The sequence below is a fragment of the Arachis stenosperma genome, chromosome 4 (assembly GCF_014773155.1).
Source record: "Arachis stenosperma cultivar V10309 chromosome 4, arast.V10309.gnm1.PFL2, whole genome shotgun sequence".
Lineage (NCBI taxonomy): Eukaryota > Viridiplantae > Streptophyta > Magnoliopsida > Fabales > Fabaceae > Arachis > Arachis stenosperma.
The window spans coordinates 6,679,086-6,751,174 of record NC_080380.1 but is presented as its reverse complement, the minus strand read 5'-3'; the positions used below and the strand labels follow the sequence as shown (position 1 = coordinate 6,751,174).

The 72,089-nt window shown below is 36.5% G+C and overlaps 6 protein-coding genes across 6 annotated transcripts; 4 read left to right on the top strand and 2 right to left on the bottom strand.

Annotated features, from left to right (window-relative positions):
- Window positions 1–38,504: 38,504 nt before the first annotated feature.
- LOC130974491 (pyrophosphate--fructose 6-phosphate 1-phosphotransferase subunit beta 1-like) lies at window positions 38,505–42,125 on the bottom strand. The gene is made up of 13 exons (XM_057899367.1): window positions 42,063–42,125; window positions 41,915–41,971; window positions 41,589–41,642; window positions 41,376–41,482; window positions 41,039–41,144; window positions 40,414–40,477; window positions 40,095–40,183; window positions 39,800–39,931; window positions 39,487–39,657; window positions 39,217–39,394; window positions 39,024–39,068; window positions 38,846–38,914; window positions 38,505–38,738 (listed from the first exon to the last, which is right to left on the bottom strand). Exons 1-13 carry the CDS (start codon window positions 42,123–42,125, stop codon window positions 38,662–38,664), a joined length of 1,212 nt encoding a protein of 403 aa, XP_057755350.1. The 3' UTR covers window positions 38,505–38,661.
- On the bottom strand, window positions 41,916–43,077 carry LOC130973284 (dirigent protein 16-like). Its single transcript, XM_057897742.1, has one exon. It carries the CDS (start codon window positions 42,937–42,939, stop codon window positions 42,175–42,177), a length of 765 nt encoding a protein of 254 aa, XP_057753725.1. The 5' UTR covers window positions 42,940–43,077; the 3' UTR covers window positions 41,916–42,174.
- Window positions 43,078–47,195: 4,118 nt separating this feature from the next.
- LOC130974490 (uncharacterized) lies at window positions 47,196–49,105 on the top strand. The gene is made up of 2 exons (XM_057899366.1): window positions 47,196–48,198; window positions 48,285–49,105. The coding sequence occupies exons 1-2, from the start codon at window positions 47,196–47,198 to the stop codon at window positions 49,103–49,105; spliced, it is 1,824 nt and encodes a 607-aa protein (XP_057755349.1).
- A 4,895-nt stretch (window positions 49,106–54,000) lies between these two features.
- On the top strand, window positions 54,001–56,605 carry LOC130973693 (probable membrane-associated kinase regulator 1). Its single transcript, XM_057898320.1, has 2 exons — window positions 54,001–55,823; window positions 56,296–56,605. Exon 1 carries the CDS (start codon window positions 54,180–54,182, stop codon window positions 55,167–55,169), a length of 990 nt encoding a protein of 329 aa, XP_057754303.1. The 5' UTR covers window positions 54,001–54,179; the 3' UTR covers window positions 55,170–55,823; window positions 56,296–56,605.
- Window positions 56,606–60,950: 4,345 nt separating this feature from the next.
- On the top strand, window positions 60,951–67,470 carry LOC130976131 (uncharacterized). Its single transcript, XM_057900898.1, has 13 exons — window positions 60,951–61,186; window positions 61,286–61,575; window positions 62,293–62,423; window positions 62,526–62,670; window positions 62,783–63,054; window positions 63,796–63,920; window positions 65,247–65,290; window positions 65,499–65,630; window positions 65,748–65,825; window positions 66,435–66,517; window positions 66,606–66,728; window positions 66,991–67,051; window positions 67,128–67,470. Exons 1-13 carry the CDS (start codon window positions 61,111–61,113, stop codon window positions 67,284–67,286), a joined length of 1,719 nt encoding a protein of 572 aa, XP_057756881.1. The 5' UTR covers window positions 60,951–61,110; the 3' UTR covers window positions 67,287–67,470.
- A 1,622-nt stretch (window positions 67,471–69,092) lies between these two features.
- LOC130972956 (plant UBX domain-containing protein 4-like) lies at window positions 69,093–71,802 on the top strand. Its single transcript, XM_057897308.1, has 4 exons — window positions 69,093–69,341; window positions 70,273–70,561; window positions 70,840–70,935; window positions 71,136–71,802. The coding sequence occupies exons 1-4, from the start codon at window positions 69,193–69,195 to the stop codon at window positions 71,514–71,516; spliced, it is 915 nt and encodes a 304-aa protein (XP_057753291.1). The 5' UTR covers window positions 69,093–69,192; the 3' UTR covers window positions 71,517–71,802.
- Window positions 71,803–72,089: the final 287 nt, after the last annotated feature.

The following is a 72,089-nucleotide window of genomic DNA, read 5'->3' as shown; positions in this document are numbered from 1 at the left end:
ATCTTCACAAAACATTTTCAATTTTTTTTATTTTTATTTTTATTTTGTTTTTATTTTATCTTATTTTATTTTATTTTATTTTGAAAATAAATTTTTATATATAATAAAATAAATAAAATTTACATCCATATCATCTCCCTTGCTCCATCATGGAACTAAGTGGAAATGAACAGTCCAGAAGTACTCTGGGGTCATATGCTAACCCCACTACTGCTTCATATGGGAGTAGTATTTGTATACCCTCCATTGGAGTCAGTAGTTTTGAGTTGAATCCTCAACTCATTATCATGGTGCAGCAAAGTTGCCAGTATTCCGGTCTTCCGCAGGAAGAACCTACAGAATTTCTGGCACAATTTTTACAAATTGCTGACACAGTACATGATAAGGAAGTAGATCAGGATGTCTACAGATTATTACTGTTTCCATTTGCTGTAAAAGACCAAGCTAAGAGGTGGTTAAATAACCAACCTAAAGACAGCATAAAGACATGGAAACAGTTGTTAGAAAAATTCCTGAATCACTATTTTTCTCCAAAACAGATGACACAGCTAAGGCTAAGCATCCAAGGCTTCAAACAAGGAGATAATGAATCCCTTTATGATGCCTGGGAGAGATACAGAGAGATGCTAAGAAAATGTCCCTCTGAAATATTTTCAGAGTGGGTGCAATTGGACATCTTCTATTATGGTCTTACAGAAAAAGCTCAGATTTCTCTAGACCACTCAGCTGGTGGATCTATCCACATGAGAAAGACAATTGAAGAAGCTCAAGAGCTCATTGATACAGTTGCCAGAAATCAGCATCTGTACCTAAGCAGTGAACCTTCCATGAAAGAAGAAGCTAAAACAGTAACTGCTGAACTCAGTCCTGCAGAACAAGTTACTGAATTCAAGTAGCAATTGGATTTTCTAACAAAACAGCTAGCCAAATTCAAGGAGATACTACAAGAAACAAGAATGGCTAATATGAATATGGAAATACAGTTGAAGCAAACAGAACAGCAGTTATCAAAACAAATAACAGAAGAGTGCCAAGCAGTTCAATTAAGAAGTGGAAAAACATTAAATACCTCACTTCAAAGCAGCAGGAAGCCAAGAAATGAACATACTGCTACCTAAAATCCCTCTAAGGACAATAAGAGCCCAGAGAGGAATAATTCTGGCGCTCAAACGCCAGAAAATGGGTGGAAAGCTGGCGTTGAACGCCCAAACCATGCTCAGTCCTGGCGTTCAACGCCAAAAACAAGCAAGGAGTTGGCGTTGAATGCCCAAAGGAAGCACAGTTCTGGCGTTCAGACGCCAAAAATAGGTAAGGAGCTGGCGTCTAATGCCACTCCAGCTTCCACCCCTGGCATTCAAACGCCAGTGGGAGATCAGACACATACAAATGCTGATAGCAACCCCTCTAAAAAGGCTTCTCAACCCACATCTGTAGGCAATAAATCTACAGCAACTAAGGTTGAGGAATATAAAGCCAAAATGCCTTATCCTCAGAAACTCCGCCAAGCGGAACAGGATAAGCAATTTGCCCGCTTTGCAGACTATCTCAGGACTCTTGAAATAAAGATTCCATTTGCAGAGGCACTTGAGCAAATACCCTCTTATGCTAAGTTCATGAAAGAGATCTTGAGTCATAAGAAGGATTGGAGGGAAACTGAGAAAGTTTACCTCACTGAAGAATGCAGTGCAGTCATTCTGAAAAGCTTACCTGAGAAGCTTAAGGATCCGGGAAGCTTTATGATACCATGCACATTAGAAGGTACTTGTACCAAGCAAGCTCTATGTGACCTTGGGGCAAGTATTAACCTAATACCTACATCTATTATCAAAAAGTTAGGTTTGACTGAAGAAGTTAAACCAACCCGGATATGTCTCCAACTTGCTGATGGCTCCATTAAATACCCATCAGGCGTGATTGAAGACATGATTGTCAAGGTTGGGCCATTTGCCTTTCCCACTGACTTTGTGGTGCTGGAAATGGAGGAGCATAAGAGTGCAACTCTCATTCTGGGAAGACCTTTCCTAGCAACTGGCCGAACCCTTATTGATGTTTAAAAAGGGGAAGTAACCCTTAGAGTCAATGAGGATGAGTTCAAGTTGAATGTTGTCAAAGCCATGCAGCATCCAGACACCCAAAATGACTACATGAGCGTTGATATTATTGACTCTCTGGTAAAAGAAGTCAATATGGCTGAGAGTCTCGAATCAGAGCTAGAGGATATCTTTAAAAATGTTCAGCCTGATCTGGAGGAATCAGAGAGAATAATAGAACCTCTGAAAATCCCTCAGAAAGAGGAGAAACCTCCTAAACCCGAGCTCAAACCATTACCACCATCCCTGAAATATGCATTTCTGGGAGAAGGTGATACCTTTCCTGTAATCATAAGCTCTACCTTAGAGCCACAGGAAGAGGAAGCACTAATTCAAGTGCTAAGGACACACAAGACAGTTCTTGGGTGGTCTATCAGTGATCTTAAGGGCATTAGCCCAGCCAGATGCATGCACGAGATCCTATTGGAGGGTGACGCTAAGCCAGTGGTTCAACCACAAAGGTGGCTGAATCCAGCCATGAAGGAGGTGGTGCAGAAAGAAGTCACTAAATTACTAGAGGCTGGGATTATTTATCCTATTTCTGATAGCTCCTGGGTGAGCCCTGTCCAAGTCATCCCTAAGAAAGGTGGCATGACAGTGGTCCATAATGAAAAAAATGAACTGGTTCCTACAAGAACAGTTACAGGATGACGTATGTGTATTGATTACAGAAGGCTCAATACAGCTACCAGAACAGATAATTTTCCTCTACCATTCATAGACCAGATGCTAGAAAGACTGGCAGGTCATGAATACTACTGCTTCCTGGATGGATATTCAGGTTATAATCAAATTGCAGTAGATCCCTAGGATCAAGAGAAAACAGCATTCACATGTCCATCCGGAGTATTTGCATACAGAAGGATGCCATTTGATCTGTTCAATGCACCTGCAACCTTTCAAAGGTGCATGCTCTCTATTTTCTCTGATATGGTGGAAAAATTTCTGGAAGTCTTCATGGATGACTTTTCAGTATTTGGAGACTCATTTAGCTCCTGTCTTGACCATCTAACACTTGTTCTAAAGAGGTGCCAAGAGACTAACCTGGTTTTAAACTGGAAAAAATGTCACTTTATGGTGACTGAAGAAATTGTCCTTGGGCACAAAATTTTGAACAAGGGCATAGAGGTGGATCAAGCTAAGGTAGAGGTAATTGAAAAATTACCACCACCTACCAATGTTAAGGCAATCAAAAGCTTTCTGGGGCATGCAGGATTCTATAGGAGGTTTATAAAATATTTTTCAAAAATTGCCAAACCTCTGAGTAATCTGCTAGCTGCTGACACGCCATTCATCTTTGATAAGGAGTGTCTGCAGGCGTTTGAGACCCTGAAAGCTAAACTGGTCACAGCACCAGTCATCTCTGCCCCAGACTGGACATTACCATTTGAATTAATGTGTGATGCCAGTGACCATGCCATTGGTGCAGTGTTGGGACAAAGGCATGACAAGCTTCTGCACGTCATTTACTATGCCAGTCGTGTTTTAAATGACGCACCGAAGAACTACACAACCACAGAAAAAGAATTACTTGCAGTGGTTTATGCCATTAACAAGTTCAGATCCTATTTAGTAGGATCAAAAGTGATTGTGTACACTGACCATGCTGCTCTTAAATATCTACTCACAAAGCAGGATTCAAAACCCAGACTCATCAGATGGGTGTTGCTTCTGCAAGAGTTTGATATAGAAATAAGAGACAGAAAATGAACAGAGAACCAAGTAGCAGATCACCTGTCCCGAATAGAACCAGTAGAAGGGGCGTCCCTCCCTCTTACTGAGACATCTGAAACCTTTTCAGATGAGCAACTCTTCGCCATCCAGGAAGTGCCATGGTTTGCAGATATTGCAAACTACAAGGCAGTGAGATTCATACCCAAAGAATACATTAGGCAGCAAGCAAATAAATTGATCACGGATGCAAAGTACTATCTTTGGGATTAACCATATCTCTTCAAGAGATGTACAAACAGAGTAATCCGTAGATGTGTGCCTAAAGAAGAAGCACAGAAGATCCTCTGGCACTGCCATGGATCATAGTATGGAGGACATTTTGGAAGTGAGGGAACAGCCACAAGAGTCCTCTAATGTGGCTTCTACTGGCCTACTCTCTATAAAGACTCCCGAGTGTTTGTACTTAACTGTGACAGTTGCCAAAGCTCTGGCAATCTGCCTCACAGTTATGCCATGCCTCAACAAGGGATCTTGGAGATTGAGTTGTTTGATGTATGGGGTATTAACTTCATGGGGCCTTTTCCACCATCATACTCAAACACTTATATTCTGGTGGCAGTGGATTATGTATCCAAATGGGTGGAAGCTATTGCAACACCCACTAATGACACTAAGACAGTGCTGAAATTCCTCCAGAAACACATCTTCAGCAGATTTGGTATCCCTAGAGTACTAATCAGTGATGGGGGCACTCATTTCTGCAATAAACAGCTTTACTCTGCTTTGGTTCGATATGGAGTTAGCCACAGGGTAGCCACTCCATATCATCCACAGACAAATGGGCAAGCTGAAGTCTCTAATAGAGAACTTAAAAGAATCCTGGAACGGACTGTGATTAACCGCAGAAGGGATTGGGCAAGAAGCTTGGATGATGCTCTGTGGGCATACAGAACAGCATTCAAGACTCCTATAGGAACTTCTCCATACCAACTTGTGTATGGAAAAGCCTATCACTTGCCAGTGGAACTGAAACATAAAGCCTACTGGGCAACCAGATTCCTAAACCTTGATGCCAAGTTAGCTGGAGAAAAACGATTGCTCCAGTTAAATGAGCTAGAGGAATTTAGACTCAATGCTTTCGAGAATGCAAAAATTTACAAAGAGAAAGCAAAAAGATGGCATGATAAGAAATTATCATCCGGAGTCTTTGAGTCAGGGCAGAAAGTTCTGCTATTTAATTCTAGGCTCAGATTATTCCCCGGGAAATTGAAGTCCCGGTGGAAAGGTCCATATGTGATTACAAGCGTGTCACCATATGGATACGTAGAGCTTCAGGATAATGATTCTAATAAAAAGTTCATTGTTAATGGACAGAGAGTCAAACATTATCTTGAAGGCAATTTTGAGCAAGAATGCTCAAAACTGAGGCTTGATTAAAGCTCAGTAATAGTCCAGCTAAAGACAATAAAGAAGCGCTTGCTGGGAGGCAACCCAGCCATTAACAAAGTCTATTTTTCAATTATTGATTTTTTTATAGTTTCATATTAGTTTTCTTCAAGGTAAAATGGCAATCACATGAGTTCACAGAGTTACAGAAGGCCTCACAAGATAAAACAGCAAAAAGGATGCTCACTGGTGCGAAAAAGCCAGTAAAAGCTGTTTTGGGCGTTGAATGCCCAAAAGAAGCATCCACTGGGCGTTCAACGCCAGTAAGGATAGCCATCTGGGCGTTAAACGCCAGAAAGAAGCACATTCTGGGCGTTTAACGCCAGATTGACAGCGTCCTGGGCATTCAGAAAAATGCCCAGTGACAAAGGACTTCCTGGCGTTCAACGCCAGAAAGAAGCAACAGCTGGGCGTTGAACGCCCAGGAGAAGCTGCACATGGGTGTTAAACGCCCAAAACATGCAGCGTTTGGGCGTTTAACGCCAGGATGGTGGGGAGGAGGTAAATTCGTTTTCACTTCACAATTTTTTTAAATTTTTTTATGTTTCAATTCATGATTTCTTGCATAAACATGTTACAAAATCTCATCCCTCAATTCCAAAAATTTTAATCCTAATTTCTAAAATCCCTTTTTCAAAAATATCAAATGCATCTTAATCCATAAGAACAAATCCTTTTCCAATCCAATCCAACTCTTTTTCAAATCTTTCAAAACTCAACTATCTTTTTAAATCTTTTTTTCAAAATAAAAATTCAGATTTATCTTTTACAAATATCATTCACAATTTTTTTAAAATTATATCTTTTTCTTATCATATTTATCTTTTATAAATCATATCTTTTATCTTATATCTTTTTAAAAATTTTCGAAAACCCACCCCCTCCCTTTTAAATCCCCATTCGGCCTCCCTCTTCTCATCCACCATTCCACACTAGCTCTCCTTCTATCCCTCTCCTTTCTTTTCTTTTGCTTAAGGACAAGCAAACCTCTAAGTTTGATGTGTTTATCCATGATCACTAAACCATACCCACTAAGATCATGGCTCCTAAAGGAAAACAACCCACTTTAAGAGGCAAGAAAGAGAGTATTCCAAAACCACTTTGGAATCAAGAGAAGTTCTTAACCAAAGAACATTCAGACCATTACTACAAAATAATGGGTCTAAGATCAGTGATCCCGGAAGTCAAGTTCGATCTGAAAGAAGATGAATATCCGGAGATCCAAGAGCAAATTCGAAACAGGAACTGGAAAATCCTAGCTAATCCTGAAACAAAAGTGGGAAGGAACATGGTTCAGGAATTCTATGCTAATCTGTGGCAAACGGACAGACAGAGAATATCTGGAACTGCCCTTTATGACTATCAGACCTTGGTCAGAGGAAAAATTGTTCACATCCACCCTGACAAAATCAGGGAGATCTTTAAGCTGCCTTAGCTGAAAGATGACCCAGACTCCTTTAATAGGAGAATGATGAGAACAAACAAGGGCCTTGACAAGATTCTAGAGGATATATGCATCCCCGAAGCCAGGTGGACCACCAGCACCACTGGCATCCCAATTCAACTCAAGAGAGAAGATCTCAAACCAGTCGCTAGAGGCTGGCTTGGACTTCATTGGGCGTTCTATATTGCCCACTAGCAACCACTCTGAAGTCACTGTTAAAAGAGCAGTGATGATTCACTACATCATGTTGGGAAGAGAAGTAGAAGTTCATCAACTAATCTCGTGTGAACTTTACAAAATAGCAAATAAGAACTCCAAAGATGCCAAATTGGCTTATCCAAGCTTAATTTCTATGCTCTGCAAAGATGCTGGAGTGAGGATGGGAATAACTGAGTATATCTCAGTTGAACGGCCAATCACTAAAATATCAATGGAAAAACAACAGTTGCAGGATGACCCCATCAAGAGGAGAGCACAGGAATTCCTCCCAGAAATCCCTCAATTTGAATATTGGGACCATCTTGAGGCATCTGTTTCCAAGTTGCAAGAAGCTATGGACCAAATAAAGGAAGAACAGAATAATCAAAATAGCATGCTTTGCAAATTGCTTAGGGAACAAGAAGAGCAAGGGCGTGACTTGAGGGAGCTGAAGCGTCAGAAATTAATCCTTGAAGGACCAAGCACCTCACAGACTAGAGGAACATCCACTTCCCAAAATACAGGTTGTTGAGTTCTAATTTTAGCTTTAACTCTGTGATATTTGTTACTATAGGAATTTACCTTAGAAGTTATATAGGAGTAGTCGTAATTAGTATATCTATTTTGATTTTATTTTCGATTAAGTTATAATTTATTTTTCTCATCATCATCAAACATGAATAAAATAGTAGATTTTTAGAATAAAGAGGTAATTTATATCTTTCGAGTTCTTAATAAGAAAAATTATAATTAATTATATATGGTGGCAATACTTTTTGTCTTCTGAATGAATGCTTGAACAGTGCATATTTTTTATCTTGAATTTTATGAATGTTAAAATTATTGGCTCTTGAAAGGATGAGGAACACGAGAAATATTATTGATGATCTGAAAAATCATGAATTTGATTCTTGAAGCAAGAAAAAGCAGTGAAAAAAAATTACAAGGAATCATTGGATCAAGAAAAAGAAAAAGCTAATAGCCCTTAAAACCAAAAGGTAAGGGTGAAAAGGATCCAAGGCTTTGAGCATCAGTGGATAGGAGGGCCCAAGGAAGCAAATCCTAGCCTAAGCGGCTAAATCAAGCTGTCCCTAACCATGTGCTTGTGGCATGCAGGTCCAAGTGAAAAGCTTGAGACTGAGTGGTTAAAGTCGTGATCCAAGGCAAAAGAGTGTGCTTAAGAACTCTGGACACCTCTAATTGGGGACTTTAGCAAAGCTAAGTCACAATCTGAAAAGGTTCACCCAATTATGTGTCTGTGGCATTTATGTATCCGGTGGTAATACTGGAAAACAAAGTGCTTAGGGCCACGGCCAAGACTCATAAAGTAGCTGTGTTCAAGAATCAACATACTGAACTAAGAGAATCAATAATACTATCTGAATTCTGAGTTCCTATAGATGCCAATCATTCTGAATTTCAAAGGATAAAGTAAGATGCCAAAACTGTTCAAAAACAAAAAGCTACTAGCCCCGCTCATCTAAATTAGAATCTGAGCTTCACTTAAAACTCTGAGATATTATTGCTTCTTAATTTTTTTATCCTATTTTATTTGTCTAGTTTCTTGGGGACAAGCAACAGTTTAAGTTTGGTGTTGTGATGAGCGGATATTTTATACGCTTTTTGGGGGTAATTTCATGTAGATTTTAGTATGTTTTAATTAGTTTTTAGTAGAATTTTATTAGTTTTTAAGCAAAAATCATATTTCTGGACTTTACTATGAGTTTTTGTGTTTTTCTGTGATTTCAGGTATTTTCTGGCTGAAATTGAGGGAGCTGAGCAAAAATCTGATTTAGGCTGAAAAAGGACAGCTGATGCTGTTGGATTCTGACCTCCCTGCACTCGGAATGGATTTTTTCGAGCTACAGAAGTCCAATTGGCGCGCTCTCAATTGGGTTGGAAAGTAGACATCCAGGGCTTTCCAGCAATATATAATAGTCCATACTTTGCGTGAGGATAGACAATGTAAACTGGCGTTCAATGCCAGTTCCATGTTGCAGTCTGGCGTCCAGCGCCAGAAACAGGTTACAAGTTGGAGTTCAACGCCAAAAACACGATACAACCTGACGTTCAACTCCAGAAACAGCCCAGGCACATGAGAAGCTTAAGTCTCAACCCCAGCACACACCAAGTGGGCCCTAAAAGTGGATTTCTGCACCAATTATCTCAGTTTACTCATTTTCTGTAAACCTAGGTTACTAGTTTAGTATTTAAACAACTTTTAGAGACTTATTTTGTATCTCATAACATTTTTAGATTTGAAATTTGTACCTTTTGGCAGCATGAATCTCTAAACCCCATTGTTGGGGGTGAGGAGCTCTGCAGCGTCTCGATAAATTAATGCAATTATTTCTGTTTCTCATTCAAACATGCTTGTTTCTATCTAAGATATCCATTCGCGCCTGACGATTGGATTTTTGACGGTTTAGAATTTCACAAATAAATTCTCGTTGCAAGTATAGTTTCTAAACCAACAATAATCCTTTCATACAAAAGATTGTTTGTCACAAGTAACAAACCCCTAAATTTATAAACCGAAGTATTCAAACCTCGGGTCGTTCTCCCTAGGAATTACAATAAAGTGTCTTGTTATTGGTTGTGAGTTATTTTGGGGTTTTGATATGAAGCATGAAAGGTAAATGGCAAGAAAGTAAACTAAAGCCTAAAAAGGTCTTGGCAAGGGTTGGTGGTCAAGGATCTCTATCCTAATCACTAACCACAATATGAGAATTGGCAAGGATTAATCTCATTAAATCATCCTCTAACTAGTAGTAAAGGAAAGTCAAATGAGCTATATCAATCCTAGTCCATAAGTCCTAACTCTCCACTAATTCAATTAGTGAGAACTAGAGTCAATGGCTCCCAATCATCAATCACTTGGACATTAGTAACTCAAGAGGTCCTAAGTTACCTTTCCAAGCCAAGAGTATAAAATTCTACTCTAAAATCCAACCAAGCATTTCATCAAACACTTGGAAGGCATAAAAGGGAATCATAGTAAATCAACAACAAGAGTAAAATCTAACAACAATCAAATGTAAAGAATTAACAACAACAATTAAAGAGAACAAGATCTACATGAATTACCTCTTATTGAATTGAAAGAAAATGGAAGAAACAAAAGTAGATCTACAACAAAACATAAGAACAACATAAAGGAAATTACAACAAAAGAATAGAAGAAGAATGAATGTAACTACAAGGAATTGAGAAGATAGAAGTAGAAGAAGATGAATCTAAACCTAGATCTATGAACTAATCCTAATCCTAATCCTAATTCTAGAGAGAAGTGAGAGCTTCTCTCTCTAGAAACTACTTCTAAACTAATCCTAATGAGTGTGTAATGAATTAATGAGTTGGAATCCCCCTTTGCTCTTCAATTCTTGGCTTTAAATAGCATCTTTGGCGCCAAAGTTGGTTGGGATTGGGCCCCACAACCCTTCAGAATTCGTTGGCCACGTTTTCATTAAAAAATCATAAACCAACACCGACGCGTACGCGCACAGCACGCGTACGCGTCCATGGGGTAATTCGCAGGTGCGCGCAAGCGCCAGGTGCGCGCGCGCGTCCATGGGCGAGTTCAACTTCTTTGACTTTTCATGATTTCTCCACTTTGCATGCTTTCCCTCTTCACTCCTTTGATCCATTCCTAGCCCTTTTCAATCTGAAATTACTAACAAACATATCAAGGCATCTAGTGGAATCAAAGGGAGATTAAAACCATCAAATTAAGGGTTGAAAAGCATGTTTTCACATCTAAACACAAATAAGGAGACAATCACAAAACCATGCTATTTCAATGGATAAATGAGGGTAAAAGGTATTAAAATCTCTTAGAATCAATGCAAGACAAACCATCAAAATGGGGTTTGTCAACCTCCCCACACTTAAACCAAGCATGTCCTCATGCTTAAACCAAGAATGAAGTAAAGGGTATGGCATTTATTCAATGGAACTAACTAAATGCAATCTACTTACATGCAACTATCTAAATGAATGCAATTGCTTGGTCAAAATAAATCAATTCTCAAGGAGCATATATGCACAAGGGCTAAGGACTAACAAGTCTAATCCACAATTGATTTAAGTTATTAAATATTTTTTACAAACTTGCATGAAAGGATATGATCATTGGTGGAAACATGTAATTGAGCATCAAACCCTCACCGGTAGTGTTTGCACTCTATTCGCTCAAGTGTTTAGGGTTGATTCACTCAATTATCTCCTAATCATGCTTTCTAAGATTTGTTTTTCTTCTAACAATCGACATATATTTCATGCATGCATACAAGTATCATGAGGTCTTTTCTTTGGTTGTAATGGGGCTAGGGTCAAGGTAGGATGCATATATGGTTAAGTGAGCTTGAAGTTTGAATCTTTGATAAGCTTAGACTTCCCACCTAACCTATGACATCCTATTCAATTAAGTTCTAACCTAACTACCCATTTCTCACTTTTTCACATACTCATGCATTTCTTTTTCATTTCACAACACTTATGCATTGATCTTTATTGAGCTTCACGTTGCTTTGGGGCATTTTGTCCCCTTTTTATTTCTTTCTTTTTCTTCTTTTTCTTTCTTTTTCTATATTTCTCTTTTTTTTTCTTTTATTTTTCTCATTTTTTTTATATACAAGAATCTCAATGCATAAGGTTTTACATTTGATCAATACGTGAGTATGTACCCGATTCCCAATATTTTCAATAACAATACAAAATTACCCTTTTATTCACCCAATGTCCCAAGGTTCCCACACTTGAATGATACTCACACACACTAGCCTAAGCTAATCAAAGATCCAAATTAAGGACTTTTATTGTTTTTCGCTTTAAGGCTTGTAATGTGCTAAATTAAAGAACAAGTGGGTTAAGCGTAGGCTCAAATTGGCTAACAATGGAAGATAAAAGGTAAGGCTATTTGGGTAAGTGAGTTAAATGAAATGATGGCCTCAATCATATAAATGCATGAATACACAAAATAATGGACATAAAGAATCAAACAAATCAAAGATTACAATCATAGGAAGAGAATAATGCACACAAGAAGGAAGAATAAGTGGTTATAAGATGTAACCACACCATTAGGCTCAAATCTCACAAGCTTGTGTTCTTAGCTCAAAACATGATCCACAATATATATATGTGATTCAAGCAAGTTTAATGAAAAGTTTTCACTCAAATCAATTAAGGTGCCCTATAGATAGAAATCTTGAAAATTTTCATTATTTTGACTAAGCTTATTATGTATACATATGCAAAAAATTAAGAGAATGCAAGTAAAAATCCTAAAATCCTAGAATGAAATGCAAAAGTGTTGGGATTAGAAACTTGTCACCCGAAATCGTCGAACGGTCGGACGACCTCCCCACACTTAAAAGTTTGCACCGTCCTCGGTGCACTCAAAGATGAGCAAGGGGGTACGACGACTCTCCGGATTGCTACGTGTTCTTAGTCTTGCTTCCGTTATTGCTTGTGGTGCATTCATCATGAAAAACAAAAATATAACACCATAAGATGGGAAGATATAAAAGCAAGGAAGCACACTTTGTTGGAATGAAGTAAATCACCAGAAATGAGTGAGTGAATTAGTGTGACATTAATGACAAATAAGTGTGTGAATTCTAAATTGCGCGGTTTAGAACACACATTAGCATAAAAGTTATGTCACAAAAGAAGCATGCACTTTACTCATTCTACTATGCTTGAGATGCTTTAAGTGAACTTGTAAGGTAAAACAAGCATTAAAGAAGCATGAAAGCATTCAAGCTAAACACATATGGATGCATATAATCATAAAATACAATGCATTAAGGTAAATGCACAACATCATCCATCAAGAGGTTGCCGAATCACAAAATAAGGCTCAAATCACATGGTGGCCAAATCATGTAATTCAAGAAGATTTACAAGCTCGAAGGCAATTCTCATCACTTGGTATTCTTCAAAAGATAAGCATGAAAAACTCAAGACCAAGTAGCAAAATATAACCTCAATTATAGGATCCAACAAAGATTATCTAAAAACATTAATGCTAAATTAGCATTTAGGCAATAAGGGGGAAGCAATGCATAGTAAACAAAGTCAATAATCCAACACTTATGATGAAAAGAGAGAAAATAAAATGAAAACTAAACTAAAACTAACTAATCAACTAACTAACTAACTAATTAACTAACTAACTAAAATAAATGGTTATCAATGGTGTTTGGAAGTGTTGGATGAGGGGTAGAAGAAGGGGAGAAGAGATGAGAAGGAAAGAAATGGAAAGAGGAGAAGAAAAGAGAAGTGTTGAGAAAAGGGGATCCACGCGTACGCGCACATGGCGCGCGCGCGTCGATGGCTTATTTCGAGAGTGGCGCGTACGCGTCATGTGCGCGTTCGCGCAAGTAGGTTTGTGCCAAAGGCCCAATTTCCGCATGGTGCAGGCCTAACTCTCGGGTCACGGTATGGACGGTGGAACTTCTCAATCCACGCGTACGCGTGTATGGCGCGCGCGCGCGGATGGTCCAGAATGCTTGATGTACGCGTACGCACGCAGTGCGCGTACGCATGGATGGTGCTCTGTTTTTCAAAAAATATTTTTTTCTAAGTTCTTACACCAATCCAAGCCTTTCAATCCTCCAAACAGCTACCAAAACATCATCAAACCTTATTTGACATACTAAACTACCAATTGGACCCATTAAAACAATCAAAACGAGAATGTAAGCTAATTCTACCAATATGTACAAAAAGAGAAGAATGAAAAGAAGTTACTATGGTGGGGTGTCTCCCACCTAGCACTTTTATTTATTGTCCTTAAGTTGGACTTATGGGGAGCTTCTCTCAAGGTGGCTTGTGCTTGTACTCATCTTGGAACTTCCACCAATGCTTGGACTTCCAATAAGCTCCATCATTCAAGATTAATACCTCCAAGCTTTGATGGAGTTCTTCACAAACCATGGGCTCCCAATGTTGATCCTCATGTGTTCCCGGATCCCATATTTTGTCTTCACACCCATCTCCAAGTTGATTATCATAAATCCATGTGGGTGGTGAGCAAGGTGAATTCTCAACAAAGTGACCAAACATCCTTCTAGGCCCATGTATTCTAGTTATACACCAACCTTTACAATTAAGCTTTGAGCATGCAACCATAATGAACCTAGAATGATATTTCAAACCACTAACCATTTCCTTTTTACTCTTAAAGCCACAAATATGTCTTAGTTGACCATCCGTCTCAAGCAAACCATATTCAAGGGGAATAATAAAGCTTAAGTATAAAGAATTTACCCACTTGAATGAAAAGATAGATGGTGGTGGCTTGGGGAGAGGTATCTCCAATGTGCTTGCAAGCTCTCCTCCCTTGTATTCTTCCTTGTCAACTTCCACCTCTTCATAAACTTCTTCGTTTTCAATCATTTGTTCATCATTTTCATCTAGCTCTTCTCCATCACTCAAATCATAAATTGGAGGACGAGAGAAATCTACCTCCACATCACTTTCAAATTCATTGGGAGAAGGTTCTTCAAATTTAAAGGATTTTCCACCAAGAAAATTGGATGCATGATCTTCATCACCAAGGGAACTCAATTCTTGCTTCATTCCTTCCAAGTCTTCATTCAAAAATTGTTTTGGAGGTTGTGCACTTTCCTCCTCAACATCAAATTCACTCTTCTTGGAGGGGTTTTCTTCAATTCTAAGTTCCCAAGGGGGTTCCGCATCTCCTAATTCTTCAACCACTTCTTCCTCTTCTTCAATGACCATAGGTTCCTCCAATTGTTCTAACACAAAGTAGCATTCCTCATTCTCCACCGGAGTTTCCAATCTCTCCTTCATGCTATGCTTTTCAATTGATTCTCCACATGTAACCATGGGAGTGCCTTGAGTACTCAAATATTGGGAGACTAAATTACTTACTACCTTGGTCAAAGTAGCCATAAATTCTAGTGTCTCCCTTTGCATTTCTCCTTGCCCTTGAAGTATAAGGCTAAGGATTTCATCCATTGAAGATTGGAGTGGATAAGAGGGTTCATTGTCTTGGAGAAAGGGTTCATTATAGGAAGGTGGTTCTTCTTGGTAAGGTGGTGGTGTGTATTGAGGTGGTTCTTGGGAGTAGTAATCTTGGAATTGTGGTTCCATGTATGGCTCATATGGTTCAAAAGGTGGTTGGTGTAGTGGATATGAATCATGGTCATATGGAGATGTTTGGTGAAAATAGGCTTGAGAGTGTGGTTGAGGGCTATGTTGAGGGTATGCTTCATAGGCATATGGTGGTGGTTCTTGAAAATCACAAGGAGATTCACCATAGCCATTTGATTGGTATGCATCATGGAATGGCTCTTCTTCATAGTTCATTGGTGGAGGTTGTTGCCAAGAAGATTGATCATAAGCATATGGCTCCTCCCACCTTTGATTATCCCATCCTTGATACATTTCTTCATTGTAATCTCCACTTCCTACAACATAGTTGTAACTACACTCATAGCCAATATGAGAATTCATAGTGGAAAGAGAAAACAAAAATCAAAAGATAATAGAAACAAGAGAAATAAAATTCTACAACTAGCAAATAAAGCAAAGAGCAAGATATTTACACTATTCACATATATACAATAACCAATAACATAACACCATTGCAACTCCCCGGCAACGGCGCCATTTTGACGATTGGATTTTTGACGGTTTAGAATTTCACAAATAAATTCTCGTTGCAAGTATAGTTTCTAAACCAACAATAATCCTTTCATACAAAAGATTGTTTGTCACAAGTAACAAACCCCTAAATTTATAAACCGAAGTATTCAAACCTCGGGTCGTTCTCCCTAGGAATTACAATAAAGTGTCTTGTTATTGGTTGTGAGTTATTTTGGGGTTTTGATATGAAGCATGAAAGGTAAATGGCAAGAAAGTAAACTAAAGCCTAAAAAGGTCTTGGCAAGGGTTGGTGGTCAAGGATCTCTATCCTAATCACTAACCACAATATGAGAATTGGCAAGGATTAATCTCATTAAATCATCCTCTAACTAGTAGTAAAGGAAAGTCAAATGAGCTATATCAATCCTAGTCCATAAGTCCTAACTCTCCACTAATTCAATTAGTGAGAACTAGAGTCAATGGCTCCCAATCATCAATCACTTGGACATTAGTAACTCAAGAGGTCCTAAGTTACCTTTCCAAGCCAAGAGTATAAAATTCTACTCTAAAATCCAACCAAGCATTTCATCAAACACTTGGAAGGCATAAAAGGGAATCATAGTAAATCAACAACAAGAGTAAAATCTAACAACAATCAAATGTAAAGAATTAACAACAACAATTAAAGAGAACAAGATCTACATGAATTACCTCTTATTGAATTGAAAGAAAATGGAAGAAACAAAAGTAGATCTACAACAAAACATAAGAACAACATAAAGGAAATTACAACAAAAGAATAGAAGAAGAATGAATGTAACTACAAGGAATTGAGAAGATAGAAGTAGAAGAAGATGAATCTAAACCTAGATCTATGAACTAATCCTAATCCTAATCCTAATTCTAGAGAGAAGTGAGAGCTTCTCTCTCTAGAAACTACTTCTAAACTAATCCTAATGAGTGTGTAATGAATTAATGAGTTGGAATCCCCCTTTGCTCTTCAATTCTTGGCTTTAAATAGCATCTTTGGCGCCAAAGTTGGTTGGGATTGGGCCCCACAACCCTTCAGAATTCGTTGGCCACGTTTTCATTAAAAAATCATAAACCAACACCGACGCGTACGCGCACAGCACGCGTACGCGTCCATGGGGTAATTCGCAGGTGCGCGCAAGCGCCAGGTGCGCGCGCGCGTCCATGGGCGAGTTCAACTTCTTTGACTTTTCATGATTTCTCCACTTTGCATGCTTTCCCTCTTCACTCCTTTGATCCATTCCTAGCCCTTTTCAATCTGAAATTACTAACAAACATATCAAGGCATCTAGTGGAATCAAAGGGAGATTAAAACCATCAAATTAAGGGTTGAAAAGCATGTTTTCACATCTAAACACAAATAAGGAGACAATCACAAAACCATGCTATTTCAATGGATAAATGAGGGTAAAAGGTATTAAAATCTCTTAGAATCAATGCAAGACAAACCATCAAAATGGGGTTTGTCAGCGCCTCACTATGAAGAAGGTGATGATCCGTGACACTCATCACCTTCCTCAATCCATGAACGTGTGTCTGACAACCACCTCCGTTCTACATTAGATTGAATGAATATCTCTTAAATTCCTTAATCAGAATCTTCATGGTATAAGCTAGAATTGATGGCGGCATTCATGAGAATCCGGAAATTCTAAACCTTGTCTGTGGTATTCCGAGTAGGATTCAAGGATTGAATGGTTGTGACGAGCTTCAAACTCGCGAGTGTTGGGCGTAGTGACAGACGCAAAAGGATCAATGGATCTTATTTCGACATGATCGAGAACCGACAGATGATTAGCCGTGCTGTGACAGAGCATCTGGACCATTTTCACTGAGAGGATGGGAAGTAGCCATTGACAACGGTGACACCCTACATACAGCTTGCCATGGAAGGAACTTCGCACTTTTGAAAGTGAGGAAGCATTATGTTACAGGAATTTAGAAGACAAAGCATCTCCAAAACTCCAACATATTCTCCATTATTGAGTAACAATTATTTATTTTATGCCCTTTGACTTTTTACAATTAAAACTAAAAATTATTATTGATATTATACCCTGACTAAGAGTTACAAGATAACCATAGCTTGCTTCAAGCCAACAATCTCCGTGGGATTCGACCCTTACTCACGTAAGGTATTACTTGGACGACCCAGTGCACTTGCTGGTTAGTTGTGCAAATTTGTGACAAGAATTGTGATTTCCAATTTCGTGCACCAGTTGTTCAATGACGGGTTGTACTTTGAGTTGTCTTTGTTACTTGACATTCTGTTGCTCCACCCTATTGTGTTGGGCACTTTTTACTTAAAAAAAAGATATATTATATATGTAGGTAATTGGTAATTAATTTTTGGTATACATATAATAAATTAAAAAAAATCTATATATAGTTCGATATGCAGCTTTAATTTACACGTGCCTATGTTTCCAGAGGGGGAAAACAAATGCAGATAATTGCGGTTGTGAATATCTGTGGGATGCACATGCTATGGTTGCTTTCATATGGTGGTTATGGAATTAATTAATTAAGAATTAAGTACTGTACTACAAGGTAATCTTGACCAAATGAATCTGCAATTAGGATACAGTATTCAAAAACCTTTCATGATGCCATATATCAGACAAAAAATAATAAAAAGTACTAATTTTATTCTGCTGATAACTTAAACCGGTATACAAAATTAATAAATAAAAGAAAAAAGACAGCAATTTAATTTTTCAATTCACGTTGCTATTTCAATCAATCTTACTGAGGGTGATGATGATCGATCATTAATCATATAACATACATATTGTTTAGAATGCTTGTTTGTGCAAAACCACAAAATAAATCACAAAATATATAACTTCAAATCAAATTATTATTTTATAGAAAGATGTTATTATTGGTGATGACTGTTATGGATTATATTATTAGTAGTGTTCGTTTGTCTAGAAAATTAAACAATCAAAATAAATTAGAAATTGTAAATTTAGGGATTAAATAGTATTTTAAAATTTTGAGGAACAATTTAAATAATTGTTATAATCCTAAATACCATAAGCAACCTTTACTACGAACACATATATGATTGCTACCAAAAGCAAACAAATATGTTATGGATCATAAATTCTTCTGCGTATTATTATGTTCATTATATATATGTTTTCATATGCTATTAATTATAGCGCCGACCCTCACAAAAGAAGCGTCAAAGGCTTTAGGCTACCTCAAACTAGGCATGTGTAACATAATAACATACATTCCGTGTAAAGAACCTTATGAATATGCATATAGATCCGGGTTTATTGAATATGGGCATATCCGGGTTTAAGGAGCTATATTATAATATTAAAGTTACTTCATATATAAAAATTTTAAAATTTTCTCTTTAACTTTATATATATATTTTTTAATTTAATTTTAACGTATTATCAGTATAAAACGGTTTTACACATACATTTAATTATATAACATTATTATATTAGTAAAGATAATTATTTTTACATTAACTACGTAAATAATTATTCAAAAAAATAGTTATGATTACACACTATGTAAAATATTTTATAGTATCAGTACATTAAAATTAAATTTATATATTTTTTATAACATTTTTTTAATTAAAACTTTAGCATACATGTACATATATTAGTTAACCCATCTATCTATCTATTTATCTATCTATTAAAACTTTAGCATACATGTACACATATTAGTTAACCCATCTGTTCATATAATTATATCTATTATTATATATTTTTATTTACGCAATCAATAAAAAAGATCATTATTTTTGTTATTTTAGTATTATATAATTAGATACATGTATAAATTATTTTATACTATTAGTATATCAAAATTAAATTCATAAAAAAATATTGACAATATTATATTTATAGCAAATATACAAAATATAGAATTTATTTTTTCTAAAATTCATTATTCTAAATACTTTTATGACACTTATTTTATTTTTAAAGACATTTATTTAATAGACGAGTAAGTTGAGCATACTTATTATGAATTGTGAATCAAAATTAGAAAAATAATGAGTTGATTTGTTATTTATGGATTTGGATAATGATTATGTGATTAGTTTGAATTAACAAATTAAACTAGTTAGTCCATATTTAATTTTTTACTTTTTAAATAAAAAAATTCTTAAGAAAAATAAAGATCTGGATAATTTTATCTAGACATTTATATAAGTTTCATCCTACAATTCTATATTTTCATACTAAAATACGTAAATTTAGTGTTTAGTATTTATGCTTATATATCTAAAAGTTTAATTTTAATGTATTAATATAATAAAATATTTTACATAATTATTTAATTATATTACTTTTTAATAATTATTTTTATAGTCAAAATAAAAAGTAATTATTTTTATTGATATGATATTATATAATTAAATATATTTATAAAATTATTTTAATATATTAAAATTAAATTCTATATTCAAAACAAAAAGGAACAAAAATGAACTAACTTATGTATGTTGGACTCAAACATGCATAATTATTTGAAAGGACGCAAATTAATCAACTTCTAAACAAGTCATGTTGCCAATGAGCCGTAGCTCACACGGCATTCCGCCCTTTCCTCATCTCAAAGGTCTTGGGTTCGAGTCCTACCAGCTGCAACTGAAAAGAAAAATTGGTAAGTATATGAGGAATGTGTGGACTCTTTAATTAGTCAACTAAACTTTAAACATGTCTATCTATCTCTACGTAAATTGCAGGTTTGACAGAGTGGAGTGGGCTTTTTCCATCGGACTTTTTTTTTGTAAGGGAATATTTTTACAATTTTTTTTTGTCAAAACTCAACTTCTCCCAACCTAACTTACAAGAGTATAAAGATAAAAATTGAGTGTTTTGGATTATGGTTATGTTGCTTTGAAAATAATATTTATAATTATGTTTTGAATTATATTTATTTTGCTTTAAAGATAATATTTATAATTATGTTTTAGATGAAAATTTGATTTATAATTATATTTATTAGATATTTATAATTACAAAGACTTTGATGTTTATGAATATAAAAAATATAATTTTTTATGCCTTTAAAAATTATAAATTTATTAATATGGTTGTGAAATTATATATATTATTTAATAATTAATAATAATAATAAAAAGGAGCTTTCGCAGGCTTACCTCGCCAATCTGTTATCTCGCAGTTAAACAGGATGGGCCAATCCGCCAAAAAATTATTTCTGGTGAAACGGAACGAATTTTTTTGTTTACCATCCCTAATTGTAAGGTGCAAAAATGTAAATAGCATTTTCCGTGCAAATAATTTTATTTTAATCTATTAGAAATATGACTCTTGTTAGTTTACCATGCTATAATTTAGAGGTGTAATAATGAGTAGAGTGAGGGTATATTTTGCAAGAAAATAGACAATAGTGAGGGTTGAACCACACATCACACATTGAATTGCAAGTCTCATTTATATGCAAACATGTCAGCCCAACAATGCCATCCATCTATATCATGCACAAGATGAGAAATTTTTATTACAAAAAAAAAAATGTGACTACCTAATTAGTGAGCGTGTTGACTTTTGCATGAGATATTAATTTATTACACACGATGCTATATGCTATGCTCCCAAGCTTTATTTCCATTTTCAATCTTCATCGCCTTCTTTCTTCTTTTTTATTTTAGAAGAATTATTATAAAGCCAATTTTCATTACCAAAAGATATAAGTATAAAAAAGATCAATTAGTGAATTAACTTTTTTTTATTCAATATTAGCAAATTATGAATCAACTAAAGCATAAATTCTAAATTTTAAATTTTTCAAAAATAAAATTAAAAAATAATTTTACAATAAAAAAAGAATATTAAATCAATAAAATTTGAGTTTTCATATTTATCAAATATAAAATACAATGCATTCACCAACAAATCAATTATAATACACTACAAAATAATAATTGATAATTATAAAAGAATTCAAAGACTAATAAAATTTATTATTTTTTTTAATATTTTAATGATTAATTTAATTTTTTTAGTTTAAAAATTTAATAATATATTTTTAACTTATATTTTTAAATATTATTGCTTAATTATTAACTAAAAATAATAAATTTTATTGGTTTTCAAACATCTCCAAATCAAGCATATATGCTAGTCAAAATCTAAGAGTTATCAGTTTGACTTGGCATGAAGAGCCCAAAGGTAAATAAATGGGCCTAAGGTAAAGCCCGTTAGGGAAAAGGGGAGAGTGGAACCCAGGCTAGTTGACAATGAGAGTGGACCCCATGATTTAGATATACAATAAGATAATTTAAAACGTACTTTTTTTAATTAACTATCATAAAGTTTTTCAAAAAAAGGGATATAATATTCCGGTAGCAATATACATAGAAAACTTTATTTATACTAATGTCACATCCAATTACTCTCTTTATCTTAAGATATTTGTTCTGTAAAATTCGGTTAATTAACAGCTAATTAACTTATAAATGAGAATTTATTCTAGAAAGTCTAAAATGTGATTTTTATGGCTAAATGTGATAGAGGAGACTGAGACGAGAATTTCGGTACCAATTTTATAGAATTCGGACCAAGATTGGACCGAACGGGGCAAACCGGGTCAACCGGACCCAAATGGACCCTTGACCCAACATAACTAAATCAAAACCCTAGTTTTCAGCACTCTCTCTCCTCACAACACTCATTTCACGCTGAAAATTGAAGAGAGGGGAGGAAGAACACTCTCTCAAGTTCTTTCTCTCACATGATCTTCAAACCACCATAACTTTTGATCTAGAGCTCCGATTACCGCTCCGTTTGCGGCCACGCGTTCACCGTGGAGAGCTCTACAAAACCCATATAATTAATCTTGAGGTAAGCCACGTTTTGCTCTTCGAAATTCCGGCCTTGTTTTCGAGTTTTATGAGCAAAAATGTTGAGATTTTGGGTTCTTTGATGTTATAGGACCCAACTCTCTTGAAGGAGAAGGTTAATCTTGTCTCCTTGGACCTTGGGTGTGGTAAGATTCTCAACCCTAGTGTAATTTTGTTGTTTTATGATGTTTGGGTTTTGAGATGTTGTGTATGGGTATGATGGTTGTGGCTTAGGTTGTGTATGTGTGGATATTGGAGCTTGATTGGTGATTTTGGAAAGCTTGGAAAGGGTTTGGTGGTGAAAAATCTGTTCTTGGAGGTGTTGAGGCCTTGAGAGCTTGTGGATAAGTGATTTGGAAGTGCTCCGGTTGAGCTTGGGAAATCGGCTAAGGTATGGTTTCGGTTTCCCGTATCTAATATGTAATGTGGTAGGAAATACTTAGGCTAGAGGCCCTAAGATAGGCATTGAATTGTTGATGTTGTTGAATGATTGAGATATATGATGTGGTCATATATGTGATGATGATTATTGATGCCTTGGTGGTATGATGTATGAGAAATATGCATGTTGTGATATATGCTTGATGATTGGTTATGGTTGAATTGTGGGTTGAACCATGTTAATGGTGAGTATGATGTTGATTGTGTACAATAATGATTTATTGGAATTGGTGTTGTTGAGAATTGGCATGAGGGATAGTATATGATATGTCAATGTGTTTGAGTTTGAGCCACTTGGGTGAAGTGGGGTAAAATGATGAGATAGTGATTTTGGTAAATTGTGGTGATGTGTCAATGTGTGAGTTGAGGAGGCTTGATGTTGAATTTGATATATTTTGATTGATTTCAAAGAAAAGGGATGAACTTGGCATGTTTTGGTGGGTTTTGAAAAGAGTTGGAAATGGCTTGTTTTGAAAATGGCACTTTGTGGTTTTGTATGAAAATATGATTTTTGGGCACACTTTGGCGGGACATAACTTGGACTACGGATCTCCGTTTTGTACCAAATCTGTTTAGAAATGAAATTGGATCCGGGATGTCCATGCCGTTCGAAGAACGGGTGAAGAACGATTTAAAATGAGGAAGTTATGTCCGTTGGGAGATTGGGGTTTAAATCTGTGAATTCTGCAGCTTTTAACTTAGAAAATTTTTAGCAGAATGACCCCTTGCGCGTCGGCGCACTTGGCGCGTACGCGCCGATCTTCCAGAAAACGCCATCCACGCGTGCGCGTGGTGTGCGCGGGCGCGCCGATGGTGCTGCACCCAATGCCCAGCCATTTTCCAGAGAGTTATGCCAGAATTGTGCCAGTGTTGTGCCTGGGGCACGAGAACCCCCGCGCGTACGCGTGGTTGACGCGTGCGCGTCGATTGGCAAATTTTTAATCCACGCGTTAGCGTGCATGACGCTTGCGCGTCGATGAAGTTTTTGAGGCCATCCAAGCGTGCGCGTGGAGTGCGCGTACGCGTGGACTTGTTTTTCATCCCAAAGTTGATTTTTGAGTTTTCGAAGCCAAATCTCATACTTTTAAGCCTCCGATCTCACCATTTATGTCTTAAATCATTATGATATACCTAGCATGAGAAAAAGGGCTAGTGAATGTGGTAACTTGCGAGTGAAGCAAGGGGGAAATATATATGATCATTGAGGATCAAAGATGATTATGTGAGATGCGGAGAATGGCGGTGGAGGTGCTTGTTATGCCATGGGCCAAAGGGCCGTAAATGTTAATGAATTGGCTGGTTATGGATTTAACCGTGAGCCAGATGGCTAGATTATTGCCGTGTGACGGCGGAGCCATGTTTATGCCTAAGTATAAATGCATATATGCTGTTGAATAAATTGTGAATGTTTGCACTTCCACCATCGGAGATGAGGGTTTCCCTGGGTAGTAGCAGTGGCTAGCCACCACGTGCTCCAGGTTGAGACTCGAAGCTCTGTTAACCCTATGTCGTAAGTGTGGCCGGGCACTGTGAAAGGCCCGGATGAGCTCGCCCCCGAAATATTCACCAGTGAGGGTGATGGATATGGATCATGTTTATGATCAAGTTTATAACGAGTATAACTCGAGTTGGGGATGCGCGACAGAGGGATAGTCCAATGGTTAGCGACCAGGACTTGTCGGGTTGGCTCTATAACCGACAAGATGATATCATCAGCCACTAGGGACAGACATTCATCATATGCATACTATGTGGATTGTTTGAGATTGCCTCTTTGATTGCATATTACTTGCTAATTGTCTAAATGCCTTATCTGCTCCTATTTGTATATTCCTTGTTTGATATAACTGTGTTTGCTACTTTATACTCCTGCTGGTGGTTGGGAGGTCTGAAGGAATTGGAAAGGGAAGTATTAGTTAGACTGAAGAATCTTTAGTCAGATGCCCTTATATGGTTTAGCTTGTTTATAAGCTTTGAAATTATCTGGAGGGAGTTCTAGGATTGCCTTTGGCTTTCCTCTATTATTATGTGTTATATATGTGGAAGCTGTTACCATGCTGGGGACCTCTGGTTCTCACCCATGCGGGTTTTGTGGTTTTCAGATGCAGGACGTGAGGTTTCTCGCTGAGGCATGCTGGAGACTTTTAGATTTGCGAAGATCCTTTGTTCTCGGGACTATGTTTTGGTTTATATGTTTTGCTTAGATACTTTTATCTCCATTAAATAATACAAACTGTGATGACTCCTCTTATGGGAGATTTTGGAGAATAGGTTTCCGTATTTGTGTCCCTTTGGGTTTCCTTTGGGGTTTTCCTTATTTTATCATATGTATATATTGCTATGCTCGGACCGGTTATCTTCGCATCCGGATCTTGAGTCTTGATATTCCTGTTTTTGACACTCCTTTGTATATATATGATTTCGCGTTGGTTTATCCTTGTTCGTTACGTTATCGATCGGAGTGTTGCGCTTTTGAGTTGCGATTTTTGTTTACCCCTTTTTCTACAAAGGCTCTTAGTTATAATCAATCATTCATACTACTATACGTACTAAATTTTCATTTTTGAGGTCGTAATACCTTGCCATCTCTGAATTATGACTTAAGCATAAGACTTTGTATGGTTGGGTGTTACATTATGGTATCAGAGCAGTTCGTTCCTGTAGAGCCTGAGGGATGGACTGACTATGCTTCTGTGCATTCTCTGTGTGTGTGTGTTATGTGCTATTAGTATATCTACTTGATATAATTGGCATAAACGTTCATGAGTATGCATTTGGGACTTTGAAGCACTAGACTTCCGATATTGAGACTGATCAACTTAATATCGGTTGTTTGGTGTGTATAGGAACCAGATGGCGCCTCGTGGACGCGGTAGAGGTAGTGCGAGAGGTCGTACGAATGCTCGTGTGCCGATGAATAACCCGAATGACCCGGTGAACTTTACGACTGCGTTGGAGAACATGGCTGCTGCTATGCAAGCCACTGCTGAAGCCCTTGGTCAACAGATGAACAACCATGGCAACGACAGAAATGGAGCTCAGGGACCAATGGAGATTAGAACTTTTGTTGTGTTGGTGAACAAGTGTGGGGTTGCTGAAGAGTGTGTGAAGAGGGCAGCCGCTAAGAAGGGAAGTCACAAAGGATCATTCCCCCAGAACCGAGGGAAGAGCATTGCACCTAGAGGCCCGCCTTTCAAGAGGAGAGGTTCGTTTAGGAGGCCCAACAACAACAACTCCCAAGGGAAAAGGTTTAGGAAGCAACCTCAAAATGATCAAGTTTGTACTAGATGTGGAAGTCACCATCCGGGATCACCATGCAAGGCCGGATGGGGTTTGTGCTACAATTGTGGAAAGGCAGAACATAAGCTCCCATGGTGTCCGGAGCGGCAGAAGCGAGGTGCTGGGAAAGCACAACAAACTGGTCGGGTGTTCACCACCTCAGCTGTGGGTGCAGAGGGATCCGAGACACTCATTCGAGGTAACTGTGAAATGGCTGGTCAAACTTTAAATGCTTTATTTGATTCGGGAGCATCACATTCATTCATTGCATTTGAGAAAGCCCATAAGTTAGGATTGAAGATTGTAACCTTAGGTTATGATCTAAAAGTGTATAATGCTACCCATGAGGCTATGGTAACTAGGCTAGGATGCCCGAAAGTTTCGTTTAGGTTCAAGCAGCGTGATTTTGTTCATAATTTAGTCTGCTTGCCGATGATCGGTCTTGATCTTATCTTGGGATTGGACTGGTTATCTAAGAACCATGTTCTGCTAGACTGTTCTACAAAGTCGGTGTACTTTATGCCGGAAGATACAGAAGGGCCGGTCGTGGTGAATAATTATTACTTGAATTCGATGATGGTGAACTGTTCCGGAACCGAGTGTCAGGGTATCATGTTGTTAACCGCGGGCGTTTCGGGTGATGATCAAAGGTTGGAGCAGATTCCGGTTGTGTGTGAGTTTCCGGAAGTGTTTCCCGATGATATTGATGAGTTTTCACCTAACCGAGAGGTTGAGTTTGCTATTGAATTGGTGCCCGGGGCGGGACCAATCTCAAGTGCTCCTTATAGAATGTCACCGTTAGAGATGAACGAGCTAAAGTCTCAGTTAGAGGATTTGTTGGGAAAGAATTTTATACGACCAAGTGTTTCTCCGTGGGGTGCTCCAGTGTTACTGGTGAAGAAGAAGGATGGGAGTATGCGGCTCTGTGTGGATTATAGGCAGCTAAACAAGGTCACAATAAAGAATAAGTACCCATTACCGAGAATTGATGATCTCATGGATCAGTTACAAGGAGCTGGAGTTTTCTCCAAGATTGATTTGCGATCCAGTTATCACCAGATAAGGGTGAGGGGTGAGGATATCCCTAAGACCGCTTTCAGGACTCGTTATGGTCATTACGAGTACACTATAATGTCCTTTGGATTGACGAACGCTCCTGCGGTATTCATGGATTACATGAATAAAGTTTTCCGTCCGTTTCTGGATAAATTCGTTGTTGTCTTCATTGATGACATACTGATTTATTCCAAGACTGAAGAAGAGCATGCGGAACACTTGAGGACCGTGTTGCAGATTCTAAAGGAGAAGAAACTCTATGCAAAACTGTCTAAGTGTGAGTTTTGGAAGAGTGAGGTGAAGTTTTTGGGTCATGTGGTGAGTAAGAAGGGAATAGCCGTAGATCCGACTAAGGTGGAGGCTGTGATGGATTGGAAGCAACCAACCACCGTGACGGAGATAAGGAGTTTTCTGGGTTTAGCTGGCTATTACCAAAGGTTTATCAAGGGCTTTTCACAGATAGCTTTGCCAATGACGAAGTTAACCCGAAAAGACACTCTGTTTGTTTGGACTCCTGAGTGCGAGGAGAGCTTTCAGACATTGAAGAAAAAGTTGACTACTGCGCCTGTGTTAGTGTTACCCGAGCCGAATGAGCCATTTGAGGTGTATTGTGATGCCTCATTGAAGGGTCTAGGGTGCGTGCTGATGCAGCACCATAATGTGGTGGCGTATGCCTCACGACAGTTGAGACCTCATGAAGTTAGTTACCCTACGCACGATTTGGAACTCGCTGCGGTTGTGTTTGCCTTGAAGGTGTGGAGGCATTATCTCTATGGGGTTAAGTTCCAAGTTTTCTCTGATCATAAGAGCTTGAAGTATCTCTTTGATCAGAAAGAGCTTAATATGAGGCAGAGAAGGTGGATGGAATTGTTGAAAGACTACGACTTTGAGTTGCATTACCATCCGGGAAAGGCGAACGTAGTGGCGGATGCGTTAAGTCGGAAGTCGTTATATGCGGCTTGGATGATGCTTCAAGAGGAGAAGTTGCTCAAGGGATTCGAGAGTCTGAAAATTGGTGCTCGAGAAGTATCCGGAACTTTGTGTTTGAGCAGATTAGAAATCTCAAGTGATTTTAAGTCCGAACTCCTAAAGGCTCATCAAAATGACGAAGCGTTATGGAAAGTGTTACCGGTCATTGAGCAAGGAAAACAGTGGAGAGTGTCGGAAGAAAAAGATGGGTTATGGAGATTCAAGGGTAGGATCATTGTGCCGGATGTTGGCACCTTGAGGCATGATATTTTAAAGGAGGCACACAAAAGTGGATTCTCCATTCACCCGGGAAGTACTAAGATGTACCATGATTTGAAGGCGATGTTTTGGTGGCCGGGTATGAAGAACGATGTGGCGGAATATGTTTCAAAGTGCTTAACTTGTCAAAAGGTAAAGATTGAACATCAAAAGCCTGCCGGTATGTTGCAACCTTTAGAGATTCCACAATGGAAGTGGGAAAGTATTGCAATGGACTTTGTGTCAGGATTGCCAAGGACTAGGGCTGGTTTTGATGCTGTTTGGGTGATTGTGGACCGACTGACGAAGTCAGCTCACTTTTTGCCCATTCGTATGACTTACACCCTTGAGGAGCTAGCACGGTTATACATAAAGGAGATTGTGAGACTTCATGGTGTACCTGCTACTATAATCTCTGATAGAGATTCTCGTTTCACTTCAAGGTTTTGGGGTGCATTTCAGAAGGCTTTTGGAACCCGATTAAGCTTGAGCACGGCTTACCATCCTCAAACAGATGGTCAATCTGAGAGGACGATCCAAACGCTAGAAGATATGTTGAGAGCTTGTGTTTTGGACCAACCGGCGAGTTGGGATCGGTATATGCCATTGGTGGAGTTTGCATACAATAATAGTTATCATGCGAGCATTGGAATGGCTCCGTATGAGGCCTTGTATGGGAGGAAATGTCAATCTCCGCTATGTTGGTATGAAGCTAGAGAGAAAAGCTTGTTGGGGCCAGAATTGATAGCTGAGACTATTGAACAAGTCAAGAAAATCCGAGATAGGATGCTTACGGCGCAGAGTTGTCAAAAGAGTTACGCCGATCAAAGGCGAAAGCCCTTAGAATTTGAGGAAGGGGACCATATTTTTCTTAAGGTTACTCCGACTACGGGAGTAGGTAGGGCGATTAAGGCAAAGAAGTTGAATCCTAGATACATTGGTCCATTTCAGATCCTGGAGAGGATTGGACCGGTGGCATATCGGATGGCTCTACCACCTCATCTTTCGAACCTGCACGACGTGTTTCACGTGTCGCAACTTCGGAAGTACACTCCTGATGCTAGCCATGTGTTAGAACCTGAGTCGGTTCAGTTAAGGGAAGATTTGACGCTTCCAGTGGCTCCGGTCAGAATTGATGATACTAGTATCAAATGGTTGCGTGGAAAAGAGGTTTCATTAGTCAAAGTGGCATGGAGTCGAGGCGGTGTTGAGGAACACACTTGGGAACTTGAGTCGGAGATGCGAACAGACTATCCGCATTTATTCTCAGGTAATTGCATTTGAATTTTGTGGGCAAAATTCCCAATTAGGTGGGTAGAATGTAAAACCCGGTTAATTAACGGCTAATTAACCCATAAATGAGAATTTATTCTAGAAAGCCTAAAATGTGATTTTTATGGCTAAATGTGATAGAGGAGACTGAGACGAGAATTTCGGTACCAATTTTATAGAATTCGGACCAAGATTGGACCGAACGGGGCAAACCGGGCCAACCGGATCCAAAGTGGGCCCTTGACCCAACATAACTAAACCAAAACCCTAGTTTTCAGCACTCTCTCTCCTCACAACACTCATTTCACGCTGAAAATTGAAGAGAGGGGAGGAAGAACACTCTCTCAAGTTCTTTCTCTCACTTGATCTTCAGACCACCATAACTTTTGATCTAGAGCTCCGATTGCCGCTCCGTTTGCGGCCACGCGTTCACCGTGGAGAGCTCTACAAAACCCATATAATTAATCTTGAGGTAAGCCACGTTTTGCTCTTCGAAATTCCAGCCTTGTTTTCGAGTTTTATGAGCAAAAATGTTGAGATTTTGGGTTCTTTGATGTTATAGGACCCAACTCTCTTGAAGGAGAAGGTTAATCTTGTCTCCTTGGACCTTGGGTGTGGTAAGATTCTCAACCCTAGTGTAATTTTGTTGTTTTATGATGTTTGGGTTTTGAGATGTTGTGTATGGGTATGATGGTTGTGGCTTAGGTTGTGTATGTGTGGATATTGGAGCTTGATTGGTGATTTTGGAAAGTTTGGAAAGGGTTTGGTGGTAAAAAATCTGTTCTTGGAGGTGTTGAGGCCTTGAGAGCTTGTGGATAAGTGATTTGGAAGTGCTCCAGTTGAGCTTAGGAAATCGGCTAAGGTATGGTTTCGGTTTCCCGTATCTAATATGTAATGTGGTAGGAAATACTTAGGCTAGAGGCCCTAAGATAGGCATTGAATTGTTGATGTTGTTGAATGATTGAGATATATGATGTGGTCATATATGTGATGATGATTATTGATGCCTTGGTGGTATGATGTATGAGAAATATGCATGTTGTGATATATGCTTGATGATTGGTTTTGGTTGAATTGTGGGTTGAACCATGTTAATGGTGAGTATGATGTTGATTGTGTACAATAATGATTTATTGGAATTGGTGTTGTTGAGAATTGGCATGAGGGATAGTATATGATATGTCAATGTGTTTGAGTTTGAGCCACTTGGGTGAAGTGGGGTAAAATGATGAGATAGTGATTTTGGTAAATTGTGGTAATGTGTCAATGTGTGAGTTGAGGAGGCTTGATGTTGAATTTGATATATTTTGATTGATTTCAAAGAAAAGGGATGAACTTGGCATGTTTTGGTGGGTTTTGAAAAGAGTTGGAAATGGCTTGTTTTGAAAATGGCACTTTGTGGTTTTGTATGAAAATATGGTTTTTGGACACACTTTGGCGGGACATAACTTGGACTACGGATCTCTGTTTTGTACCAAATCTGTTTAGAAATGAAATTGGATCCGGGATGTCCATGCCGTTCGAAGAACGGGTGAAGAACGATTTAAAATGAGGAAGTTATGTCCGTTGGGAGATTGGGGTTTAAATTTGTGAATTCTGCAGCTTTTAACTTAGAAAGTTTTTAGCAGAATGACCCCTTGCGCGTCGGCGCACTTGGCGCGTACGCGCCGATCTTCCAGAAAACGCCATCCACGCGTGCGCGTGGTGTGCGCGGGCGCGCCGATGGTGCTGCACCCAATGCCCAGCCATTTTCCAGAGAGTTATGCCAGAATTGTGCCATTGTTGTGCCTGGGGCACGAGAACCCCCGCGCGTACGCGTGGTTGACGCGTGCGCGTCGATTGGCAAATTTTTAATCCACGCGTTAGTGTGCATGACGCTTGCGCGTCGATGAAGTTTTTTAGGCCATCCACGCGTGCGCGTGGAGTGCGCGTACGCGTGGACCTGTTTTTCATCCCAAAGTTGATTTTTGAGTTTTCGAAGCCAAATCTCATACTTCTAAGCCTCTGATCTCACCATTTATGTCTTAAATCATTATGATATACCTAGCATGAGAAAAAGGGCTAGTGAATGTGGTAACTTACGAGTGAAGCAAGGGGGAAATATATATGATCATTGAGGATCAAAGATGATTATGTGAGATGCGGAGAATGGCGGTGGAGGTGCTTGTTATGCCATGGGCCGAAGGGCCGTAAATGTTAATGAATTGGCTGGTTATGGATTTAACCGTGAGCCGGATGGCTAGATTATTGCCGTGTGACGGCGGAGCCATGTTTATGGCTAAGTATAAATGCATATATGCTGTTGAATAAATTGTGAATGTTTGCACTTCCACCATCGGAGATGAGGGTTTCCCTGGGTAGTAGCAGTGGCTAGCCACCACGTGCTCCAGGTTGAGACTCGAAGCTCTGTTAACCCTATGTCGTAAGTGTGGCCGGGCACTGTGAAAGGCCCGGATGAGCTCGCCCCCGAAATATTCACCAGTGAGGGTGATGGATATGGATCATGTTTATGATCAAGTTTATAACGAGTATAACTCGAGTTGGGGATGCGCGACAGAGGGACAGTCCAATGGTTAGCGACCAGGACTTGTCGGGTTGGCTCTATAACCGACAAGATGATATCATCAGCCACTAGGGACAGGCATTCATCATATGCATACTATGTGGATTGTTTGAGATTGCCTCTTTGATTGCATATTACTTGCTAATTGTCTAAATGCCTTATCTGCTCCTATTTGTATATTCCTTGTTTGATATAACTGTGTTTGCTACTTTATACTCCTGCTGGTGGTTGGGAGGTCTGAAGGAATTGGAAAGGGAAGTATTAGTTAGACTGAAGAATCTTTAGTCAGATGCCCTTATATGGTTTAGCTTGTTTATAAGCTTTGAAATTATCTGGAGGGAGTTCTAGGATTGCCTTTGGCTTTCCTCTATTATTATGTATTATATATGTGGAAGCTGTTACCATGCTGGGGACCTCTGGTTCTCACCCATGCGGGTTTTGTGGTTTTCAGATGCAGGACGTGAGGTTTCTCGCTGAGGCATGCTGGAGACTTCTAGATTTGCGAAGATCCTTTGTTCTCGGGACTATGTTTTGGTTTATATGTTTTGCTTAGATACTTTTATCTCCATTAAATAATACAAACTGTGATGACTCCTCTTATGGGAGATTTTGGAGAATAGGTTTTCGTATTTGTGTCCCTTTGGGTTTTCTTTGGGGTTTTCCTTATTTTATCATATGTATATATTGCTATGCTCGGACCGGTTATCTTCGCATCTGGATCTTGAGTCTTGATATTCCTGTTTTTGACACTCCTTTGTATATATATGATTTCGCGTTGGTTTATCCTTGTTCGTTACGTTATCGATTGGAGTGTTGCGCTTTTGAGTTGCGATTTTTGTTTACCCCTTTTTCTACAAAGGCTCCTAGTTATAATCAATCATTCATACTACTATACGTACTAAATTTTCATTTTTGAGGTCGTAATACCTTGCCATCTCTGAATTATGACTTAAGCATAAGACTTTGTATGGTAGGGTGTTACATGTTCGGTTCAAAGTGGCAAATTATTTGACGTAGAAAGGAATAGCATTTAAAAACCACAAACAAAAATTTTAAATCAATAATACTACTAATATTAAAAAGGAAGTTACAAATCAGCCACTGTATATAAAAGTATGTATTAAGCATTGTATAAAAACTTTTATTATACTATTATAAATAAATTTAGTTATTAGTATATTGTATATCTTATTATTATATATTTAATTATTTTAATAATTGATTATTTAATTAAAACAATATATAAATTAATATGTATAAATATATAATAATTATTTTAAATCAAGTTGGGTTAGTCTAATAGTTAGTTTGCTAGCTTGCTTAAGTAAACGTCGTGCGGAATTTCGAATCTTACCTTGTATATATAGCAATTCATTGGTCAGCGACAAACCATTAGATGGAGCTCCCATTCGTAACGGATGAATCCTTAACTTGCCAAATTAGGTGAGAAACCAAAATATATAATAATTATAAATTATATAGAACTACTTATAACATTTTTTATTTTCAAATTATGTAGCATGTGAATGTACCATAAATAATAACTGTACCTTTTGAGATGTGGAAAAACTCTAAGAAGATGTGTATATATATGGAATTCTTAATTGTTTAGATGTGACTTGTCTCCTTCTCTCGGGTATAGATCGCATAGTAGTTATCTTGGTTTGGAGTCTGATTAAATTCCAAGCAGATGTGTTAATGTGTTTTGCTTGTACAGTTTTGTTTTAGTATGAGGCTATGAGCTTTGTGGAGATTCTTGAAAAACATGTCTTTAACAAGTTGAAATTTTTTATAAGAATCCTCAGACAAGATCAAGCAATGAGGCTAACTATGTTAATAAATCCCAGTGCACCCTTTTCGTTTTGGTTGAAACATTACACAAAATTTTAATACACCATGTTCATTATATTCCACCTACTTCAAAGACAAAAGGTATTGGATTTTAGTTCTCGATACAAAGTAAACAGATTGTTAAGATTTCTTTTTTTTTTTTATACAAGATATTATTTAATGGATAATAAAACTACAAAGGAAAAAAAAATCTTTAAATTGCTGTGCTGTTTCAAGAATTTAAAGTTGTCCGATAAATATGTGAGAATCACACATATTCTCTCAACTTCTTTTCCCTTCTCTGCACGAATTATCAATTAAATTTTAATTGGTATAGACAGACGAACTTTTTATTTTTAATATTGGAGTGGTAGTGGTGTTTTTTAAAAATGTGGATTGCTGGGGTGTTATATTCAAATGTGGAATCGTTTAACTAGAGAAACAGAAATCGAACTGTCCGATTTATTAGAGGTACAGAAATCGGACCGTCCGATTTCTAGAAGTACACAAATCGGACCGTCCAATTTGTAGAGGTACAGAAATCGGACCGTCTGATTTGTAAGAGATACAGAAATCGGACCGTTTGACTTGTGGTAAAAAAATTAAAAAATTTGAAGTGTAGGAATCGGACCCTCCGATTTGTGTACTTTCCACAGTTTTAAAAAACAACAAAAATTACAATGTTAAGGTATCTTCTACCTCCATAACAAAAAAAATTAACCCAGACAGACAATGTTTAGCGGTTGCAAAAAAAAAAGATTATATTATGAATACACAAAAATTAGTTACTAGTATAAAATATATATTGAAATATAAATACATATTAAAAATAAATTAAAATATACATATATTTATACACAATATATTGATAACTGATTTTAATGTACAAATAGTATTTTTTTTAAAAAAATCTAATTCTAAAATAAACATTTTGAATGTTCAGTTGTTAGGCGACTTGTTAGTTGTTACTCTATCAGCAACGCCATAATAGTAGATGCTTGATTAGTGCTTGAATTTTTAATTAATTTTTTTGGGGCAACAATACTTTATTAATCTAGATGAATTTTATATGCAATCATGTGGATTTGAGGTTCTAATCACTTTCTTTTGTCCCCTCTCCATCCTCTCAATTAGGTACTCATAGGAACAAGGGAGAAAGCATCAAGAATGTATCCCCTTATGATTACCAGGATCTTGCTAGCCACTTTTGTGTGAGATGTAAAGTTATAAAGTGATCAAATTAAATTAAGGTAAGCTAATACAGTGCCTAAACTTTCCGTTTCATAGTTGTTGAATAATAATTTATTATTAACAAGTAAGGGTTTTTCCATGAAGGTTCATTAAAATATAAATGGTAGTTAATTAACCATACAAAGTGTGGAGAAAATTGTCCAATAGGTAAACACAATACAATAACCAAAACTCATGAAATACGAAGAAATCCGAACCTACTAATAAATAAAATAACTTGTGATGACTCTAGCTTTATCCTTTATATATTTTCTAATATTGTTAAATGTGTATTAATTTAATTATAATATAAAAAATATGACTAATTTAGCTTAATAGCAAAATAAGCATTATTAGGCAATATGATCAAATTATCAAGCCTAAAATAGTCCTGCATAAATGGATTAATGGACATTGCTGTTGACTCCCAGCACTTCAATTTCACTCCCTCCATCATAATGCTCTTGATTTTGATTAGTTATATCATGACATCTTCTCTCCCCATTCCATCGTTAACCTTTTTCCTCCTATATATTTGATTGAGTTTATGAAAGCGCAATTCAGGATTGTTTTGGTGGTAATAATAACTCACAAGAAAAAATCAATGTCTTTTAACGGTCGAGTGCCAATAAAATACTGCATACATAAGATAAGATTCTAATTTTAACAATTTTTTTATAGCCATTGGATGAACAGAGTACAGTTAAGGTAAGTTTTCAGAAAAAATTAAACTTAATTCACCAAAAAAACATTGAATACTAACTTGATGCAATTTTTTTGAATAAATTACTATTTATATTCAGAAAAGATACAAATGCTGACAAATGTATCCATACAAGAATAAAACGACTATTATAACCACCAAAGATGATTTTTGTGTGACAAGAGTACCCCGACATTAGTTACACAATTAGTCCGTTGGGTATTCTTGGCACACGGAAGCTATCTTCTGTGAATGTAATTGTCGTTTTATTATTATATGGATACATTTGTTAATATTTATATCTTTCATAGATACAAATGGTAATTTTTTTTTTTTTTTGAATTCAAACTAAATTTCAAGAATTGACATGGGTATTAATCCTTCAAAAGAAATCATAATCGTCCTCCAAGCTAAAACAAACACACCCATAGATATTTATAGGATTCTACAGTTGTCAGGCTCAGGCGCTATTCCATAACGTGGTAAGTAGAAGAATTGAAAAAAGAGCAATTAAGAAGAGCATGTGAGAGAAGGAGCTTATGGATATAAAAAGCACCCCTCAAAGGCCGAAAGATAAGAATTGCACGATTTGTATAGTTGCGCTTATTTTATTCGATCCGAATTCGTATGAATGAGTCATTATTTATGTGACATGTAACATCACACACAACATATATAAGCTTGATGAGATTATTGACAGAAGCCCAACCCCAACCCAACTCCAACCCCCACATTGGTGAGACATAAATTCATATCATGTGGAGGTTTCAATACACTAAGGTCCACTGAACATTTACGTGTGTCATTAGCCATTTAGCCTCTTCAAATTTATATGATTGATATACACATGCAGACGTACAATATTGCTACTGAATCAATTAGCATTCTTTTCAGTCCCCCGTGAATGTCTTATAAGAAAATTGACAGAAATTCATTTATTTTTCAGCCATGTATGTGTGTTGATGTGAGTTTACTATGACCTAATGTCATAAAAGTTTATAGTTGATTTGTCACATACATTGGCAGTGGTGGAAAAGCCCTTCTCCTCCTCCCTTGACCCCATCTCCAATCCCTATAATCATTGATGGTCAACATCTGTGATCACCCTATACATAGATAGATATATGTGTTATTTATTCATGACATTGAAAATTCATTGAGTCCTATAATGATACTTCACGTTCTTATCTCATCAAAATGGTTAGCTTCATCTATTGAAACTTCATATCTGAGTGATATTAGAGATTAAGGCAGTTATTACTGGCATATATCATTATTGAAGAACGCCTGCTATAATAAATTTAATAAGTAGGGTAGATCAAACAGAGGGTAACTTACTTGTAGAGATGAAAACCTAAGAAGGAAAAACCATAAGTGAAACTAGAATCATTTAAATACTTATGGATATGATGTGCAATATAAGATTATAGTGTTATAATCTGATTCATATGATCAACTACACCAAGTAAGAAAAAACTTATGATTTGTTGTCAATTAAAACCTTGCTTGTCCCCCTCCCCTTCCTTTTATTTTCTTCTCTAGTTCCCCATTACCTATTATTCCCATATATCTTGGTTATTTTCTTTTACTACTATTCACATGAAGATATCTTCTTACAAAAGTGATAGTTTAATATCCTTACATAATTTGACATATTTTACTAAGGGTCCGTTTGAAAAGCTTCAAAAGCTATTTTTTGAGGCTTTTGACTTATGAAAAGTCATATTAATGGTATTTGATACAATTTTTTAAATATATTTTTAATTTTTTGAAAAGTTATTTAAGAGTTTTGGAAGAAGTCAAAAAATTTGACTTCCCTCGTCCTCAAAAACTATTTTATCACTCCTATTTATTATACAACTTTAAAACAAATACTTATATGACAACTTTCCAAATACAAAATAACTTATTTATAAATTATTTTTAATATAAATTCTTATATTTTAAGCTATTTTTTCAAAAGAATTTAATTAAGTTGTTTATTCAAATTAGTCATAAATGTTTACCATAATACATGTCATTATCTAAACTATTATTTTCACACACTCACATCATTATGTGAGTATTCTCTTGTTTTTCCCTTATGGTAAAATGACAATTTCAAAACCCTGCTTATTCTTTTTCCTTCTCCCTGCTTATTCTTTTTCCTTCTCTTCCTACAGTAATATTTTGTATTAAAAGAAAGTGAAAACTCAGGTGAAGTCGACTTCATGTGAAGTTAATATTTGAGAGCCATTAGATAAAAATTTAGTCAAATCAGTTAAATCATCTAACGGCTCTCAGGTGTCAACTTCACGTAAAATCAATTGCACTTTAGTTTCAACCTTAAAAGAAAAACTTACCTTTTCAATTGACTTATTTTGTATTAAAACTTTCCTTTCTTCAGTTATCTTTAGTTATCCATTGGCGTTATTTTAGTTTGACCTAAATAAAAGGCTAAAGGGAAACATTCTTAGTAGAAGAGTTAACATGGAATTCAATGATTAACCAATCAATATCAACCAACTCGAAGTCAAGCATTTATTCAATTATAATCATGAACATAACTTGCGGATGCTGAATGGCAGCATAAGAATTTAACATTCAACTGTTATATAGTCCAAACGTTATTACAAAAACCTAGCAAGTCACAGATCAAATAAATATTCTTCAAGGCCCTAAAATCCCAAATGAATCGCCAATCTCAAAACAATGTCCTTACGGAAAAGTAGCTCAAGCTTGTGATTCAAGCTCCAAACGAAGGGTGTGACTAACTGCATCAGATCCCGGACCAGAGAATTGAATTGGACCTACAGTGAACACCATCATTAAAACTTGAATCTATATATTAATTCCTGCTATACTAAGTGGATCTTACTAATTGGGCTGGTTGGGTCCATTATACAATGATACGTACCTGGACTGACGTAGCAATTTTTTAGGGCCCACTCATCCCTCAAGGAGGCAAACTTTTTGAAGGGTGCCCCTGAAAGAAAATGAGATATAATAATCATTATTACCGCAAATATATAAATTAGAGCTGATGCCAGAACGGTAATAAAGGCAAAATTGTTAACGGTTTATGTCAGTTATACCTTGAAGCTCTACCATTGCCTTCTTGATCACGGGCTTGAACTTACCTGCAAAGAAATTACATTACATATTCATATAAACCATACGAAAGAAAGCATTCATAATTCAAATAGTAATTGGAAAAGAAAAAGTAATGGTATGGAAACATTTTCGTAAAATCTTTGTTTTACACTCTTTTTGGCATTTCATGTTAGCATATATTCGAATTAGAATTTATATATAATTCAAAATAATGATGCCGAAATTTGATAGAATACCCGAAAAAGTGAGATTGCCCTCTAAATTCGCCTCTATATTTTCCCTCTTGCTTTCTCTTCTCCAACTCAGTTTCAGCCATTTGAATAAGCATTTTCTCTGTTTCTATCTTGGCAACCTAAACTTGGAAGATAGAACCATTGACATTGACTTGATGCATCATGGGTCAAACAAACAAATAAAAGATAGCATTATAACGCCATTAGGCACCTGAACATTTCCATGTGGATCCCTTTCAAGCATCAATTGCTCTTGAATTGCTTGAGGTAAGAATTCAAAAAGCTTCAGTGACTGATCAGTGAGTTTCTTCTTCCATAATCCACCCTCATCCACAATATCATGGGCCAGAATTTCATTTAGTTCTGCAATAAGTTGCTGGACCTGAAAATCGCAAAACAGCATGTACAACCAGTATCATCAGCAAGTATGAGCATACAAACTGATTTACACACTAATGGAAAAATCACAAGTTCACACAGAGAGAAACACTGGCAAAAAATTTCTTGTGCTGATTGCTATGTACCTCAGGAATGAAATCAATTAAACCTTCAGGGATAAGAATGACCCCATAATTGTAATTAACTGCAGCTCTTTTACAAATAACATCTACAATATAGTCTGTGACATTTTTCAGTGTCAACTTCTTGGCAGCAACCTGAAATATGTATTTACAGGTCAAATCAAGTATATTTGATAAAAAAAAAGGTACAGTCTGAGTAGCAAATGTTAATCACAACTTCACAAAATCAATGTGTGAGAATATCAAATTAACTTCATCACATGCTAGAATGTACAAGATGATCAAATTTATTACAAACCTCTTCTCCAATAATAGTAATGTTTGGGTGGGTTTGTAAAGCACATTCCAGTGTAATGTGTGAAGCTGCACGCCCCATAAGCCGCACAACTGCAGACAGATGATCATATGTTTTTATTGATGCTTGGAAATATAACCTCAAATCTTCCAAATTCCAAAGATACATCAATATCAAATGATATCAACAGTTATGAAGTGCAAAATTGTTTAATGGTGAAGCAAACAAAGCTGTAAGAAGTGAGAACATAGGAACCAGTACAGAATGGTGACAAATCAGTTTCTAAGGTTCTTCTAAGAGGTTGTTCAATTTAAATACTCACAATGGTAATATTTTCCTGTTGATCGGGCATCTACCATAACATTTCCAATCATTTCAGAGTATATCTGCATTAAATCAACATATACATGTGAACAGGGTCAGTTCTCCGGATCATTCAGCATGCATCCAAACAGGCACATGCTATCCAACATCTTTTGGCAATTTGCACAAATGAGGGCAACAATGGAAAATATACATGGCCAATTAAATATTTAGAAATTTTCTTTTAGGAAACAAGATTCACGAATATCATAATGCTATAGCAAATTTGCAATCATGAATAAACCAAGTGCAAATCCTGACAAAGTTGTGGATCATGACAAGTTGTGTAGAGTTCCATGGATAATGTGATGGTTCCAAACACGAATATTTTATCAAATATGTTCACAATATTGCTAGAGAAATTGAAACACAGCTGTTGCTCTGAAAAGCATCCTCAAACACTTCAACACTCCCATTCCAACACATAAAAATAAAAAAATGGTTCCTAAATATTACTACATGCTTAGAAAATTATTGGTGATCAAAAGATAAAATTACTTATTTGAAATGTTAAAAACATGTAGAACTAGACCAATTCAAAATTACAAAGGCAGATTGAAGACTTGTTATTTAGCTTCATTTACCTTGCATGCGGTATCAAAACCAAAACTGGTAGGAACTTCTTTGCACTTTAAATCACCATCAATAGTTTTAGGACATCCAATCACGCGAGTCTTCAGATTTTTGCTTCTGCATAAATCCACATCAAACAAAAAATAGTTAAATAAACAGTATCACTTCACATACTCATGAATGGAAATTGTTTCTCTTATATTCATATAGAGACAATTACAATAATTATATATAGATGGAATGGTAATATGATCTTTAATGTTAATCATGACACAACATAAAAACAGCATTTAATTAACATAGCTTCCAAGAAGTTGGATCATTTCAACAATAAAGTGACTAAGAAACCTGAAGTTCTCAGCAAGTAGGCATGCATTTGTGTTTGAGTCATCTCCACCAATAACAACAAGCCCATCCAAGTCTAGCTTCTTTGTTGTTTCTTCAGCTTGTTTGAACTACACACATAAGTAAATCAAAATATTCTTATATTCTATTGTTGTCCATACTTAAGACAAAATAAGAACTCAAATGAACTAATCACATAGCAATTATGCACCACACCTGCTCTGGAGTTTCAATCTTGTCCCTCCCACTGCAAATCATGTCAAAGCCACCCTGCCAACAGATATTGCAACTGTCAGATCTCAAAATTTTGGCATCACTGATATAAGAAACAGAACCACGAGTACTGCAAACCAAAATATTAAATATCTATTTAATAAAAATTCACTACGCTAAGCCTCAGAATTCATAAATCATGATATACAGGGGAATATAAACAAAGCGAACACTATAGATAAAGCATTTTCAAAATACAGCTTAACAAGGACATTGTTCAATTTCAGCTCCAAAAGAGTAAAATAAAAACTATAAGTATGAAAATGTACCTGATTTCTATAAGGATAAATATAGTCCGAGTTGAGTTCAACGTATTTGCATTTTACCTAGATTGTGACTATGTTCTTTCCAAGTCACAGGTTGCCAAATTGAAAAAGAAGAAAAGAAAACAAATCACCATATGGTTCTTAGGGTTACAATGAAGATTTCTGATACATTCTGCAACAAACTGACAAAATACAAGACCAATCTTACAGTCATCTACAATCAAACAGCACCCAGTTGTTCTTATATTCTTGACATCATAGTTTTAGTAGTTCAAATGGACAGTGATCCTTAGCAATGTCTCTGCTCCATCAGTGGAAACCTGTCCTGGGGGGATAAGAGCTCTGAGCTCTGCAAAACCGCTTGCGTTCTTGAACTTCCCTGTGCCCCCGATCACTGATAACTGCGACATGGCGCTCCCTATCTTGTACAGGCCATAGAAGTTAAGGCTGTCTCCATACTCCCCTCCTTCGAACAAGGCGGTAAATGTCATCATCTGTCTACTCCCATCTGCCGAACTCGCCACGTACACTCCTTGAGCTTTCCCAACTATTTGTGACCCCAGCTCTGGTTGAGCCGTTAAAACATCATCAATTACAGTGATTGTGCCGAAACCAAGTCCCAAACCATCAGGTCCTAACTGCAACTGAGCATTATTCTGGTTGTTATTGTTGCTTGAGTCTCCTGCAAAGCTCGTACCAGCCAAGCCGGTTCCAAGTGGGATCCCGAATACTCCGTTGACAGTTGGAAGAGCACCATTGGCATTGGGGACAGCAGTCTGACCTTGCGGGATGTTGAATCCTATTGGCATCGCAAAAGGCACTTGCCCGCTGTAAATGTTGCCCAGCAAGCCGGTAACCGGCCTAGCTGTTGGGCTGCTTCCTCCTTGAAGGTCATGCATGTACAACTCAATCATTGCTTCTTTTCCTGTGGCTGGAATCGGGTCAATTGCGGATACACCAATCACTTCCCATTGAGCAACGGTAATTAACATTGCCATTGAAGCTGTAAATAATGATCTTATCAACATCTTGTTTCCAAGTATTTCAGATGTAGATTTTGCTACTTCTTCTATTTAGTAGAGTGCAATTGAATACAAAACCTTGGTATTATATAGTAGAGAATGCATGGGTGAGTTTTGGAGTGGTTGTGAGAAAGGAGATTTAATGAAGTGGTTGAATTTAGTAAGAACGTTGATTAGTTGAAATGAGCCACATCCTTATCTAGTGCCATTTTTGAGGTGTTTATGAAAGAGAATATTTGTGATGAAATGAAATCAGGTTCTTCATGAAAATGCATAGCAAAAAAAAGTAATTTCATTTAACCACTCAATCCCTTAATGTTTTTCTATTGCTAGATGTTCTAAGATTCAGAAAATGGATTTAGATGGTGAGGTACAACTAAACCAAAGTCTAGTGACACTATTATCGTTGAAAATCTAAAGAGAAAAATATGATAATGATATTTTCAATTAAGAGCAATATCACATTATTAATAAAATTTATTATTTTTTGTTAATACTTATCAATAATCAAGAGATATTTTTGTACTAATTCAAAATTTTAAATCTTAAAGCATAAATTTTAATAATATAAAAATAAAATATCTAAATTCTTAACTAATATTAATAAAACTGACATCTCTCTTTCAATTATTGTAATTACAATATTAGTATAGTATTTTCATGTGAACGGTTAATGTCCCAAATTATATTAAATTTTATTTTATTTAAATTTTTTTTGACTTACTCAAAACTTGTTATTGTTTTGAAATAATCCTATTTACTAAGGATATACTTAAAAATAATGTAATTATGTTTTTGTAATAAAAATTTAATTTGGCTTCTCAAATTCTATATTTTTTTCAATTAAAATCTTCAAATTTTAATTGACTTAAAATGGTACTTAAAACTTAACTCTATAATAATTTATTTTGGTCATTTAGTTTGGAGTATTCTGAGATCTGAAGACCCGGCGATGTGTGACTGGGCAAACTGTATTGAGTATTCGTTGTGGACACAGCATTGTGATGAGGGACGTAGATTCGGACACATGACGACAAATATCTCTGAGTGTGTGAACTTAATCCTTAAGGGTGTCAGAAACCTTCCTGTGTGCTCGCTAGTGAAGGCAACATAGGAAGGTTGGCCGAATTATTTGTTCGCAAAGGGAGAGAGCCTGAGGCGCAGCTGGAACCGGACAACAATTTAGTCAGCATTTGGTGAAGTGTATAGAGGCCAACTTGAAGACGGCTAGGTGCTTCACGGTGACTTTGTACGACAGGGATAACTCCGAGTTCACCGTCGCAGATACAACTCCGACTGGTTCTTTCTCACTGGGTAGCTACAGAGTCTCGCTTGCATCTCAAACATGTGACTGCGGATACTTCCAGGCACTTCATTTCCCGTGTCCCCACGCACTGGCATGCTGTGCCTACTCACGGCTTACATGGGAGCCTTACGTCCACCAGGTGTATCGTCTTAGTTCGGTGTTCAGTGTGTATCGGATGGGTTTCACACCTCCCATTCCGGAGGATTTCTGTCCACCATATGACGGGCCGACTGTCATCCCGGACCCGAATAAGAGGCGTGCGAGAGAGGGTCGCCCGAGGTCCACTCGGATACGGACCAATATGGACGAGGCAGATCCGAACCGGCCAAAGAGATGTGGGCTTTGTCGGCAGCCCGGCCACACACGTCGGAGTTGCCCACAACTCGGAGGAGCAGAGCACACACGGGGACATGAGTAGGTGTATTACTAGCTTTGGCACTTTTTTTATTTCACTTTCGCGTTTAGATTCCACTATTATCGGTTTTCTTACTTGTAGTTGATAAGTGATAGAATTTGTTAATGTTAGTGCGATGTAATGTGCATGGGATCTTAATTAATTAATATGTTTTGTTTTCGAAGTTTTAAATGAAATGTATCTTGAATGTACACCAGAATAAATAACTCTACGAGTTAAATTAAGACATCATGCGGAAACTATGCTTGTAACAGAAATTAGTGTTTGGAACGAATTGTGAGTAATTCGAACCAGCTTAGTTTGAATTACTTGGTGAGTCGTTCTTGAGTGTAATTCGAACCAATAGAGTTCGAATTATGCTCCTTGATAGTTCGAACCAAGTAGGTTCGAATTATGTTCATCACATGCTCCTCCATAATTCGAGTTAAGTTTGTTCGAATTATATGTTAGATTAGTTCAAATCATGCTAGTTCGAATTATATAAAAACATGCTTTGACTAATTTGTGATGTTATTTTTAGTTTGACTGATTCACATAATTTTTGTCCTCCCTTGACTTAAATGTGTTTTTTGCCTTTTTTTTTTAATCACTCTAACATTACCGTATATTTAATATGGTTGATAACCTAACTTGTTATATGTACACTTTTGGGTGGTAGTGGTGGCTAAGTAATATGCACATGTCTAACGATCTAACTCATATAGATAACCATAAACCATTTACATTTCGTTGCAATCTTATCAAATGAGAAATATATCTACATCTACTATAATAATAATGACTAAACGACTATAAATATTATTGCAGTGACATATTTGTTCAATAAAATGATGTTACCTCATCTGGCAATCAACACACACGACGGATTTATTACTTTATTAACAATGACACGACTCGCAAAGAAGGAAAAATGAAGAAAAAACATTCATACGGACACACGTGATGGATATGTTGAATCAATAATACATAGGTCAATTATTATAACTTGCTATAGAAGAATTTTAAAACTTAATTAAGTACCATGATAAAATTTTTAGTGACGTTAAGTATATTCTAAAAATATTTCTGAATATTTTTAAAAATATAAGTGCAATAAAACATCAACAGAAAGAGTAGAAGGTTCATTATATTTGAACAATGAACGCACTACTTTTTTTTTTATATTTTATATACATATATGTTATACATAAACCAAATAATATTTTATAATATATATGCATACTTGTGTATATTAATTTATATAGTTTAGCATGAAGCAAATAAAGTAAATGTTCAAATGGTCTCTAATTTTAAATTGCTACAGAATTTTAAAAATATATATGGAGAGGAGAGTGGAGATATGAAGTATGAAGGCTGATTTTTTTAGATATGGTGTTAGGGTGTGTGTTATGCGGGGATATGATGATTTAGGGTTATTTACACTGGTATGGCGGCGGTGAGTTTTTGGCATTTAGGGGGAAGAAATCGGTGGCACCGATTTGAGGTATAGGGGAAATCGGTGGCACCGATTTGAGTGAGACATGAAGAAAATCGGTGGGACCGATTTGTGGAAGGGGATGATGGTGGGTATGAAATCGGTGCCACCGATTTGTGTGTGGGCTAAATTTTTTTTTAATACGGGATCAGAAATCGGTCCCGCCGATTTGGGTGTGCAGCGGTCGGTCCCTCCGATTTGCCATTAGTCACCACAAAAACGGATGTTGTCCTCACGGAAGCCCCATTTCTTCCTCGTTCGCACTCTTCTCCTCTCTTCTCTTCTCTTCTCTTCTCTAATTCTTGGCTTTCATTTGGGTAAAAAAAATATCTGTGAGGCTGGAAATAGATAGTGATATGGATGATAGAGTTGTATTGAAGATTTATTACTACGGGCAGATCTTATTACAAACATATGAGGGAGTTCAATTCGTGTGTGAAAATCCATTAGATGTTGTTATTCCATTCACATTGTCATTTGAGGAGTTGAAAGGTGTGATTTGTGAGAAGATAGGCACGCAAAGATGTAGGAGAATATCGTGTATTTTGTACAGGTATCCTTTACCTGTGTTTGGCGGGTTTGTTCAATTTCAAACCAAGTATGTGATGGACGAAGCGAGTATGCAGGAAATGTTTTCAATGTACATGGAAAATCGCCACCGAATATCGTGCATCGAATTATATATTGAGTTTGAGCAATCTGAAGCAGACCGTAACATTGAGTTGGAAGATTATAATAGTGAAAGCGAAGATGAATTTGAAAGTAACTATGAGATCGCCGGTGCAGGCGAGGACGAAGAAGAAGCTGTTGGCGACATGAACGCAGATGTGGCGGAAGTTGCAAATGCACTAGCAAACCCGCATCCGTTTCAAGAGCCTTCTTTCATGCGGTCGTTAGATTTAGGGGCTATGCACGCATCGGAGTTTCCGGAATATGAATACAGGTGCGTAAACCTAGCTAGCTACGTGAATCTCTGAATTGTTGTTTACGTAGATGGAATAGAGAAGAATAAGACTATAACGATCTTACCTAGTAAAGCATGTTTATTAATTGAATTGTTACTTTTGATGTATGTAGCCCCTCCTGTTGTGGCGGATGGTGAGTTCACAGTGGGGATGGAATTCAGCTCAAGGGAGGCAGTAATCAAGGCAATGAAAGATTATACCATCCGGAGAGGTGTGGACTATCGGGTATATGAGTCGGAACCGACGACATTCTATGCCAAATGTATAGAATATGGGAATGGTTGTGACTGGTTGATCCGGATAACCAAAATGCAGAAGAAGTACTGTTGGGAGATAAGGAGGTACAATGGAAGTCATACCTGTACCAGGTCTACTATTTCTCAAGACCATTCGAAGCTGGATTCCAAGACAGTTGCGGAAGCAATAAAGCCGTTGGTAGAGGTTGACCCATCTATAAAGGTAAAATCTGTAATTGCTGATATCCAGTCAAAGTTTAACTACACCATCAGTTATCGCAAGGCTTGGTTAGCAAAGCAGCAGGCGGTCGAATCAATTTTCGGAAGTTGGGAAGCATCGTATGAAGCTTTGCCGATATGGTTTGAGGCCATGTGCCACAAAGAGCCATCAGCAGTGGTTCACTTTGAAACAATGCCAGCTTACCAGGGGGATGATTTGGTTCCTGATATACGTGTTCTACATAGAGTCTTCTGGAGTTTTTACCCCTGTATAAGGGCCTTCAGACACTGCAAGCCAGTGGTGCAGGTGGACGGGACTCATTTGTATGGAAAATACAAGGGTTGTTTATTGGTTGCAGTGTCACAAGATGGTAATAACAACATCGTGCCTATTGCATTTGCCATAGTGGAGGGAGAGACTTCTGATGCATGGCACTTTTTTCTGAGCAACCTGCGTCAACATGTGGTGACCCGTGATGGTGTCGGACTAATCTCCGATCGACACGATTCGATTAGGTCAGCTGTTGAACGAAGTAATGGGGCGTGGTCTCCTCCAAGAGCTTTCCATATGTTTTGCATCAGGCATATTGAGTCCAACTTCTTGAGGAAGTTCAAAGCACCTTACCTGCAGAAGCTTATCGTCAACATTGGTAAGTTTGTATACAATGAACTTTTAATTTCTTGTAGGCATGATCAAATAGACTGGTGTTCATAGCTTACTGAATGTTTGTCATAGGATATTCACGGACGACCAGGGAGTACCAGATGCGTTATGAACGATTAAAGGAACGGGGTGAGGCTTACACCAATTGGCTTGATCGGATCCCTCGTGAGCAGTATGCTTTGGCATTTGATGGTGGTTACCGATGGGGTCACATGACCACCAATCTTGTGGAATGTATCAACTCCGTCCTAAAGGGTGCACGCAATCTCCCAGTCACTGCACTTGTTAAGGCGACATTTTACAGACTGAATGAGTTGTTCACTAGGAAAAGAGCTGAGGCTGAAGCCCGAATCAGTGCTGGACTTGTGTTCTCTGAGATGGTGACAACGAAGCTGAATGCAAATCAACGAGCATCAGGTAACATACAGGTTTGCTGTTTTGATAGAGAAAATGAAGTCTTCGAAGTACGCGAGATGCCTAGTGGGGTTGAGTATGCGGTTGACCTGCGCCACTATCGGTGTGATTGTGGTGAATTCCAGGTTGACCGAATTCCGTGTAGGCACGTGTTTGCGTGTTGCGCAAATCAGAGGTTGGATTGGAAAGTGTTCGTTAATGACGTTTACAAGATGGACCAAATTCGAAGAGTATACAGGGCTAGGTTTCGACCACTGGGAAATCCGGCAACGTGGCCTGCTTATCATGGACCCAGATTCGTTGGAAACCCGTTCCTAAGACGGGTTGCCAAGGGCCGGCCGAAGATGACCCGCTTCTTGAATGAGATGGACACCCGTATGTTGCGTCGCCCGAGGCAATGCAAGCAATGCGGTGCAGAGGGCCATAGTCGCAGTAGATGTCGTCAAAGTGGTGGACCGAGTGCAGGTCCAACCGACTAGTAGTTGAACAAAAAAAAAAAATAATTATTAGTTAACATATAATTATTAGTTAATTTTGAATTTCTTGTAAAAATATTTCTAACAATTTTATTGAACATTATTATTATTGATATTATTATTATTATTATTATTATTATTGCTATTACTATTATTATTATTATTATTATTATTATTGTTATTATTGATAATTTAATTCGTTTAAGTATTAAAAAGGAATTTAAGAATTATCATACCTGCACAACGAAAGCATTGAAATTGCCATAGTTATCAGAACCGGACCGGACCGATCGGTTCGACCGGAAAATCGGTGAACCGATGGTCTGGCCGGTTCGGTTTGTAAGTTGGACCGGTTTGTAGGATCTCCCTCCACTACCCAAAAAATGCTTAACGTGTGGATCGAACACACGACCATCGCAGAGCATTCCCTCCCCTTTTGCCACTATGCCAACCATGTTTCTTACTAATTTAGTTAACAATAAGTAGATACTAATAACGAAATAAACATAGTCAACAATAACAACCTACTTAACAATAATAACCTAGATAACATACTCAATGAGTCAACAGTACACATTATGTCTTAAATAGTAGTAAGAACGTAGGTAACATTGTCAATAATTAAGTAGTTACAACTTCACTTCCTCGGTCCCCACTTGATATCCTTGTATATCTTTTTGCACTTCTTTGCAATCCTTTTAAAACCGGATGGTGTATACCGATTTGCACTCCGACGTGGAGGATCAGCTCGAAGGTTGTAACCTTTACCTTTTTCACTTGTGGCCGTACCTATGTAAACACAACAAATACAAATACAAAATAAACATAACTGTACAAATATAAATATAAATATAAATATGAATACAAATACAAATATAAATACAAATACAATTACAAATATAAATACAAATACAGTTACAAATATATCTACAAATAAATACAAATACAATTACAAATATATCTACAAATAAATAAAAAAACAAATACAAATATGAATATAAATACAAATACAATTACAAATATAAATTATAAATATAATTACCTGCACTAGGAGCTGTATCCTCGTCAGCAGGATTGTCATCCTCATCACCACCCTCATCCTCAGACTCATCAGCGTCATTCCCCTCATCCTCAGACTCATCCTCATCATCACCCTCATCATCACCCTCATCCTCAGACTCATCCTCAGAGTCATCCTCAACCTCATCCTGATGAACTGCTCTATGACTCTCATGAATCATAGTCATCGGAATACGTCTATCATATCCACTTTGTATGATCCCTCCCGCGGCTTCATTACTTCTGCTTGAGTCAACAGACTAAATACCTGAATGTGACTGGTGCGACCCCGATGCCATCAAACCAAGTAGCTGACTGAATGAAGGTTGCTCTCCATACTCAGAATGTGGACCACCCCAATCCTGATGGTGTAACGGGACTGACGCTGAGTAATAATCAGACGGATGCGTGTAAGGAACATATGGTGCAAAGTAATCAACCCCCTGATGTGGCGGCACCGGTGGCGGTGGTGGTGGAGGTACGGCCACCGGTTCCGGTTCCGGTTCTGGTGCCGGTGGTGGTGGTGGTGGTGGAGGACCTTCTGGATTCTCTTCAAACACAAGGTTTGACAATTGCAAGTGGCCACCATATGCCTCTCGGTACCACTGCATGTAAATTTCTAAAGGATAATGTAAATGCTCCAAGTCTTCAGATAGAATGTGACTATATCTATTGGTCCATTGCATCACCCATTGCGAGTGGGTATTGGCCCAGTCCTGATTCTTAGGCCCTGTTAGAACTTCCCCATGTGATGCACCTAGATCCTGCACTTCACTAGGAACACCCTGTGTCAATCCAAATTGCCTCCTGACTCTATCAGTAGCATGCCACTCGATGCATTCAAAAGATATAAGTGGCACTGTGGCACTCCACACCACAGAATTATGATGGATGGCTAAGGGAATTACGTCTGGCTCGATGTATCCAATGCCATAAGCCTGCCAAAGAAACTAGACACCTCTCCCAGTAAGATGATTACACAGCAATTACTTCACTTAAGAATTTACATAAGGTACTTCTATTTTACACAATACCTGTCCTTCTTCTAGATCATCCAACAACCTCCTGAATTGGGCAAGCGTTTTATATCGGTAGGCATAGTTTGACGGTCCCAGTTATGCCACCTGCAGACGGATAATCCATTTCCTAACTTAAGTTACCATAAACTAAATACAATTTAAATCAATTACCACGACGCATACTTTAATCAAGATTACCTGTTTGCAAGTGGAAAAGCTCGGGGATTGCCAGGAATCGGCGCTAGAAATGGTAGCCGGATCCAAGCCCAACTTACCAACAGTGTCAGTGGACCGTCCATCTCCTTGCAGTCGACACGAGTTGCCCTGCACAATGATCTATACAAGTGTGCCAGGCATGCCGAACCCCAACTAAACTGTATGATCTGGCCGAAGTTGCGGAGCAAGGGTAAAAATTTCCAGTGCACCCCTGCACCCGACTTATCTGTAAATAGAACTTTACCAAATAACAACATTATGTGACACTTTACATACATCTGCATGCTAACAACATCATTCAGTTCTATACGATCTCTCACACCCCTAAACCACGTCAACTTTATAAAGCTCCCTCTACATTCATTTTCCTGGGTGCAACTCCAAAGTGGTGCAAGCACTCGGCTTCCAATGCCTCAAAGCTACTCATGGTCGGACCTGTAACCGGAAGACCATTTGTTGGCAGACCGAGAATTACCGCCACATCCTCCAAGGTCACTGCACACTCACCAACCGGAAAGTGGAACGTATGAGTCTCGGGCCGCCATCTCTCAATCAGAGCAGTAATCATTGCTGACTGGCCTTTAACAACTCCAATTTGGGATACATAATAAAATCCACTCTCGCGTAACTGTGCCTCAACAATCTGGTTATATGGATCCGGCGGGTGTAAATGGTCACACTCCAACATCCTTGAAGCCTACAATACCACATTTTCCAGTATAAGAACAAATCTAACACAACTATATTATTCAATAACACAACTATACTTTAACATGTCCATTAAAACTAATTTCCAGCATAAAACCAATTCAAACAAAAAAACAGCATACTAATTTCTGATTATTATTCTTATTACTATTATTATTATTATTATTATTATTATTATTATTATCATTATTATTATTATAATTATTATTATTATTATTCAAACATCAAACACACACTTTCTCTCCTATTAGGATTATTGTTATTGTTATTATCATTATTATTATTATAAAAAAAGCAAACTAATTTATTATTATTATTATTATTATTATTATTATTATTATTATTATTACTTATTTTTATTATTATTATTCAAACAGCTTATTATGATTATTATTATTGTTATCAATATTATTATTCGTATAATAAAAAAAGCATACTAAGTTATTATTATTATTATTACTATTATTATTATTCAAACAGCATACATACATTTCTCTATTATTCTGATTATTATTATTGGTATTATTATTATTCGTATAAAAAAAAACTATACCAAATAAATTATTATTATTATTATCATTATTATTATTATTATATTCAAACAGCATACATACATGTACATACATACATACATACTAATTTTCTATTATTATGATTATTATTATTGTATTATTATTGGTATAAAACGTACCATACTCATGATTTTTTATTACTATTATTATTATTATTATTATTATTATTATTATTATTATTATTCAATTAACATACACTAAATTTTTCTATTATTATTATTTATTATTACTATTATTATTATTATTATTATTATTATTATTATTATTATTATTATTTATATAAACCGAACCTACTACTTTCTTTTTTATTATTATTACTATTATTCTAACAGTATATATACTAATTCTATTATTAATCATAATAATTAACGATCATAAATAAAGTAACTAACAAAATTTTCATTATTAGGTACAGATTTTATTTTCTTTTTTTAAAAATTTACTGTACTATTTTTTCAGATATTTTTTTTTTCCTTTTTCTTACATTCATACACTACCTAGCATTCCAGGGAGCTTCTTCTTCATCACCATTACAAACAAAACATGCCAAACATTCATCTCAACAAACAAACATTCATCATCAAATCTCCATACATACATATATACATACATACAAGGTTATTTCTATTTTTATTTCTATTTCTAATCACCTAATAATAAAATACATACATATATCTTTAATTTCTAATTTCTACTTATAATAAAATCTATAATTATCACCATCATTATCATTAAATAAAATTATGAAAAAAAAAAACTTACATGATTTGGATCTCCAAGATAGTTAACAATATGAAGCTCCGGTTGACTTACTTCCTTAGTTTTTCTTTTTTTTGGCATTTTTTTTTCTTCTTTCCCTGATCTGTTGGTGGTCCAACAATGGGGGTGTGTGGGGTTGAGAGGAAGAAGAAAGGGATTTGTGTGAGAGTGAAAGGAGAGTGTTGCAAAGTGAAAGAGAGAGAGAGGGGTATAGGGGATAAGCTCACGGGGTGCACCGCGGAGCCACCTGCATGCCGGACATGTGGCAACTAGCCACCAATCGGTGCCACCGATTTCGGCACCTCTCTCTCCCACAAATCGGTGCCACCGTTTTGCTTCCCTCCAATCGGTGCCACCGATTTCTTTGCATGCGCCGTCACAACTCCGTCAATCACCCCAAACCCCCATAACGCCGCACATCACCATCGCCAACCCCATATCAAAATTAAAAAACTCAAGTATGAAGGGTGCAGTTGCACATGCGCGGAGCATAGTGTATATATTTATTGCAATTACGTCTAAAATGTGTTTAATTATTATTCATTCCCCAATACTTGTTTAAATGCATTTGTGGACCCATCATCTAATAAGTAATCAGCTAAACCAAGAAAACAAGAAGCTTCCTTCCCTCAATTCATTCACCCCTCTCTTCTCTCTTCTCTCTTCTCTACAAATCCAAACACACACTTCTCACTTCTCTCTTCACATCTTCTTCTTCTTCTTCTTCTTCTTCTTCTTCCAATAATGGAATCACCATGCACCACCGCCACAAGATCCGACTCCACCTCCTCACCCGAATTCGAGTTCTGGATGCTCCGAAATCCCTCCTTCCCTCAGCCCAATCTCCACTCCGCCGATGAACTCTTTGTCGACGGCGTCCTCCTCCCTCTCCACCTCCTCCCATCCACATCCGCATCCACATCCAAACCCGATCCACCACCCGACCCGGAACAAATCACAACCTCGGGAGACCCTGGCGCTTCCTCATCAGCAGCCATAATAACGGAATCTTCCACTTCCACCACTACTACTCTCTCCACATCGAAGCGCTGGAAGGACATTTTCAAGAAGAAAAACACAGAAAACAACGACACAGAAGAGAAAGAGAAAGACAAGGGGAAGAAGAAGAAGAAGAAAGAGATTAAGAAAACGGGTAGCGGAGCGGGTTCTGCGGCGGAGCTAAACATTAATATATGGCCCTTCTCCAGGAGCAGGTCCGCTGGAAACGCCGTTACCCGACCCAAATTCTTCGCCGGAGCTCCGTCTTCGACCCGGAAAGTGAACAGCGCGCCATGTTCCCGGAGCAACTCCACCGGAGATTCCAAGTCCAGGAAGTGGCCCAGCAGCCCGGGCCGTCCCGGAGTTCACGTGGGCCGGACAAGTCCGGTGTGGCAGGTCCGCCGTACCAAGAACAGCAACAACACCGCCGCGCAGGACAACGACGGCGCCGAAGCCAAGAAGAGGGAAAGTGCCGCGTGTCAGCGGAGAGGGACCAAAGCGAGGGTGTTGAATCTGAACGTTCCGATGTGCATTGGTTACGGGCAGCACTTGAGTTGTAGATGCGACGAGAATGGTGGTGCTGTTAGTGGCACTACTAGTGTCCGCGGCGGCGATAACAACGACGGTGGTAGTTGTAGCGGTGGTGAGGGTAGTAATAATGATGGTGGAAGTGGGGTTAATCTTTTTAATCTGCGCAACCTATTCACCAAGAAAAGCATAGTAACTTCTCACTAGTCTCAACATTTTTAACTACGCCTAAGGTTATCAAATTTTTATTTATTACTGCTATAAAATTAAAGTTACCTTTTTAGACTTTTTTTTTGTTTAAAAATATTTATATATGTACAAAAAGGTCATAATTTTTTTTTTTAAGATAGTTATATTTATATTTATATACCGTCTGTATGTATTATGACTGTTATGTAATCGAAAAAGTTCTCCCTTTCTGACTTTACAGGGTAAGACTTAGGAGTTAGCAATTAAGATTAGTTAGCCAAGCTTTTTTTTTTTTTTTTGTGGTCTCCCTCGTGTATTCTGAAATGCTTTATCAGAATGTGTTTATTATTATTAATTATTAAATTGATTAAAATTGGGGTTCCAACTTTCCCCGTCCCGGTACCTCATTTTGTGGGCCTCTTGATGCTTTTAATTTGTTGCTTTCGTTTTTAATTATGCTCTATTTTTTTAGAGCAGAGGATCTGCTTTTGGAGATTGAGTGTGGTAGAGAAGAACAAGGGTTTATGTTCTATGATTCTATCCCCTCACCGGCTATGTACTCATTCGAACTAATATCTTCTTTTTTTAATATTTTAGTACTTGTCACCTTTAATTCGATCTTAAGGAAAGAGGTGTGCTTGCTGGGGAACATTGTTCTTGGGATAGAACTTGGTAAGTTAGTATAAATTAAATTAAAGGGAAAAAAAAATTTAAACGGCCTGACAATTATTTTTAAAGATAATGAGGCATTCAGTAAAAAAAATATTCTTTTGTTTTTTTATTTTTATTTTTATAAAACTGGTTAACTCGTGATTTATTCGTTAAAAGTCAATTAAGATTAAAATTTTTATTTTTGAAAATTTTGTTATTTTTTAGGAAATAATTGTCAGAGTTATTTAGTTTTTTATTTTTTTTGTTTTTTTCAAATATATTAGTAAAACTTATAGTATAAAACTAAAAAATATTATTGATTTTTAAGTTATTTTACCTCGTAGTCCTTAACCAAATATTGTGTTTGTATGTAAAATTTTTTCTTTTCTGAAATTACTTTGAAACACTTAATCTTCTTTTAGAGACAATAATTTTTTTTCTGAAAAAAAGGAAGTAAACTTTATTTGACTTATATAATTTTGTCTTTATGCAGAATATTTGAAGAGATAAGAAAGAACTACTTTTTCATGTGGTATGAAATAGCTTAAAATTCTCGTTGGATATGATTAAGATTAAGATTATGAGTTTCAGTGGGATTGAAACATTTGATGTTTTATCGTTTTCAGGAACACAAGTCTTGATACGATATGACATGTTTCGTTGTTATTTTGTTTGCCCTCCTTTGTTTATAGCCGTATAAATTAATCCAATTAGAATAAGCTTATAATATCACATCAGACAGTGTCTGTTATGCACCTTGCAACTTGTTTATAGGACGATGTTCCTTGTCAACCATCTTGATTTTCATTAGAGAGGGAAAAAAAAAAAATGTTTCATTTTCTTTTCAAGCATATAATCTTTGCTGGATTCATTATCTTTTTAATTCTATTACCTTCTAAATGACATCAAAGAAATTGAACACTTTAAAATCATTGTAATTATTTACTTTTTTAAGTGAATTTTCATGCCGTTGAAACATTGGTTCCAGCAAAATAGAAAAGATAATATTTATGATAAAAAATTAGGGCCCTGCTACACATACAAGTAAAAAGACCGTACAAGTTTTACAAATTATCAGCCCAAACTTTATTAACACGCGCACTAACTCATTTTGAATGGAGCGTAACTACACGCGCCCCACTCAAACGGTTCCTCTTCGTTTTCTTCTTCTTCCTCTTCCTCTTCCTCTTCCTCTTCCTCCTCTTCTTCTTCTTCTTCTTCTTCTTCTTCTTCATCTTCGTCCTTTTCCTCTTCCTCTTCCTCTTCCTCTTCATTTTTTTTCGATTTTCAAGGTTTCTGAAATTCTTCTTCCTCTTACTCTTCTTCTTCTCCTTTTCTTTCGTTTCTGCACGTTCTTCTTCCTCGTTTTCTTCTTCTTCTTCTTCATTTACGTCTTTTCTCTCTGTTTTCTCGTTTTTTTTTTTCAATTTTTCATGGTAAAATCGTTTTTGAAGAAGAAGAAGCAGCAGAAGATGAGGGGGAGAAAGAGAAAGAGTTCTGAATTATGCATAAGATGTACTTCAACGAATTTTGGGTGTATTTTCTTAAATTTTTTGGGTGTATTTTCTGTAACCCTTTGGGTGTATTCTATAATCGTTTGGGTGAATTCTTGTAACCGTTTGGGTGTATTTTCTGTAATTCTTTGGGTGTATTTCTGTAATCATTTGGGTGTATTTGAGTGATATCTGACTGATATCTATGGGTGTATCTGACTCATATCTATGGGTGTATCTTACTGATATCTATGGGTGTATTTTTCATTTCAGAAAAAATGGCAGGCATTACAGAAATACACCCAAACGATTACATAAAATACACCCAAGAGATTACAGAAATACACCCAAACGGTTACAGGAATTCACCCAAACGATTATAGAAATACACCCAAAAGATTACAGAAAATACACCCAAAGGATTTAAGAAAATACACCCAAAATCATGCATAATTCTGAACTCTTTCTCTTTCTTCTCCTCATCTTCTGCTACTTCTTCTTCTTCAAAAACGATTTCAGAGCTTGATGTCAAAAAACAATAGAAATCGAGAATAACGAAAAAAGAAAACAGAGAGAAAAGCACGTAAATGTAGAAGAAGAACAAAAAGAGGAAGAAGAGCGTGTAGCAAGAAGAAGAAGAAGAAGGAGAAAGAGAAGGCAAGAAACGTACCTTGAATAATATTTCTTCGTTTTTTCTAGTGATTTTGATGAAGGAGAAAGAGAAAACGAAAAGAGGAGAAGAAATTTCAATAAAAAAAAAGAGGGAAGAAGAGAAGAAAAAGAGACACAGAAAGAAGAAGAAGAAGAAGAAGAGGAAGAGGAAGAGGAAGAGGAAGAAGAGGAAGCACGGAGAAAGAAGAAGAAGAAAAATAGGCACAAAAAAAAACGTGAAACGGCATGAATAAAGCGCGTGTAAGTGACGTAGGAGTTGCAACACGTTTTGGTGGATTAGGCATTAATAAACTTGTAATAGTTACAAGCCCTAATCGCTTGTATACTGAGCTTTCCCCAAAAAATTAAAAGAAAAATCTAGGGAGTCAGTAATTTTATTAAATTTTGGCCAGCATGTAACCAGCAGAGAAAAGTGAGCCATTGGATGAAATTTCACACCATCAAATCATCATTGATTGCTAATTGATGGCTAACAATCACAAAAATTGCTGACCCCTAGCATTGCTCAAAATTAAATTATGTGAATAGTAAATATTACCTTTTTAAGTAAAAAATTCACAAAAATTAAGTCAAGTCATGTGTAATGCACATGTATTTTCTAAATTTAGTAAACATCTCTGTTCTTCACTAAAGAAATTCCCAAATAAAAATGTCGGATTAGTTGATTTTGTAATTGGCTACAAGTATACAGAGATGAATATGTATCCATGTCGTTTAAACTAGATTTAATTTAGTTATTATTTGGTTATAAAATTTTATCTAGTTACATTCCTTTTATCTTTCTTCTTTCTTTTTTTTTTTCTTTCCTTCTCTATTTTTTCCCGTGATAGAACGAATGTTAGTCCCTTTAAATTCGTTGTTATTTTGTTTGGACGTTTCCCTATTGTCAATAAGAAAAAAAAGTCTTGCATCATTGCATGCATTTTCATACATTGTCATAAACTTAAATTTATAAATTAACAACATTGTTCCTACGTGAATTCTCCCCTCTCCCATTTATAAGAAAAACACCATATCATACATGAAATCTTACTCTGGTTTATGAAAACTACATATTTTGGGAGTAGTTAGCTTGAACATGCAACTAATTGTTGGGAAATATATTTTTGGCCAATTGTTATTGAAATTGAAACAATAAAAAAGTTGGATGTGTTTGTCTATAGAAGAGTGGGACGGTCTCTGACAAAAAAAAAAGAAAAAGAAAATAAGAGTGGCCTGGTTAAAAAGGATTAAGGTTGAGAATCTTGAGATATTAGTTATTACACTTCATAAAATAATTAAAAAAATTCTAATCATTTTTTTTTTACCAAAGATAAGGGATACTCGAATTCGCAATCTTTTAGATGAGTACGGAGAGACTATGCCATTTAAGCTATAGATGATCCAAAATTAGTTATACATTTCATAAAATAATTAAGTTGTACATGCAACAACTCATTAGCTAGCGATAAACGCCTTAAATGAAATTCTGTGACAGATTAGTCCTATCGAGCTAGAAAATATCGTAAAAGAAAATCTATTCATCTTCTTTCCTTCTAAAATATTTTCTCTAATTTTTCTTTTTGACAATTATGGGTATTAAGAAATGAAAACTTATGGGGGATATATTATTGGACAAATATATTTGAGACAGTTATCTACAAAAACTCACACCAGTGTGTTGACTGATAGATTAGTCGAATTTGGTAAATACTAATATGTTTTAGGTAAGAAAAAGTATACGGAATCAAGAGATTATTAGCCAAAAATTAAACAAAACTACATTAATTTATATTAATTATTAATTTTAAATTTTTTAAATTCAAAATTTAAAAAATTTAAAATCGATTAAGTAAATCTAATTAAAACCTATAAAAACCTTCATCTTCTCTTTCACATTATCCTACCAACCTCCAACAATCACACACACAGACCTTTCTCTCTCACCAATGCTGCTGAAAGCGCCGGCGACTTCCATGCTCTCTGTGACGCATCCAAGACAACCATTCGCTGGATCTGAATCAACCGTTGAATGTTCTTCCTTAGATGAAACCACCGTCTCTGTTGCCGTGCCAACTCCTGAATCCGCCGGGAAACAACAATCAGCAACTGACAATGGCGCTGGCTATAACCAGACGGAAACAGTCAACAAGGGCGAAGCTGATGCTAAGATGGCGCGGCAGATGCGGCAAAGAGGGATATTCGTGCGGCGCAGATGATGAGGATGAAGGATCTTTGGCTGAACCGCGATAAGTGAATCGTCGGAGCGATTCCCGGTGTGTATATTGGCGACGTGTTCCTCTTTCGGATGGAATTGTGTGTCCTTGGATTGCACGGTCAGATCCAAGCTGGCATTGATTACCTGGCAGCTTCTATGAGCCCCAACAATGAGCCAATTGCAACGAGTGTTATTGTCTTCGGTGGCTACGAGGATGATATGGACGAAGGAGATGTCATAATCTACACTGGACAAGACGGGCAGGCCATGAATTATAAAAAAAATATTTATTTAATATAAAAAAAACATCCTAATACTTAATAAAAGAAATATCCAGTTATATTTTAGCAAAAATAATTAAATATCTATAAAATAAAAAATATAAAATTTTTAAAGAAATAGAGACATTCACATTTGTAATATAAAAAAATTCAAAAAATATATAAAAAAACATCCATTTAGTATAAAAAAGAAACATTCTAATATTTAGCAGAAGAAACATCTATATATATTAACTCGTAGAAATTTTAAATTCACCAAAAAGTATTTAACTGATTTTTGGCTAATACATTTTTTATTCCTAGCATTGTTCTTTAGGTAATGTAGAAAATGAAAGGTTTCTTAAGAAAATCTAATATTGAAAGTAATAAATATTTTTATTTTTTATTTTGTAAGAAAATATATGTAGGCAGTAGCCAATTTAATCTATCAAATTATATGATAATATCTAATATGAATTAGGAATTATTACTCGCTGTTGTTACTTGCGCAACAAACCAAGAAATTTCGAGAAAGGAGTGGTTTAGTTAGCCGGTGTCACTAAAGACTAAACCCCTCAGTCTTAAACCCTCACCTGCCTGGACTCGAGTCTGAGGCATTTCTAGCATACACTACTACGCCTACACGTCTACGCCTACGCCTCTCTTTCGTCTTCTGCACTCTGCCAATGGCACTAATGCAGCGCCTAGCTAGAACAGCTCGCTCCCTCCGAACCCTAACCTCTCGCCCCCTTTCCCCTCAGAGTAACCTTCCTTTCTCTTCTGATTTTCCTTTCTGTCATTTCGCAATTTCTGAAATTCTATCAAACATTGTTAATTTATTTATTATAACGTTTTCTCTAGAATCAGCACTTGCTTCATTCGCCGTGCCTCGAGTTTTGGGATCCGGACCCTCACGTGATGATGACTATCAGGCACCGTATTCGTTGCTTCCTGCTGTGTTAGCTGGCGCTTTCGGAATTGGATTGGCGGAGACGGTGTATGCTGATGCCGATCGCGGTGGCGTTGGCGGCGCTGAGGATGTGCACGCTGTTGCGAAGAAAGAACGCGAGCGCATTGAGGAGTTGCTTAGGAAGAAAGGAGTTCGTTATGGTTCTTATCCTCGCTTCACTGTTGCTGTTAAAGGACAAAAGGTTACTCATTTTTTATCTTTCTGTTTTTGTTATTCCATGATTTGCCTCTTCAGGTTTACTTGTCAGATGATACATTTGGGAACAAATGTTCGAAAAAGTTGGTGATGGTTCTTTTTTGGTTTATGTCTCAGTTGAAATAAGTATACGGGATTTTTGCTGCTTACATCAGTTTCTACACTGCTATTATATGGATATATTAGTATATTATATGTGAAAATGGTCCTTAATTCTGGAAACTATAATACCAACGCAATTTTTAAGCAGTGTTAAGTCTGATTGCAATCAAATTTGTCTGTATATCTGTCCTTTTACAATATGATATCCAATATCATTTTAAAGGTGTATCTAACTAAGGCACTGATATCCAATATATGAACTTTTGTGTTTTGAATACGATGAAAGCATAGAAAAATTCTGAAGATTTTATGTATTTCTTGATTAGGTAACGACTGCTCTGTTGTCAGAACCCTTATTTTAAATATAACCGGGAGTGTCTTTGCAATTTATTAGCCTTTTAGCTTCACGTGATCTCTTGTGATATCGATCAAATTCAACCTCAGTTTTCCTCCAACAACTTTGTCTTTGCACTACATTCTACGATTTTCTTCCCCACTTAAAAAAGCAAAACACAATTATCAAAGACTGTCCTATATTGATGATGTCCTTTGCCTCTAATAGAAATCAAACTATATATGGTGATTAAAATTGCAATTGCAGGTCAGCGTTAAGTTTCAAATACCTCCTGCCTGTGAAGTCCCGCAACTTATTGCAAATCTCGCAACAAATCTTGGACTGAAAGCTGAAGGGAACGGAGGTGGATCGGATATGCTATTGCGATCTTGGGACAGGTTGTTCATTCTCAATTTATGTGCATGGTTAAACTTATTGCACAGATTTTGTAGTCATAATTTTGTTAAAATCATTGATGTTTCTTGCAAATAATTATCCAGCACAGTGGCTTGGCAGCTTGCCCTTACTCATCCGTCCAAGAAAAAGCATATTCAAGGGGATGATCCATCTTCAATAGATATGAATGGACATGATGGAGATCTTTGCATACTCTTTTTTCATTCTCTCATTGGCTCAGATAAAGCTGTCAGTATTTAATTTTGCAATTTTTGTTTGGTGTTCACAGATTGTGCTTTTGTAAATATAGAGGTAATAAAGGCGGTCAACACTTTTTATATTGTTCTTGCTAATATCGCAGGAAATTGAACTTATTAAGCAAGGGAACTTGAGTCCTGAAGAGCTTGATGCTTTCGTCTCTGTTTTACAATTAGCTGGTAGCAAGATGGGACAACGAAGTGCCCCCTTGGAAAGGAAGTCAAGGGAAGAGACTGAACAGTTGCCATCTGTAGATAAATCTATTTCTGGTCTTGAGGCCATGGGAGTGAAAATTTATGGATTGAATGAACCCATTGGTATATCAAATGGTGAGGTATCATGGGACAACATTGCTGGATATGAACATCAAAAACGGTATGTAAATTTGGACACACCATATTTCTTTTCTTTCCATTTTTCTTAAACTAGCTGAACTTTTTATTCATATGGTGAAGCAAATGGTTCTGGCAAAGCAGCCCAAAGTAAGATAGATTAAATCACTTATTTAATCCTTTTAGGAACTTAATTATGACTTCGTATGAACTCATTTATACATTATGTGTTTTATTGCAGAAAACTTTATTGGGTTTGTGCTTAATTTCTGTTAATTGAGGCCTTGTACATTTGTAGTCAGTGAAAGAATAGATTCTAGATTGTATCTGAACTTTTAAGAGAAAGAAAGATTAGACCGTCATTCTCAACAAGGTTGAATGGCGGGATAACAATTTATGTCAGAAAATTCAAAATTGTAACACTGCAGTTTTTTTTTTTTTTGGGTTAATAATTTATTTCCCTTTCACTGTCATGTTGTATTGTCGTGGGTTCATCCTTAAATTCTCCTTACTAAGTAAGGAGTGCTGCACTCATTGCAAATTAAACAAATCTTAGCCCTCCATTTATTATATTTTATATTAGTGACTTAGAGTTCAGAATTCAGGGTTTAGGATTCAAAGCTTAGGATTTAGGGTTTAGACTTCAGGCTTTAAAGTTCAAGGAGTGCTGCATTCCTTAATTTTTCCAGAGCACATTAGCATTCACCCATGTTTACTTACAATAATTTGTTTCCCTTTATGTCTGTATAAATATACTCGTTTACTTAAATTATTTATTTTGCAGAGTAATAGAAGATACAATACTGTTGGCTTTGCATAGTCCTGAAGTATATGACAATATTGCACGAGGGACTCGTCATAAGTTTGAATCAAACCGGCCTCGAGCTGTGCTGTTTGAAGGTCCACCAGGTGTGCAATTTTGGCCCCTTTAATTCACCGTTTAGTAAAGACAAGTCTTTTGGGTATATTTAGGTTGGAATAATATAATATTTTTTTCTTTTGCTTTTAAATTTCATTTTATTTATTTAATTAAAAAATACTTAACTGTTTCACCAAAAGGGGAGAAAAGAGCTGTTCGGTTAGGATTGATTCCCTGAAGGAAACCATGTCTGTGAAGTTTGAACTTTGAAAATAACTTCGAGCTATTGATATTAAGGAGGAATTCTTTATATCCAACAAGAACAATTTAGAAACAACTGAATGTGACATGGTTTTCGAGTTAAACCCAAATGGTCCTCCAAATTTTCAGTTAACCCAATCCAGACTCCCCAAATTTGATTCGCAACTTACTTGATCCCCTGTGTTCATCTATGTTAACGGCGTGCTATGTTGGTATGTTAAAGGTGATTTAATGAAAACAACACTTTTGTTGATGATGCAAATTAACGAAATAAACGACATCATTTAAAAATGGAGTTAAAATACGCTCTCTCCCCCAGCCCAAACCCATTGACCTTCCTCTCTTTCTCCTCCATGGCGCAATAGTAAGGCATTCTGTATCTTTCCATTAGGGTTTTGAGTTGAACTAATAGAGATGAACCGAGGGATTAACATGAGTCAAGAATTGATATTTGGAGGTCCGGATTAGGTTCATTGAAATTTCGGGGGCCATTTTGAGGTGTAACGCAAATGTCAAGGGCAATTTTGGGTCTTTACTCCAAGATTTTCCATTGTTTTTGTTTATTTATTTATTAAGAAATGTTTTTGGATGACAAGGAGAATTTCCATTACTGAGCAGGTATACAAAAAAGCTCTTGTTTAAATAATACGTTCAAGAGTGTGGTTATTACAATTGTTTTGTTTTTTAAATGACAAGTTTTTTGCTTGTGTGAAAATAATCAATAGAAGTAGTGGGGTGTGGATATTATTATTATTATTATTATAAAAAAGAAGGCTTTTGCTTTTTTGGGAAAATAGTCAATAAAAGTAGTGAACATTTTTCTGTTTACATAGCTCCTTTTGTGTAGTTTGTACATTAATAATACATGAAGCTACATAGATGCATTTTCTCTACCGAATATTCCAATGACCATCAAGCTACTATTGTTTCTAGTATGGGATCCTACAGATTGAGTAAGAGCTCCTTTGCTATTTTTGATAACAAAATTGCACCTATCAAGTTATTATTCTATGACATCGGAATCTCAATTCAATAAAAAGATTATTCCTAGTATGTTGGCACAGTATTTTGTTTTCAAGTTATGATGTCTCTATGGCCCATTTGTATGGTTTCAGGTACAGGGAAAACTTCTTGTGCTCGCGTTATTGCCAATCAAGCAGTATGCTATTTTTTTAATCTATTACTTTCAGGCTTTCCATATAGCTTTATTGTTGCAATGGTTTCGGAATATCCTAATGCTTGGTCAATTATTCAGCTGCAGCTTATTTGAAAATATCTTCTAATTCGTTGAGGATAAATTATGTATGACATGATGAATTGAATGAGTGTAAATAATAAACTGAAGGGCGCATGCTTTGACTTGGCAGGGTGTCCCTTTGCTATATGTTCCACTCGAGGCTGTAATGTCTGAATACTACGGTAAAAGTGAACGCCTTCTGGGAAAAGTGTTTTCACTTGCAAATGAACTTCCTAATGGTGCTATTATATTTCTGGATGAGGTAATGAAGCTAGACATTTTTCTGAGGAGTTGCTATGTGCCTCTCATTCTCTTAATGGTTTCTTTTTTATGTACCTTGCATATTGATTGCGACTTTGTCTTCTTTTTTGGGATACAGATTGATTCTTTTGCTGCTGCTCGGGATAATGAAATGCATGAAGCTACAAGGAGAATATTGTCAGTGTTGTTACGACAGGTTATTCTCATGTCCTGCTGCTTTATGTCTGTTGAAATTGTGTGGTAGTGTGTTAGCCCTGTTACAAATAAGAAAGAGAAGAATATATAACCCTGTGTATATTTTGAGAAATTCTTGACAATATGCCAAGAAGAATCCTAGACGAATTGCAATTTACAAATACTCTTATAAGGGAATTGTAGATCCCCAATCTCTCCCAAAAGATCCCAACTGACTAGAGACACTTATCTCTACCCTATTCCTTCTATTTATACTAATTTCACATGAATGAATTGTAACTAATATGGTCCTAACATTGAGCTTTAACAAGTATTCAGCCTTTAAGTGCTTAGTCTTGATTGATCTATGTAAATAAATAGGCCAAAGAGAAAAAAGGTTTATTATTGTTTTGATTATAGGATTTAGTTTGTGATGAGATTATATCTGCAGTGGTTCCAAGTAAGCTGTTGAGTTAATTTTCATTAGATAGTAAATGGCCTGATAAGTAATAAGTATGAACAGACCCTTGTTAAGCAATCTGTTCAACAACTAATTGAAACCATATGTCAAACTTGCTGAAAGTTTAAATTTTAATAGAATTTGACCGTTGTAAGGAAATCAATTTTGCAGATAGATGGCTTTGAGCAGGATAAGAAAGTGGTTGTGATTGCTGCTACCAATAGAAAGGAAGACCTTGATCCTGCATTAATCAGGTGAGCTTCAATACAAGTTCCTCTGCAGCTTGCTATGTTTGCTTGGCCGATCAAATCTTATTCTAACTGCTATTTCTTTTCATGTTAGCCGGTTTGATACTATGATCCCTTTTGGCTTACCTGATCACCGTAATCGTCAGCAAATAGCATCCAAATATGCAAAGCACCTAACCAAACCTGAACTAGATGAACTTGCCAGAGCTACAGAAGAGTAAGTTGGTCTCGTTTTTTGTCCTCCACAACTGGGCTATTAACTTACAGGTTGGTTGGTGGGCAGTCAAAACAAGAAGGTCGAAAATGAGAAACATACAAAAACTACCTGCTTATTTTTTCTCCTACCAACCCTTGCGTCTTCTTAATATTTGGATTAACTAGCCTTTTACCCCAATTTCCTAACCTCAATAATCAATATTCCCACAATCAAGGTCATATATTTATTGTTTAGTCTGTTTACTGGTTGCCATTCTTTTCAGTATGTCCGGAAGAGACATTCGTGATGTTTGTCAGCAAGCAGAACGATCATGGGCATCAAAGGTAAGAACAATTTATATTTTTCAAATCCCAGCATGATAGGGATACCATTTGAGAGCATCCGTTTGTGGTTGGTCAGATTATTCGAGGGCAAGTATCCAAAGATGGTGAACAAGAAAGTCTTCCACCTTTGCAAGAGTATATAGAGTGCGCCACAATTCGGCAAAACTCACTGCTCAGTGCTGCTGCTGGCAGGAATTTCCGAAATTTTCCCCATCTTAGGATGGCAACCGACTGAGGTCTTGCTTGTTCCTGTATTTTGTGTCTCTATTTTGATGTTAGAATATTTTCATTTGACTTCTGTAAAGATAAAGGTAGTTATAGGTAAATTTCTTATTATTTATGGCACAGTCATGTGAGAAAGGTTTAACTTATTATACATGGACATTGACACAGATATGAGACACGATACAACATTAAATATGCCAACATATGAATTTTAAAATTTTTAGAATATACAGAGACATGTATATATATAAAATATAAAGTATTTTTTTAGATAAATCGTAATGATATTTTGATATTTTATTAATATTAAAATATAAATTAATTTTTTATTTATTTTAAATATTTTATTTTAATTATATAAAATATTTAAAATATTTTTTATTTTAATAAATAATAATATATATTATTTTTAAATTTATTTCAATTAAGAATAAAGTTGAATATTTTGATATGTAATGATATTTATATATATTTAAATGTGTCGGGATAATTTATTTTACGAAGACACGGTTGTACATGGTAGATACGCACATTGGATAAGTGTCGATAAATGTAGTATATTTAGACACAACAACTAAGTAAAGTATTCATGCATTATAGGGTTTAACTCATGAATCTGAATCTATTGTTGAATTGGTAGCTTATTTATTTATTTATGTATTTTTTCTTGAATTGGTAACTGTAATTTATATTGTGTTATAATATTATAGCATTTTTATATTAATTTTAAGTAAACTATACTAAACTTATGTTTAAATGATATCACACAATATAATTTTTATAAGAAATGTTAGAGTATTAGTAGAATTTATTATTTTTTTTCTAGTAGTTAACAATTAATATCTAAAAATGTAGATTAAAATTATATTATTGAATTGTTAGACTAAAAAAATTAGGTTAATAATTAAAAAATAATAATAAAAAATAATAAATTGTATTGGTCTTTTATCGCTTCTCAATTTTATTTCTAAATTATATGCTAATAGTATTTTATTTGTAGTAAAGTTTAGATTAATTTAATTCAAAAGATTATAATTTGTATGATATTATATTAAATTTTTTTTGTTTACGGTATCTTCTAATATGATAAGTCAAAAATTAATTTGTTGTGAATTTAAGTTTTATTTAAGGGTCTATCGCTTGCTAATAAGTTGCTGCATGTATAACCAAGTTGGGTTAGTCTAGTGGTTAGCTCACTAGTCCGCTTAAGCAAGTGTCGGGGGTTCGAATCCCGCTTTGTGCATGCAGCAACCCATTGGCTAGCGACAAACCTTTAAATGGAGCTCAGTAGCTGCATGTATAAGACGAGATTCGAACACTTGCTTAAGTGGACGAGTAGGCTAATCACTCAACCAACTCAAGTTGGTTATATTATATTAAACTATTATAATTTAAAATTAGTTGATTTATTTAGTTTTAAAAAAATAATTTAAAATTTTCTTTTAGAAAAATAACAATTTAAAATTTTTAAAGTTTAAAATTAGATAAAATATAATTTAAATTATATATGAATACGCTGTAAATAGATTTTATTCAAATTACAATTGAATAAAAAAATCAAATCAATGAATACAAATCACAATCCTTCAATAAAAATGAAAAATAAAATTAAACCAATTTATTTTATCTTTTAAATTGATTCGAATAAGTAGTACGTACATAATCAATTTATTTTATTTATTTACTAAAAAAATTCCCTTCTGGTACGTCAGCAAGATGAATGAGATGTGGATGGTTCATTGGTTCTGACTTGTGAAACATTTTCCTCATGCGTCATGCACAAGGGAGAGGGATCGCATATAGCCACGTGGCAACAAAGCCAACTGCTAACTAGACTTCTCCTTAGTCCCGTATAAGAAACTCCCGAAGGCGCATCTCTCTCTCTCTGTTTTTGTGTGTTGCGGGAGTCGCTATTAATGGCGTCGAGTAGTGACAACAACAACAAGAAGGCGTCCAGTAACGGAGCAGGCAGAATCCGTACCCTATCCGATCTGAACCGCCCTTCCGCTGATTTCGACGCCGACCCCGATGCTCCTCAGGAGTATTACACTGGCGGCGAGAAAAGGTTCTCTCTCCCCCCAAATTGGAACTTTTCTATTTGAATTTCATGTTTCATTGATTCCATTGTAATGGTTCGTGAGCTGGAGGGAAATGTTAAAGGATTCAGTTTGAAGCTGTAGAGTTTGATATAACGTATTTGAAAGGCTATTGGGACACAATTAGGTTTTAATGGAAAGGGGCTTTTTAGAATAGGTTAATTAATAATTACCCCCATTTCACTGGGCTGAATTGTAATTTGCTAGGAGATTGACATCATCATGGTTTCCTTTATGGCCCGTTAATATCATTCTATTCAGGGGGAGTGCACTTTCACTTATTTGCAGTTGATTTTCAGGAAGTTAAATTCCCTATGTTTAGCATTATGCATTTCAGACAAATTTAGTTATCAACTTCATCATTTCACTTCGGAAGCAGAATGGTACACTGGCAGTTAAAGAACCAGATTAGAGTTTAGGAACATTTTAACTAGCATGATTTATGTGTATCATGGTTACAATTAGTATTGGCATGGTTAATTCTGTCGTCTCATGATTTAGCATCATTGTTGCCTTTAGAGTTGCCTGATTGTATGTAGCTTAATTTTGACTCTGAAATATGGATTCAATAATTTTTAAGGATATCTGTAATTCTATATAAAGAAATCACTTTCTTCACTTCTATAGTTTTCTGTTCTAGAACCTCAATTACTTCTAGCTGAAGTCTCTTTTGACCTCATTGATTAAAAATGTGAGTATTGGGGCTTGTCAAGATGAATGCTTTTGTAGATTAGTGCATCTTAGTCATGTTTTCCATGCTTTAAATTTGGTGACATTTACAGTTTGTTGACAACCTGACATCTCTGATTTGCACAGGATTTCAAAATAAATGCATATATTTTCAATGGATTTTATGATTTTGTACCTTCCTTATTGAATATTTAACAATTATATATTCAGTGGAATGCTTGTTCAGGATCCTACGAAGGGAAATGATGTGGATGCAATTTTCAATCAGGCAAGGCAACTGGGAGCTGTAGAAAGGCCTCTTGATCAACTGCAGGAACCTCCAAGGTCAACTAGCTTTACTGGCACTGGCAGGTTACTCTCAGGCGAAACTGTACGAGCTGCTTCTCAGCAACCTCCCGAGGCTGTTGTTCACAACATTGTTTTTTGGAGTAATGGTTTCACCGTAAATGGTGGACCTTTGAGGAGTTTGGACGATCCTGAAAATGCCTCATTTTTAGAGGTAAATATTTTTGTTTTTGATTCCATAAGTGGATTGGACGGTAAAAATATTAGAAGTTATGAGATCGTTTATGTCGAGTAAAGAGAAGTGCCCTCTGGTAGATAATTGAGGCTTCATTGAATCCAGGGAATAATGGAATGGCTGAAAACGAAGTTTATTTATTGCATATTATAATTTGCTAGGTGTTTGTGGCTTGTAGACAGTACTGCGTCTCCTGTACATATGATTGTGCTGATATTACTCTCTTCATAGTTATATCAATTGTTGTTTGAATGCAGAGCATAAAGAAATCTGAGTGTCCAAGAGAGCTTGAACCTGCTGATAGGAGGTCATCAGTTAACGTTAACCTCATAAGGAGGAACGAGAAGTATCCTGTGAGTTTTCTGTTCTCTTGTCTGTCTCTTTCCAATTTATTACGACGCAAGAAAGAATTTAGTTCATCTTGTTTATTAGTTTGGGAGATTTTGAAGCTCTGCATTTTGAAATGGAATCAATTCTGTTTTGATGCATAATTACATCTGTATGAATCATATATGTCCAACATTTTAATGAGAATTGCATTTTACCATTTCAGGAACCAGAAAAGCACTATGTTCCATTTCAAGGGGCGGGAAGAACTCTGGGAAGCAGCTCTACTTCGGCCACACCTGAGGCAACCGTCACAGCAACAACTTCCAACGCTGCTCCAGCCTCTTCAGCCAGCCTGGTAGTCGATCAGTCATTGCCATCAACTTCAATACAACTTAGGTTAGCTGATGGAACCCGCTTAATATCAAATTTTAATTACCATCACACAATCAGCGACATCCGTGGCTTCATCGATGCATCTAGACCCGGGGGACAGCAGAATTATCAACTTCAAATGATGGGTTTCCCTCCAAAGGTTCTAGCTGACGAAACTCAGACAATAGAGCAGGCCGGACTTGCAAATTCAGTTGTCATCCAGAAATTCTAGCAGCTGCGATGAAGTGAACTATTTCTATTGAGGGTTATTGACAAAAGCAAAAAGGGAGAGGGGATATTATGATTTTGCTGCTCAAATGGATTAGCCTTGGACCTAATTCTATTGTTAGACCAGGATGTCATGGTTGATATATTATGTCATTGTACTCGTTGGTCCAAATGACATTGATAGCACAAACACTTGAAATGCAGGATTATACGCTACATTACTACAACTATTGTTAATTACTGCTATATATCATTTAAGTAAAAACTGGCCTGAGACATTTTTTTGTTTAGTTTATGCAAGCATGCCCAATTAACAATGAGAAGCAAAATAACATAAGGTAGTGATTTTGCTTTACGGGACATTCGAGCTGAAGCTGTTAAATACTAAAGTTAACTTTTCTGAATAACTTGGTTGTTCTAATCATTCTTCTCTATATTATCCTAAGGTAACCGGTAGAGAAATTACTCTTAAGTATTTCTCCAATATTTTAATTTTTAATTTAGATAATGATTTAGTTGAAAATATGCACTATACAGTAGTTTTAAAGCAGATGATTTAAAGCCGATTAATAAATAA

Excerpts from the sequence above, each read along its gene's own strand:
- LOC130974491 (XM_057899367.1), bottom strand. The coding sequence starts at position 42,125 with ATGACTGTAAGATTGGTCTTGTATTTTGTCAGTTTGTTGCAGAATGTA. Across the intron at positions 40,478-41,038 it reads GTTTTGATACCGCATGCAAG|ATATACTCTGAAATGATTGG; the intron begins GTAAATGAAGCT and ends GATTTAATGCAG. Across the intron at positions 38,915-39,023 it reads GGCAATGGTAGAGCTTCAAG|GGGCACCCTTCAAAAAGTTT; the intron begins GTATAACTGACA and ends ATTTTCTTTCAG.
- LOC130973693 (XM_057898320.1), top strand. The coding sequence starts at position 54,180 with ATGGAATCACCATGCACCACCGCCACAAGATCCGACTCCACCTCCTCA.
- LOC130974490 (XM_057899366.1), top strand. The coding sequence starts at position 47,196 with ATGTATGTAGCCCCTCCTGTTGTGGCGGATGGTGAGTTCACAGTGGGG. Across the intron at positions 48,199-48,284 it reads GAAGCTTATCGTCAACATTG|GATATTCACGGACGACCAGG; the intron begins GTAAGTTTGTAT and ends TGTTTGTCATAG.
- LOC130972956 (XM_057897308.1), top strand. The coding sequence starts at position 69,193 with ATGGCGTCGAGTAGTGACAACAACAACAAGAAGGCGTCCAGTAACGGA. Across the intron at positions 70,562-70,839 it reads AAAATGCCTCATTTTTAGAG|AGCATAAAGAAATCTGAGTG; the intron begins GTAAATATTTTT and ends GTTTGAATGCAG. Across the intron at positions 70,936-71,135 it reads GGAGGAACGAGAAGTATCCT|GAACCAGAAAAGCACTATGT; the intron begins GTGAGTTTTCTG and ends TTACCATTTCAG.
- LOC130973284 (XM_057897742.1), bottom strand. The coding sequence starts at position 42,939 with ATGTTGATAAGATCATTATTTACAGCTTCAATGGCAATGTTAATTACC.
- LOC130976131 (XM_057900898.1), top strand. The coding sequence starts at position 61,111 with ATGGCACTAATGCAGCGCCTAGCTAGAACAGCTCGCTCCCTCCGAACC. Across the intron at positions 65,826-66,434 it reads TGTCAGTGTTGTTACGACAG|ATAGATGGCTTTGAGCAGGA; the intron begins GTTATTCTCATG and ends TCAATTTTGCAG. Across the intron at positions 66,729-66,990 it reads CTTGCCAGAGCTACAGAAGA|TATGTCCGGAAGAGACATTC; the intron begins GTAAGTTGGTCT and ends CATTCTTTTCAG.